The sequence below is a fragment of the Salvia hispanica genome, chromosome 3, assembly GCF_029641045.1.
Source record: "Salvia hispanica isolate PSC_SH4W2 chromosome 3, Shi_PSC_v1, whole genome shotgun sequence".
NCBI classification, from domain to species: Eukaryota; Viridiplantae; Streptophyta; class Magnoliopsida; order Lamiales; family Lamiaceae; genus Salvia; species Salvia hispanica.
Genome location: NC_142694.1, coordinates 56,215,254 through 56,283,163, shown reverse-complemented (window position 1 = coordinate 56,283,163; position 67,910 = coordinate 56,215,254). Strand labels below are relative to the sequence as shown.

The following is a 67,910-nucleotide window of genomic DNA, read 5'->3' as shown; positions in this document are numbered from 1 at the left end:
TCCATGTATTATATATGCATCTAAATATTTTAATTAAATGCATAAATAAACCTATTTTTGATCAAATAAACTAGATTTTGGTTGTACAAAATTTGGTCACATAGATTTATTGTTTCGAAAAAGCAATGATTGTAGAAGTCTAAACATATCCGTGACATTTCTTTCTGAGTAATGATAAACAACCAAATTTTGTACAACCAAAATAAGATTATATTAGTAATTTTGATGTGTTAATTAAATATTAAAATAATAAATTTAGTTAGTTAACAAATTAAAAATACTTTATTAGTTTTTGGCCTCATTTTCAATTTTTTATTTTTATATTTGAATTATTTCTCTATTATTTTTAAATTTTAAAATAAAATATGCATTAATTATATTTTATGATTAAATTTTTTTTTAAAAATTATACATAAATACCATAATATTATGAACGTTCCCTATACTATATATATCTATATTTTTTAATTAAATGCATAAATAAATTACATTTTTTCTCAAATAAACTAATTTTTGGTTGTACAAAATTTGGCTGCATAGCTTTATTGTTTCTTTAAAACGATAATTTCGATTAGAAAAAATTATGGAGTAGTGAACGTGATAATCATAAATTCGTAATTTCATTTTCATTATATTTAGTCGTGGACCTGAGACATTTTACATTAACTAGTAGTACTATATTAACGTTATACACTGCGCATGACTTTGACATCAATCAATTCATTGTTTCCACAAATTGTTTTGGATGTGGTTTTAATACTAATAAATACTACTACTAACATTATATTATACCAATCCTATGTGCCACACCAAACCAGTTTGTTGTTGCTGTTTGACAATTGAAGAAATCCAACTTAAATTATACATATGACAATTAATTACAATATTATTAGTTATATATGTTGGTGTTGATATATAGTTTATGAATTATGATGGTTAAACGAGAAGAGTAATAAATAGTAGTAGTAGTAGTAAGTAATACTCCCTTCGTCCCTGAAAATTTGTATCTATTTTTTTTTTTCGTCCGTTCCTAAAAGTTTGTCACCTTTCATTTTTACTATTTTTAGTAGTGGACCCTACATTCCACTAACTCATTTCCCACTTACATTTTATTTTAAAACTAATATATAAAAGTGGGACCCACATACCACTAACTTTTTCAACCCGTTTTCTATTACATTTCTTAAAACTTGTGTTGGGTCAAATGGTGTCAAATTTTAAGAGATGAACGAAGTATTTAATTAAGATCACTGAGCAAACTATTGTTTCATGTTTATTATTTAATCATATGTATAATATTGAAGGTGCTATATAATACTGCAAATATTTGTCTTAGCATTGTGAACCAAATAAAATATTCACAAATCAATATATATAAGGGATATTGGCGTTAATATAAAAAAAGTTCAAAATTTTGATTTTTCTAACAAACTTTAAACTTGACATATAATATCATGAACTTAAATTGTTGTATAATTTTTTTCACCACCCAAAAAATCCAACTACTTTTATTTGTTATTGCATCATACTTCTGTTACATTTTATTTGTTATTACTGCACCATAATGCTACACAAATATTTGGAGTATAAGATATACTAGTTACCAGTGAAAAATGATAGCTGTGTGATTACAAATCCATAAAAGCTCGATATAATTATCCATCTCATTTTAAAATAGTTGGATTTTGTCGTCTGGGGAAAAAAATTTCAACAACTATTTAAGTTCGTGATATTTTATGTCAAGTTGAAAGTTAGTGAGAAAAAATAAATTTTCAAAAAGTTTTATGATATAAGGTGACAATATTCATACGTACAATCACGGAGTGCTTTTTTGTCAAAATAGACTTGAACTAACAAAAATATAATCTCCACTTGTATTTTGAAAATCTTGATACTACACACGACATCTAGTGAAACTACGTATAATCTTACAATAATTTGTTAGACATTATATACTTTAGCAATACTTGATCATAATTCATAGTCCATTTATAATACGTAAAATTATAAAATGTGAGATGTAACGAACATTTTGTCTAGTTCTTAAGGCCACAGAATGGTGGCCATAAGTTGCACCATCGTGGCCCATTGTCGGGTTCCACGCTGGGCACCAATCACAGGGTTAAAAAAAATTGAAAACAAAAGTCTCAGAAACACAAATGCAAACTCCTCTAATGATTTTAGCTTCTTTACATGTAAGTTTAAAGTGTTTTGTTTCGGATTTCTTTCTAAATTTATCTTAATGTAAAAAGCTTTTGTTATGATTTTTCAAAACTTTATATTGCAACTGTTGTTAGTTTGTAACCATAAGGTGTTGTTGTCTGTTGATGTGTATATTTTGACGACGTGAACAATTAATATTAATACAATTTTTTATTTAACTTATAATCTAAACTTGAATATTGTAACTTTAACTAGTTTTCACTATCAACATAATCAATTATAACGTATTTCATTTAATAACTAAAATGAAGCATGTAAACAAACAGGCTTGGAGAAGTGATGCAAAGATGATGAATCCTAGTATTTTGATTTCATTGACTACCTTGTGAATCTAAATTAATGTACTCTATGTTCATTAATGACTAAATATTTAATAAGACCTCTATGTCGGAGTACCTAAATTGTGGATTTCATACTACGTGCCATCACTCTTAACCTTAAATATGTCGATTTTACTAATGAAGGTGTCAATTATTCATGATCACGTATCAACACTTGTCTATTGAATCTCGTCCCAACACGTATACCAACCAATAAAGTCGTAATCCACTTGAAACATTGAGCACAAGAATACTTGAAATAATTAGAGTTTGAACCTAATATATGTATTTCTTCCGTCCATAAAAAATAGCCTTATTTTATCATATTGGAATTTCCATAAAAAATACTTTCTTCGTTCATGAAAAATAGTGTCATTTCGCTATTTTTGGATATCGAACAAAAAATAGTTTAATTTCTAAAAGTAAAAAATTTCTCTCTTATATTTTACCCATTTTTTCTCCTCTCTCCTATATACTTTACTAGTTTACCTACTTTTTCTCCATATCTCTCTTACTTCTCTTACTTTACCAATCTATACATATATAAAAGGTGAGTTTTGGCATTTTTTTTGAAATATTTATATATTTTGTCCTTATTCTAAAATATTTATAAGATATGGACCAATTTGAATATTTTAAGTAACTCTCATAAATATTTATTTAGATATTTTCATGAGCATTTGACTAATTCTTAAAGCACTACAATGACTCATTGGTGGTTACAAATATTTAAATAGAATAATGAGCCTTTAACAAATTTTGTAACCTATATTGTCTTGATTTTGTAATTTATGATGTTTTAATTCCATGATCTCTCATGTAGGAGTACTAATTTTGTACCTATAAAAGGTATAGAGTTGTGGATGAAATACACACTAACAACACATTTTTCATTCTCTCTCAAGTTCTCAACAGTTTATTGCACATTGTAGGAACACTGTTTTGCTCGATTTTGGAGTCTCATCAAGTTTATAGGTGCCTAGCAGGTTTGAGATGTTATATACGTTAAGAGGAAGTCGTTTCATCTTTGGGGAAAATACGTCAATTCGAGAGCACTAACCGTGATGTAATTTGTATTGTGGAAAGAGGGTTTTTCTTGACTAATTTTCATTGTAATTTCCATTTCATTTATTTTTGGTTTTTTTCTTTGATTACAATAGTTAGCGTACCGCGTGATATGGTTCCAGAATTTTATTCCAATATTTCTTACAGTTCTTAGATAGGGAAGAATTGTAACATCCTTAACTCAAACATACATAGTATTTATCTTCATCTTTACATAATTTTTTATTTTAGTAGAGAAATATGAAGGATTGTTTTAAATATATTTTTCAAAAATGCCAACACTTAATATAGTCTCTTTATCATTGTCCAAATAATTGTGTTTGTTTTAATTCCATTTTAAATTTTTTTAATTATAATGTCTTTAGGTGTAAAATGAAGTGAGGAGTATATATTTATTGAATTTTTATTATATATTATATAGTAGTATATTTTTCTATTTAAATCTTATATAATTATATTGTTTCTTATTTTAATTAATCGATTAACAATTTCAAATCGTATGACAAAAAAATATTCCTTCATGCATCGCACGTGGGTTAACACTAGTTTCTTATTAAAACTTGTGTCGTCCACAAATAGGACTATTTTTTATGGATGGAGGGAGTAGTACTCTCATCCAAGCATGTCATTTCATTATTTCAAATTTTTTTAGGCAAAATGACCCTCGAGGCGATAAAGGGCAATTATGTCTATTTACTCTCTTCTTCATTAAAATATTAAGAAGAAAATATCTTGATTACCACAAACTTTGCTAAAATATCATTTTTGGTCTGAGCTTTAATTCCTTCTTGGGTTCGATCCCATTGAGTCTTTCTGTCTCGTCATCTCTCGCTCTTCAACACAATAATCTCACTTCCCCTCTCCCTAATTCATGGAGTTGTACTACTAACCTTAAATCCTTAACTCTTGATCACAGTTCTCTCTTAGGACAAATTCTCAATTCTGTAAGAAGATTGGTTTTTCTTGAAGATTAGGATTTGAATTACAACAAATTTGAAGGAATAATTGATGAAATTGGCAGTTTGTTGTCTTTAAAGAGGATAAATATTAAGAAATACAATCTTGATGTCTCAATTTAAGACTCAATTCAAAAACTTCTAAATCTCTCTGTTTAAACCCGAACAACAACATATTATGAGGTGGAACCCCACAGATCATCAGATACATCACCTCGTTAAACTCCATTGATATCTTCGAGAACAATCTCACCGGAGAAATTCCACTTTCTCAAGGAATTAAAGCTCAGACCAAAATGATATTTTTGTAAAGTTCGCAGACAAAAAAAATGTTCACCAAATATTATAATGAAGAAGAGAGAGTAAATATACTGAATTACTCAAGTGTATTTTCTGCCATAAAAAGTTTGAAACACTGAAAAGTTGCTCAAATGATATTAAATCGAAGTTCATGGACTTCAGAATATATTTTCAAATGTTACGTACCAAAATTGATACCTTAGCAAAATTTGCGGATAAAAAAAATATTCCCTCTATAAACACATGTATGAGGTAATAAATACATCATGTATGAGGTGTAGCAATGGAATCCACCCTGGATGGATGTGAAAACTCATGCCTAATATATGACCTACAAATCCAAATTCTATGTAGAAAAATGAAAAATAAATATAAAAATAGAAAGAAGTAAAAACAAAATAAAATCGTAGACCCTTGCCCCACAAATCTTAATAATTCATTTATTTGTTTACAGCTAATTTTTTGCAATTTGTGGAGTGCATGGAAACCACCCATAAAATTCATGTTACCAAACCCTTTTCTGAAACAAATACAACATGTTTTGAGTTCATTGGGTTGTTTCATTGTTTGTCTGTATTTTTTGGTTAGTTAATTAATTCGCTATCAAACTTTTCTCTTTTCTTTTTGTTTTTTCCCTTTAATTCTATGAAAAATAATTATAAATTGATTAAAGAAAATGAGGTATATAGTACCACATCCACTTTTTTTTTTCTTTCTAAAATTTTGATCTTATCGAGAGAAACGGCGTGGATGATGTAACGAGTTTGTTAGTTTTAATTATTTTTTATAGAAAAACTAATTTGAGATACGATTTATTCGATATTTTGCTTTTTGTGATAAGGGAAACATGCATCGCCTATTTATTATTTATCCTGAATAATCTACAAGCAAACTTCTTATAATGCAAACACTCAGAATAAAACAAAAATTAACATTATTTAATCTTAAAAACTGTTGTTAGGATTTAAATTTATAGAAGCTATAAGTGTAAATAAAACATAAAGATAAATATAATGTCTCTAAATACATGAATTTTCACTCAATTTTTGTCTTGTATAAACGGTTAGGTTGTATATTTGAAGAGATCATTTGTTTGTTTGCAAAAATCAAATTAAGTTAATGTCTCTCAATTTCTCGAAGAATAATGTAAGTAGTTTATTCTTGATTATTGATATCTTCATGCTACTAGTTAATTAGACACACCGTTAAAAGGGAAAATACTTACATAAAAAAATCCATAATTAATACGGAGTCCTCCTTTCATCCTTTAAGAAGCAATTTTCATTTTAGTCCATCCCTTAAAAATATATACTTAGTATTTTCTATTTTAAGAATTGTTATCTCGCTGTTGAAGTGAGACCCATTCTCAACTTTCATTTTTTCTTTGTATATCTCTCTTATTTGACCGATTATACATTAAAAGTTGTGTTGTTTTAAAAATTTATGTTTAAAAGACAGAAGGAGTGCTTTTTTTAAGTTGAGCTATACATTTTATCATTGTAACTAAGGTGTGTGTGTAGATTATACTATGTGTACTTAGATTACATATTTGGCTAAATGTGTTGTCTTATAATTAGGATCCATATAAAATTCTCGCCTTCTATTGCGAGGAGTAATTTTGAAAGAACTCAATAACATCCTTGTTAAACCTAACATAATTTTATAATCTTATTCAACAAGAAATAATTATGAAATTAGTTATATACATTGAAATGATTAGCGTGTACCCACCTAATTACATCAAACATGAACAATCACTTTCATTCCATGTCATTTCTGGGCTTTACAGATAACTTGTAGCTGTTTTATTGCTATGGAAGTGTCCCGTGGTACTCTCATATTCCTTATATACATAATATTCCCCATTTATGATAAATAAATAGTTCATCCATTGAAACCTTAATAACTCACGGATCAACAAAATGGGTAGATAGTGATAGTCTCATGGACTATTAACATGAAAAGTAGTAGTAACAGCTATAAACGAATCACAATATTGCACTATAATGAATGCGTTTTATTTAAATATATGTGAAAACATAGATAGAAATGACACTAGAGTTGGAATGAAGAAATCAATAAACAACGACATTTGCCAGCTAAGCAGCATACTGTATTTGAACTATTTGTAGTATTTGGGAAATCCATGCAAAACGTGCTTTTGTTACCTCTGATTTTAGAAGTACGTAATGAGTGGACCTTCCATTCTAATTTAATTGTTAGTCTCAAAATTTTCACTTTTCCACATAAGTTACAGTTTACTTCTGGAACTATTCGTAAATATAATTAAAACTAATGAAACTATTTGTAGATGAGTGAATAATTGTATTCATAATAAGTATATAAATTTTTATGATTTTTGAATCCCGAATAAATGTGATATGAATGGAAAATATAATGGACCATATAACAAAAAAATATGGTACTCCTTCTGTCCTACAAAAATATACTCCCTCCGTTCCGCGGTAGTAGAGGCGTTTCTTTTCGGCACGGGATTTAAGAAAAATTGTGTTAAGTGGGTTAAATAAATGAAGAATAAAGTAAAAATTGAAAAGGTAGAGAGATGAAGAAAGAATAAATTAATAGAGAGTAAAGTAAGAGATAAGAAATGTGTTGACTTTTGCTATAAAAGGAAATGACTCAACTACTATGGAATGTACCGAAATGACAAAATGACTCAACTACCGCGGAACAGAGGGTGTATATTTTTAGTTGGGCAAGATTTATAATGAACAATTGGTAAAATATAACAGAAGCAGAAAGAAAAATAATTAAAGTACTGTTAGCGAAAAATAGTCTCACATTAATAGAGAGAATCTAATTTTCAAAATTAGAAAGTGCATTTTCTTATTGGGTAGACTAAAAACAAATACATATTCTTGTAGGACGAATGGATTATAAATTTAACTGAACTAGAATCCAACTTGTTCCCTTCACTTTAATTCACAATTCATGAAATTTATTTAAGCATTAGCACTTACACAACAATTCATGTATTTTGTCTTGGTTTTAAAGATTTCTTGTAACAAAATAAAATAAAATAGATCCATTGATAGACATCTAACACAGCAATATTCATCCCATTTTGCAGTCAAATTTGTTGGGTTTCGTCCGAATTATATACCTATCAAACATCATGCCCAATTTTTAGTAATTTAAGATAAACACAAAAAACACCTAAGCAAAGATGCAAGATGAGAGAATATCCATTCTTTCGGCTGATACATTAAATACATATATAGCTTCTTCTTCACAAGAAAACACTTGAAGGTGACCAGCTAAAGTGTCCCTTATAAATACATCACCATGTTATTTCAACGATTCCGAAACCATGTAGAAGCTAGAATTGAGAGACGAACCTAAATCAGCAAAACCTCAATGCGGCCTCCAACTCTTTCTCATCATCGCAGTTATATCCAAGTAAATATGCCCGAGCTGGTGCACGGATTACACAGTAAAAAATCACAAATAGTACGTGGGAGCTAGAAGAATCTGTTCATTTACGAGACAAGGTGTAGCATACACGTACCAAAACGACCAGATCCCATGAAAGGCTCCTCCGCTTCATCGTTAGCAGCGGCTTGCTGTTGTTCCTGAATTTTCGACAAAAAATATTCAGAAACCATCAGCCCCATAATAGTCTGGTTTCATTAAGAGGACCACAGTCGTTACAATTATCACCAAAAGATATTTAAGAATCAGAAATATTAGCAGGAGAAAAATATATCAGAAAGAATGGAGACGAGGCGAGCAAAGAATGACTTCTACACAATGAGAGCAAAGAAAGGATATGCAACATGCCAAGTGCTATGAAATACTAATTTATTTCGTACAGTCTCTCGACTAATTATCTTATGGCTATCTATTGTGCCTGAGCTATACCCTAATGCAAATTAGCTGTAGATACTGTATGAGATTTGTAGGATGGTGCATCATAAATCTAAGGTAGGGAGAGTCTCCCAATTATGACAACTAACAAGAAGCATGATTCCTTCCCCACCCTTTCCAATACTTTCTGTGGAGCTTCATGAATGCAATAAGAAATATACTGATAAACGTATACAAACAGAAAGAAACCCAGAGAAAAAATTTGTCCACCAAATACATGGAAAAATGTCTTACCACATCAGGTTCCATTTCATCCGGTGAGATTAATCGATCAAAACATCGGCCAGAGATGGTGCAGACCAAGAGTTCATTTGTAGGATCCATAATAACATCTTTACATGTATCATCACAGACTACACAAACAGAAGGGAAAGTCAACAGTCTACATCATCCTTGTCAAATATTGAAATGAGAAGAAACGATTTTGTTCATCAAAGTTTCATCGTGTCTCTGACTCTGACCAAAAGAGAAGGACGGCCTTACCATGAACATTCCCAGTCTTCTCACACACAAATACATCTCCGATTTGATAGTAAGTGCAGTTTTCTCCGGAGCAAGCATGATTGGGTACTGCTGTTTCAGTTAGGCCTCTGCTACTCTTCCAAATGGACACTTGATCAGCAAGAGTCTTATCAAGAATTATACGGTCATCATTCACCTAAACATCAGCTATTTATTACACATAAACCAAAAAAATAGAAGATACTTCAAATGTACACCTTCTTTCCATAATTATACAGTACACTTGTAATAGGATATAAAAAATAAACACTATATAGCAAAAGATGCATAGGATGTGGATCACATAAGACTTTTTTATACTCCATATAAAATAGGAACTATGTTCGGCTCTTACATTACGAAGAGCTGCGTTAAATCGGTGATGTATTTGTGTAGATTTCCTACGAATTGTGAATTCATCATTATCATTTGTTACTTTGTTAGCATGTTATATCTAATCAAAATACCTTGTTATCATGGGTTCAAGCCCCATGGTGGGCACAAATACAATTAATACTATGAATTTGTCAATTTTCACAATGATTTCACCATGGTATAATAGCTCGTATTTTATGCTTTTAATGGGCAGAGGGGTTTGTAGTATAACTGTACCCTGTATATATATATATATATATATAGATGTTGTAAGTGTGAATTAAGGATTAACATGTTAATTTAGTTTGTTTGCAATAACAGGTAGTTCCTCCATTGATTTCTAAATTCTAACTAAAATAGAAGCCTTCTGGTAACATTTCAGGCTGCAGGGTTGGAAGATCATGGGAGTCCAGGATACAGTCCTACATTGGTTTCCCTCATTAAAAGCCTCTTGCTATTGACATGCCATATAATATAAAATGGTGAATATTTTAAGTTGTTTAAGGAATACATGGCCATTCATCACTTATGAGTTATGACTACTGAAACTTTAACATAACTGGTTCTTATATAATCAGGAGAACTTCAACATACAATGTGACCAATCAAGCACATCAGCAAGTATAACAAAACTCTACATCAGAACACTTAATTTTTTTCACCTGAGAACGATTAGGTGCTTGGCTTCTCTTGGCCACCTGCATTTGGATGTAATATTCTTTGAATTCAGTAGGGCAGCTTCGCACAAACTCTGCCATGTCTTCTTCATCACGCTGCAAAATAGGGAAAAAGAAACAGCAGAGTAGCCTCAGTTTAAATCTCAAAATGCAATTGTTGAAAGCAATAACGAAAATAATCACAAATTATTGGGTCAGTATTAAGCCAGATCTTTGGAGGAAAAAGAAATAAAGTAAGACCACACAATGAGAAGAGTGTGCTTTAGCCATTGATTATGGAAAACTAAAGACATCAATACATACAAATAAAAAATTACATTAGCAGAAATGACACGACATGAAGTTGAAGTCCAAAACTACCTTGATGTAAAGGTTCTTCCACGCACATTCTCGTGGCTTTTTCGGAGGCAGCAGACCCCACCGCATACAATATCTACAGGAGAGGAATGGGTGCATATTTTTTGTAAACGATCAGATGATGTCAAACTGCTTCAGAAAAAAAAAAGGGAATAATACTAACAAGCGACGCCACAGTGACTCGTCTGAAGCAGCAAAACTCATGAACCTACAAACCAACGTGCAAGACACAAGATCCTGCATTTCAATTATCAGAAATTATAGCTCGATCAGTTAAGATACTCAACAGAATAAGGTTGGACAAATGCTAAAATATTCTTGAAACCTCAGAAGAAAGAAATTTGAGGATGTGATACAGCAACTCAGGAGGGATGTGGCTGAAAATCCCAGTCTCAATCCTCTTAGGGGGAGGTTTGCTTTCCATGACATGCCTCCCACGACTGCTATTGCCAGATATGACAGTCTCACTTCCTTTTGGAGGTGAAGATGCAGTTTTTACTTCAGCTTCCAGCTCAACAGATGACAGTGATGATGAGGACGATGACCGTAGCACCCTTGAAAGTTCTTCATCACTAATTTCACCCTCATCGATTCTTATTTTCTTGGCTTCCTGCTGCTCCTTCTCTTCTTGTTCACTTAGTTGCCCCTCCTCAGCACGCGGTCTCTTCATGTCTCTTTCTTCCTCTTCCTGCCGCACACACATTCCAAAAGATCCAATTACAATTGTGTTGGAAATATTTCGTTTATCCAATAAAGAATACTTAAGAGTTATGAGTAGGTTGTACATCAATATAAAGGGATCTCACATATCTAAATTTACAAAGATAGCAAATTATATATACATTGACGAACGGATGCACACATATAACATATATGCCAATCTAGACTCGCTCTCTTAACACGTCGTATGAACCAACAAAGTTGCAAGATGACATTTTTTTCTAAATAGAAGCCCACAATGGTATTGCATGCAACAATAATGAAAAGAGAACAGAAATATCCCCTGAGAGGGTATAGTATTTCCTGACAATCTAACAATTATACATACATCAATATTCAATATATTGCTACCTTAAGAGGACATTTGCTTTTCATAATGGAAAAAATACACAATTGAGACAAGCAACGTAATAGCCTATACTAGTCTAATCAAAGACATGAAATACAACTTATATAAAAATAATTCTGACTCCGAATAGAGTCACACTTTTATTTAGATAAATAGAAACAAATTAACATAATTAGGTCATCAGTGCATATAAAAAGTAAAATAATAATAAAATCTGGCTCTAAAAATCTCCAAATTAAGCTTATCAGCACATCAATTTCTACAATAGTTAAACAATTATAACACTTCTTTCTCATTGAAACAAGCTAAAATGAACAAACGACAACTTATAAGCATATCAATAACACAGTTGAACACAGAAAACATACGCAGTTCAACATATACCATAAAATTCGTAGCATATCGATTCAGAAAATAGATTTAAACATATATCAGGAAAAATTTGCAATACCATTTCGGAGAGCCCAGATAGGACTTCGGATTCGAGGAAATGAACGAGACTCGCATCTTCGTCATCGGAAGCCATAAAAATTAGAGAAGCTCGATATCGAGTGTCGATAAATAGAAAAAGTCGGAGAAAATTCAAAACGAGGATATGTATATCTGTAGGAGGTGAACGGCAGCGGCTGCCGGCGAATCGGCTCCGTCTGAGCTACGATGAGATGCCCTTTGTTAGAGAGAGAGATGCGAAATTCGGGGATGGGTTGGGTGAATGTTTATTCGGGTCGGGTTATGCGATTATGTTTCAGGATGATAACGGGTCGGGTGAAAACGGGAGATGTCGGGTTCGGTATAGAGCGACTCTCTCTACAGTCTACGCGACTTTCCCTAGAGCCTTTTAAAATATCTATTCTAGCATGCATTAGATATCTCAGTGCAACCCACAACTTGTGGGCTGGCCCGAATAACCTGTTGAATTTAGAGGGTTATAGTTAAAAGTTTCTAGCTCGTTAAATTATAATCTGATTAACTTGCACCCGATTAGCCCACAACCCGAATATGGCTAACCCGAAAATCCAATGGGCTGGCCGCAATCCGAATAGGGCTAACCTGAAAACCCAATGGGTTGGTTCGAAACCCGATAAAATTCTATTGTTCTATTTTTTTGGCTCTTAATTGACACTTCATTGATTATTTTTATAATATAAATAACTAAAAAATACTCCCTCCGTTCCCCATTTAACATCACACACTTTCCTTTTCAATTTGTCTCAAATAAGATGATACGATTCTATTTTTAGAAACTTTCTCTCTTCAATTGATACACTCAATCATTTTTCTCTTCTAAATTAAATATTCAACTCATTTTCTCTTAACACTTACACCTAACTTTTCTCTCTCCAATTAAACGCACTAACCAACAATTCCTAAAATCTCATGCCGACTAAGAATATCATTTTACCCAGGACGTAGGAAGTAACTCTCATTCAATATTATATACAAGTATACATTATTCTATGTTAAGTTTTTTAAATATAATATAAATAAATTAGAAACTTCAAATTTACTAAAAAAAAATTATAATTGCTAAACATACTTTAAAATTTCTTGAAATATGTTTATGTTTAGACTTCCTCTGTCCCATTAGAAATGAAACATTTGCTTTTCGTCATAATTTTATGTAATGTTGTTTTGTGAGTTAATGAGACGAAAATAAGGTAACAGAGGCGAAAAAGTAGAGATTGTGTTCTTTCCACTTTAGGAAACGTTTTATTTTGAATAGGAAAACCTAAAAAAGAAAACGTTTCAATTTTAATGGGACAGAGGGAGTATTATTTATACATATCGTGAAATTAGTATTTGATCATGTTTGAATATAAGCATGTATCTCAATTTTATCAAAATTAAATGTTTTACTACATCCTATAAATATAACTAATGTTATGTATTGGGTTGATCGTATGTTAATTTTATCGGTAGTAATCCGATTAGCGCTAACTCGAAACCCGAACATTTAGTGCTAGGGATGAACTTTTATAACCCAATAAAAATCACAACCGACTAACCCACACCTAATTGACCCACAACCCGAGTATGATTGGCTCGAAACATGCTGAGGGATGATATCCGTTGCAATTACCGACTATGTAAGTATTATTTTTGTCTTATGTACACGTTGCATGTCATATCCGGCTACATAAGCATTAGGGCTTGTTCACCTTATCAGATATGCCCAGATTCCACTCCAAATCTGTGCATCTCATAATGTTTGCCTTCTGCTATTTAAAATCTGATTGGGCCGAGATAAAAGGACAGGCCCGCACTATTCACCCGTTTTGGACCAGATTTCAAATCTTCCAAAAAACCTAAGATTTTATTTCTGCATTGAGTTTTGCACCCGGGATTTGAAGGTTAATTCCCTAACTTGCCCTCGTTGTTGACGTGTCAAGTGGCGGACTACACTCCATCTTCTTCGTCTGTGAAGAGAAAATTGGATTCACTTTCTCATTCAATTTTCAGAGCGGCGGGTCGTCGGAAGGGATAACGCATCCAAAAATTGCTTGGAAAGAGGCCGTAAAATCCTTTTCATCTTTTCCTTCCCCATGTAAGGCTCTTCATTTTCCTTTGATTTAATTTGAGCTTTTTCCTCATCCAAAATGAAGATCTATATATTCTTCTACCGTCGAAGAATATGTTAGGGATTCTTCGACATCACATATCAATTTTTGTGTATTTTGTGAATTTGTTGAGTGAATCTAGAAACGTGACCTGAAAATCCAATTTTTTCAAATTTCCACAGATCTGGAACTCGATCGGCATCATAAAACACAGAACTGCGTTGTAGGTAATTTTGTCTTGGGGATTTCTCATTTTGGTAGATGTTTCTATGTCAATGGGTCACCAAATAAAGCTTTAACTACTACGAAAATGTCGAAGTGTATTGAATGCATTTCCATTGATATGCCCTTTATTTGAATGTATGTCCACAGCTGTGCAGCTCGGGAAGCGACGTCGACTTCACATCCGCAGGCTAGGTATTGGCTGGAATCTTATTCTTCTTTTATACATGTTCAAATATGAAACTGTACTATATTTGTGGTTTGTTTCTGATTGTCCATCTATAAATGTTGTCCCAGACGATGATTGTTCAAGTAGTCTATGATTTGATTATATGTTATCAATCTTGCCTCATTTTGTATGTAATTCATTGATGATGTCGTTTTGCTTAAATCTTGTTAACCGAATCTAAACCTCAGTGGGAAGCCGTAAACTGAGGTTCTTTTTTTATGTTATATAAAGTATATTAATTTCGTTGCAGCAAAATTATCTTGTGTGAACTTAATTGACCGGAAGATGAGGCACCCAAATGCCAATAATGCTTGGCTATGTCAGTTGATTGAGGATATTATGTCCATATTTCGGAGGAGACTATTCTGCTTATGCATAGGTATCTGAGGGCTCGCACAGTCCGTTCGAGGCGTCAAATCCTCGATACGGCTAAACGGTACAATGTGATTTGTAGGGTACCTAGACAACTACATAGAATTGACCGTCTATTTCATTTGAGTGATGCAAACTGTGTTGAGAATATACGAATGGATCGTAACACATTCGCACGTCTGTGTTATCTTCTCACTGAGCGTGGTGGGCTGCACGCCGGCAAGGTCGTTGGGGTGGAGGAACAAGTTGCCATGTTTCTTGGAGTTCTTGCACACCACAAAAAGAATAGGGTCGTTAAGTTTGAGTTTTGGAGGTCGGGGGCCACTGTTTCATACTATGTAAACAAGGTCTTATGTGCTGTTTTGTCATTGTATTCAATTTTCCTTGCAAAACCTACACCAGTCAGCGACGATTGTGCTGATAATCGATGGAAGTGGTTCAAGGTATCCTTTGTGTCCATATTCTACATCATGTTCTGATATTCGTTTATTTGACATAGATTTCACATGGTTGCAGGCTGTCTAGGTGCTTTGGACGGCACACATATACCCGTGTTAGTGAGTAGCATAGACAAACCCCGTTACCGGTCTCGGAAGGGGCAAATAGCTACAAACACACTAGCTGTCTGTGACCGTAACATGCAATTCGTGTATGTCCTTCCAGGATGGGAGGGGTCAGCTGGAGACTCTCGTGTGTTGAGGGATGAGGTGTCAAGGCAAAATGGACTAAAAGTCCCAAAAGGTCTTTCATTGTCCCTAGTGATTATTATGAATATAGTTCATTTGTTATGAAAATTATAATCTCATTCGTTGTATTTAATGTCGAATATATTTCAGGATGCTATTACTTGTGCGATAACGGTTATGCCAACAGCAATGGGTTCCTAACACCTTTTAGGGGTGTTAGGTATCACCTCAAGGAATGGGGTCCGGGTACTGAGGCGCCGCAGAATTCAATTGAACTTTTTAATATGCGTCATATCAAGGCGCGTAATGTTATAGAGCGTGCTTTTGCCGTGTTAAAGATGTGTTGGGGGATCCTTCGTAGTCCGTCCTTTTATCCAATTAAAACTCAGATCCGGCTAATAATGGCTTGCTTCTTGTTGCATAACTTCATCCGCCGTGAGATGCCCATAGATCCGATAGAAGCCGAGCTAGATGGTGCCCAGTACAACCCAATACATGAAGATAAGGTCATTGGTACACAGATTGTTGAGTCCATTGAGCCAACCACCAACTGGACCCAATTACGAGAGAACATTGCAACAGAAATGTGGATGAATAGATGATTTGGAATATGTTATTGACTTTATGTTCTATCATTATCACTTCAAACATTATCCATCTCTATTATATTTTGTGTGTATGTGTTGTCCATTTTACTTGTTATGTTTGCACTTCTCTATTTTAAAATCACTTATATATATTTCATTTTTTTTATTAATTTAATACATAGACCGTGCATTTCAAAAAGTAGAATATGGATCCAAAAAAAAAATTGGTAACTTTTATTTATATTTTTTGAAGTAATAGCATATCACAATTATAAAATCTATGAAAATGCAAAGTTATTTTTTTTTATTGCAAGAAGCTAATTGACAAATACTAAAGAATGAAACAAATCACTTTTACACATTCTTTATCTTAACCTCGAATGTTTTAATTAAGAATGACAAAAAAAATAAACTTTTGCATAATTTAATAATACTGACGATAAATTTTTTATAGAAAATTGAATATTGTCTATTCTATCAAACCGACAACTGTAAATTGAATTTATGCAGAAATTATAACTTAACTCAAAATCCAAAATAAATATCTCTAATCTCCCCACCTTAAATCTTCAATTAAACAAGCAAAAATCAATTATTAAAGGATAAGAGTAACAAAACATATATTAATAAACTTAGTGAATTGGTCAATATTTATTTTTTGAAATTATTAGTTGGCAATTTAGAATTTGTGTATACTCACTCCCTAAATAAAAATTTCATTTTGGGCAGAAAAATTTCTTCTTGGCTCATTGTGAGCATACACCTCTTCGTAATTAAATAATGCCTCAAGACTTAATCGACAATCTCATACTACACTTCATGGAGCATTATCATTAAAACAAAAGCATGCTCAGAGGGTCGGACATCACAAACCGAAGACAAAATAGGTAGTCAAAACAAGAGCATCTAATGAAAGCGCACGAATTCAATCCTAATGAAAGCGCACGAATTAGATTGAAAGAGGTACGTGCTTAGCGGCTAAATATGACCCGAAAGTGCAGATTTTCAGCATCAACGAGCTGAAACATGCATCGTACACCGACTTCAACATCGTTGTACCGAAGAAAACGCTTCCAACCTCCATGAACAATGACTTTATCATTGCAGTTGGTTATGAACACCCCCCCATGTTTGATAATAGACAGTGAAAAATGCTGCCATGTTCTCTCCTTGTTTGACATTGTTGGCAGACCAGAACTCAATTGGTATGGCCTTCAACAAATACCGAAATATACTCATAAATCAAATAAATTTTTAAATGTACTTACTAGAATGATTACTCGCAATCGATAATTACTAACCATATAAGGGCCCATGTGAACGTCCGTTATTATGAAACTGAAGGCAGGCAACGCAGCGTGAGTAGTTATTTCAACACCGGTGGGAGAGTTTTTTATGGAGTTTTCATCGGTGTCCGAAAGGAACCAATCATCGGACGAATCTATATCAGCTTCTTGAGTGGTTTCGTGAAATGGCAAGTCTATAATTATAACAAGTCAAATTGTAAATTATTTGTTCACTAAATATAAATGGATAACAGTGTATCTAATATCACCACGCCTACTACATACGTTCAATGTCGCTGGTCGGGATGCACCCACTCATGAAATCGTAACGCGTAATATGAAACACACGGTGGCAGGATAGATAAAAGTGAGGTAATCCCCATTGTGTATATGATTTCTATACACAAACTCGGCCCACCCTTGCTTGAAGTACCAACCACATGTGCGCCTTTTAATTTTGACATTCCACTTCCGACCATTAGGCATCTCAACGGTACAATCCTATGGAAGAAATTCACCGTGTGTAGCAATGAACTCCGGCGGTAAGCGCTTTCACAAACCGAAATATAGATAAGCTAAAAACATGGAAACAAGTCGTACCACTTTCGTAGGTGCATAACCAATTAAAATACTCACAAGTGCGTTGGAACTCTGGATGGAGTAGAATACCTTTATGAATCCCGGAAGCCGAGGGTGTGTTGGGGTTAGTAACCTACAAACAAATAATGTCAGAAATTTTTACATAAAGTGCAACTGGATTCACTACATTTATCTCATTTCAGGGGAAAATGAAATGAAGAAATTTTATTGAGTTGTTGCAGATTTGCAATATGAGGGCAGATTCCTATTCACTAGCTGATCTGACGTTCATAAAAATCAAATTTCAATATTGTATGTGACCACACACTCTCTGCATCACATACTCGTTGTTTGTGCTTGTTTCATTGGAAGCCATGATTCAAGGGTTGTTTTCGGCGGAGATGATCTAGAGCAAACTAGTTCTAAGATTTGTTCCCAAGCTGTATTTGAGATGTTCCTCCAATAAATGAGCCGTAGAACTACCTCTTCAAAGAAGTAATGACAGCACAGTATACATTTTCAGGACTATAGCCAATAGAATTGACTATTTATGCGGCACTTCTTCATTAATGAAGAGGTGGTTGAGTCACTGAGTATAAATTTATGAATAAAAAGGAACTGACTTTGCAATTTAGACGACGCCCCTTAATCATTTAATTGTTAGGTAAATGTCATTCAAAAAATTTATTAGCTATGAAACTCCATTTATAAATTGATAACCAAGTAGAAACAGACAATTCACACTTCAACAAATTATCATATCAAAAAATTTGTTGTTTGGTTCTCACTATGAACATCCCGCGCCAAAGTCAGTTTCTGTACAAAGGTCTTTGGACTACCGAAGGCGACGATGTGTTGGTAGACACACTGATACGCCTGAAGAACGAGACTATGTGGACTCTCGATGAGTTCCCAAGCTAAGCTACTTCCTGCTCACTGCCATGAAGGAGATAGAAAGGAAGGTGGGGACAAGGTATACTAAGTGGGACTTGAAAACTCGAGTTAAGATTTTGTTGCTGCGTTACCGGACCTTTAAGGAGGTCACCGCTCATCAAGGTACGCACTATAACAGGCCAGAGAAGATCGTCACCGCCGATGATGATGTTTGGAAGGAGATCTTTGAGGTATGATCATCAATATTTTTTTTTCCCACAAGGTTTGCTATCTGTGCATGGTTTATAGATATAAAATAAATATAATACATCGTGAATTTTTCAGAAAAACACCTATGCAAGAGCGTACTACTACGAACATGAGCCAATATGGAGTAAGCTTGCAATCTTGTTCGGCATGGACGACGTCAAATTGGAGCAGTCTCCGACGGTGATCATCATCTCGGACACCACCGTGGCCGAACCATTTGGAGATGGGGATGAGGAAGTCAATTCACCCGCTATCTTCCCTACATCTAAAGTCAAACGCAAGCTTTTCGTTGATGAGGGTGGTGTTTCTGACCGTGAATCGACAAACCAGCCACTCAATCCTCTTATCAAAGCCGGAGCAAATGTAGTAGTAGTAGTAAACCGTTTGGCTAAGAGCAAGAACTATGCCAAAAACTTAGCACCCCGCCAAGCGGCTTGAACTCCTATGCGTGCAAGTCCACTCTCAAGTTCTTGTGCGTCGTCCTCTCCGGTTGCATGGTGGCGCCATCCTGAAGTTTGAAGTTCGACCTCGATGAGGAGGCACGTGCTAGTCCAACTTATATAAAATATGAATATGGGGGCTAAAAAGTAGTAGCTTTGCATTACACTTTTTTTTGTCTTGTTTCCAATATGCCTTCTTCACTATGCATATGTAACAGTTTGGGTTCCTAAAACATCGTATGGTGTTTGAATTTTTCACTGAACCATGGAATGAAGTTTTATAATTTGGTATGGATTAATTGTATGTATGTTGTTCGCACATCACCTGTAACGCCCTAATTCCAATAAAATCATAGCATAGCTCTAAACTAACCGTAATTACTTATTCATTATCAAATTTATCAAATAAGTTTAGCAATTAGTTAACCAATAAAGAAAACATGTTTCGTCACATTCTTTAGTTTTATTCCTTGTGGACAAATGGCACGGTTTTGTTTCATATACAAATTCCCAATGTCTCTAGATTTCTCCACTGCATTCCATTTCAATAGAAGACCAATCGCAATTTTTATTTTTAATTTCTTTTGCCTACAACAATAATATATTTAATTATCATTTTATTCAAATACCTTTGATTTATATTTAAGCATTGGTTTTCGGAAAGATTTAAATATTTCACATATTTTAGAATGATAATTCATTGGTGATGTATTAATTGGACACTCTTCAATTATATAATATTATTTCTAGTTGGAAAAAAATTCTTTCATTTATATATCTTTTTTATTTTATGATAAAACCAAATATTTCATCTAGGCTTATTTTAGGGATGTTACGTCACCAATTATTTGTTGTTGTATCCATTATAAATTTTCACGGATTTACAGAAACGTGATTCAAGAACTTAAAATACAACGGAACTTGCACAGAACATAGACTAGATGTTAACACACAAGTATGATCATAATAAACCCCTCGGATAGGTTTATAAGCACCACTACAAAAGGGGCCGACCTGGTAGGTCGGATGGTCTTAATAGGTGCAGCAAAGGGGCACATACAAAACACACAGCAAGTGAGAGTCTGATATTACAAAATAAGTGCTAAGAGTCTTCTAGCTAATATATTATAACAGATAGAATAGTTGTCACCAAAATACTTCCAAATCTTCTACCACCAGCTTGCTATGTGGTTGACCTCGAGATCTAATTCTGATTGAGAAACCTGAGGACGTAGCCTAGTTTGGACTCGGCAGGCATGCCCATGAAGATATCAAGACATTGCGTCTTCTCACACAGTATGTCGCAAAGATCGTACCTCTGCGCCAGGGTCAACCCCGCAACACTTCCAAGTTTATCAAATACTTCTTGCCTCGCCTTTCCGATATCAAACTCATAGCCGATCCTAGCCGATATCATCTCCAGACGGGTGTTAGTCTCAACATGTAACTTACCAAGGAACTCCATTATAGCTGAATCGTCAGAATAGATTATCTTACGCTTCTTTCCACCTTTGATGTTGTTCCGCAAAGTGCTTTCACTCTGACCAATGCTTTCCTAGTAGTTCTCGAGTGTCGGGGTTGGCTGTGGCTGCGTGTTGTCCTCCTGAGGTATATCCTCCATGTTCACATAGTAGTCATTTGAGTAGTTCTCGCTGGCAGTAACATTTTGCTGCTGGAGTGATCGGGCAGCATCAGGGATTTCTTCAGCACCGGTCCCAATTGCACGGTCTTTTCCAAATATGAGCACCCACTGATCCCAATAAGTCCAGGCCTTATCGCGCATTGTCTTGGCACTGCTGTCAAGCTAAGATGCAAATCATAAAGCTCAGTAACCAGATTGTTATAGCCTACTAGTAAACAAATATTAAAGTTGATTCACACTGATTTACCTTGACGATCTGCTCCCACTGCTCGTCATCGCAATCAATCTTGAAGTCAGCAGTGAAGCCCACACCACTCCTCAGATAGGATTTGGGAAAGACTCTTGTGATTCTTTTTCCACGCACCAATCTTTGAGTTAATATGGGGGTCACCCATAAGATCAGTATTGGGGAATGCCTGGCGCAGACGTTGCTCGATACGCCCAAGATAACCAGCTCGGAAACCGTTGTCGGATTTCCACCCTGTAGCGGCCAGCTCAATCAAAGCAGAAACCAATACATCTTCTTCACGTGTAGTCCACATACGCCGACTGCGTTCCCCTTTTCGGTACTTCGTTCTCCCAGAATAGATACCCCCTTTGCGCACAGAAAAGGTGAAGCGACGAAAGGCATTATGTTTACATGGTTAAAATCTAATTAGGTGCTTTGAAAATTCTTCAATAATTGATTTGTAAACTACTCACCCTGACTAGTAAACCCACTGTTGGATCCAGACCCGAAGCGCATCGACTGAGACATGATAACTACAACAAAGAACCTAACAACATCATTCGCACAAAATTGTTCTATAAACCACTTTATCCCTTTATCTATTATTCCATTAGTCAAACAGACAAAATCAAAATGCACACATTTAGAACGATAAATAATTCAATTGAATCTCAAGAAATTAGGGCATAAACAACTCCGGCCAATGATTCGCATCTACACGTTTGTCGGCAAATATTTCCACACAAAGAAATTTTAAGAACACGTTGCAGAAAAATACAAACACCAAGCAATGGAGTGGGACACGACTCACCTGTTGAAGTCAGTTTCTTCAAGCCAACTTCAACAATTGCACCCTCTGTTTGTGAACTTTCTGAAAAATCGCTATGCGCTCCCACCATAGGCTTCCCGCTTTTTTTTGCCGCTTTGAGATGTTGATGGAGAATAAAAACTAGGGTTCCGTAAATGCTGATTTTAGTATAAAAAATTAATTTTTATTCTGTGTAGTGGTCACTGTTGGGTACAGGAATGAGTATTGGACAAAGAAGGCGAACAACATATAATTTTTCATTTCTGTGGGCCCATGCTGAATACAAACACCCAGATTGAATTTCTTGGGTTATCCCAAGTTGAAAGGTGAACAAGCCCTTACAATGATGATATTCAATGATCAAATTAGTACGTACTCCCTCTGTTTCCACTGAAAAATAACTTATTTTCCTTTTTAATTTATCTCAATTAAAATAATTTAAAAGTAAAAACACATTTATTTTTATTTTATTCTCTCTTTTACTTAATCTTTCCACCAAACACATAAAATAAAAATCTTTCCACCAAACACATAAATAAAATTGCATAAAGTCTGCAAATTAACCAATAGTTAAAAACATAGGAATTGCATTACCAACAAAAAACACATAGGAATTGAACTGAAGACCCATTATAGTGTCAAAATGCATCAGTACGGCAGTACATAAAAGTCGAAAATTACAACCTTACAATCCTAAGACTAAGGTAATGCATCTCAAAAACCAAGCAGCCATAAAACATCAACATCATCAAGGTAATGCTTGAGTTAGGTTTATGGTAATGCATCACAAGATTAGTAGCCACAAAATATCAAACATTTACTTAGTAAGGCTCAAAATTAAGTTACCTAGAAATTCCATGTTAAGTTACCTAGAAATTCCATGCATCAAGAAATTACTCTCAACTCTGATAATGCATAGTTCAAAACATATCACCTACATCACTGAAAGAGGCCGATCAACCGGAGTGATGTTGTTCGTGGCGATGGTGGCTCTGACGGGAACGATGGTGCCGCCGACTGGATCGACGGCCGAAATCAGACGACTCGGAGGAACTTTCCCGACGACACTTGCGTCTATTTCTCCTCTTCCGATCACCGTCACTACTTGAGCTTTCAGCCGAACGCGACTGCCAATACTTCTGCTTCCGTTTCTTGCTCCTCTTCTTCTTCCTCCTCCTCTCGTCGCCAGAAGGCGATTTGCTTCCGTCATTATCACCATCACTTGTTTCTTCGTTGGACGAAGGAGACTTCTTCATTTTCAACCTCTTCGGCGCCATCGTCTTGCTTGAATAAGGGTTGGCTTGCAACTTGGATGCACTGGCTTCAACTAAGAAAATTACAAATTCATCAAATAGTTCCATTATATATAAGGATTGAGTTGCAAAGTTTTCACCTGAATTCTTCTTCATCTCAGACTTAACTGGCTGCATCAAGGAGATAAGAATGCAAATTATTTTGAATAAAAAAGCATTTGCATTCACATTCACATTCACATTCACATTCACATAAATCATACTACACCTTCACAGTATTCACTTGATTTGGTCAATAACTTTCATCTCAATATACAGCTTTTACATGTGAATAAATTACTAACATTGACAGAAATCATCAAATCATATTCCCTTCATCATAAATCAATTGCTATGCATTACCTTGTTAGCATCACTATGAGGCCGAATGGGGACATCGCGTTTTTCTCGACTTCCCTCACTAGGCATCACAGAATCCTCTTGATTAGAAGTTGATATTCCGTCGCCAGCTACACCAGTGTCTAACCTGGAAAGAATGTGTCATTCCTCAGTCACAGCATTTAACCCAAATTCTAACAAACCTCAGAGATCATCACACACTACTATGAACAAAAGCAGTAGTTGAAGAATTACATTGAAGATGAGCCCCCACCAAAGTACTTCTTCTTCTTTTTATTCTTGACAGCAATCTCAGCAACAGCTTTAGCACTTTTTGGGTTGCAACCTTGAGGTTTTTCCATCTGATCATCGTCACATAAAATGAGAATCTAGTAAGGCCACTCAACAATTTGCTTCTTGTATGAATTATTAAAAAGTGTCTCACTATATTACAAGTAACTTTGGATAATAAAAGTGAAAAAAATTAACCAACCTCATAACAAACATAAGTATTCTAGTTAGTTTTAGTGTTAATGAAGTAAAAACTAGCAAAGACTTGCAACAAATGGTGAAACAATCGAAAACTAAAATATTGAATAATCAATTTGAACCTGATCAAACCGGTCGTCTATCCACTGCTTCATCTGGGGAACGAGAAGCTGGACCAGATGATCAACCACCTTACCAGAAACTTGATCCACAAAGCGAGCCTCGTCCAGTGCTTCAGGACATCTCTGTGGGCGTCGTGTTGTGCGGTTCAGCCTGCGGTTGGGACGATCTGATGGCTTTGGAGTGCTGCGCGAGCTACCATCGGTGTCAGGGACCTCGACAGGCTCCAGAGGAGCCGCGCGTTGTGGTTCTGGCGGCGACGAACTAGCTGAAGCGCCATCTGATGAAGTTAAATAATAGTTATACAAGACTGGAACCCTGGCCCGCCTTACAGCTCCCACGACACGAGGCGGAGGCGCCACTACTTGCCGCTGCCGGGTCCGTGGGGAAGCGTAACGAACGCCGAGTGGCTGCTGAGTTTGCAAGCTCAGCCAATATGGCTGCAAGCGCTCGTCGTCTGTTGGCTCCAATGTCACATGACAAACAAGCTGGACAAAATAAATTTGTGTCATAAAATCTAGACATACACAATTTAATCAACATAAATATTTCTAATAAAAAATGCAGAATGATTAAAATACTGTTTTACAAAACTTACTAAATGAATTTTACATAAGTTAATCTCCTAGCTACTTTCTAAAAAGAAATTTGGCGGGGAAAAAATTTGAATATTTTTGCAATAATATCCGTCAAAGCATGATATATGATACCTTCCTGTCCAAAATATGTTTGTGCAACCTTCCGTTCCTCAGAAACGACCACTTAAGACATCGGGGCACACGGGCCTCCTTGGTGATCAAAGCACACCTATTTGGTAGACGTGGTATAGCCTCATACGCCCAAATCTGTAAAATAAGGCGTGCCAACTTGAGTCAAAAGAATCAATAAAGTTGAAAAGGCAATAAACACAAAGAGTGTATACCTGCAGGGCCCATACCGGCCCAGAAATTATATACCGTAGTCCATGTTTCATGTTTCCCCTCTTTGTAGGCAGGACGCTAACAAAGTGCACGAGCGCCTGGTACGTGTATGCACCCCAAGGAAAACTATTCCACTGATCGAGATCTTCAACCAAAACCCACACCCATGGCTCGATCCTCCTACACTGGTCATACCCCAACGCCATCAGATGCAGGGCCAGGACATGAGCCACCTTCAAATAATCCTCCGCTGACATACTAAGACGCTGCAAATTAAACAGGCCCCAAAGATGTTTCGTGGTGATAGGACGACCCTTCCATAATCGCATAAAAAGCCCTTCCCGTGGCATCTCGTGACTTCCTAGTGGATCAAAAGTGGATGATCCAAAATGTAGTCCGGTCACGAGTGCATACTCTGCAACTGCAAACCGAATGTTGGTTTCACCAACGTGGAACCACAACTCATCTCCTTTGGCTTTGGGAAATGTGATTTCATGACTAATCAACTCATGCAGAGCTTTGCTGCAACTAACTCCCCCGATGAAACGCATAAGATGACCAAAGCAGCCATCCAAAAATCGTTGCAGTAGTTTCTCGCCACCGACACAGGTCAAAACCGACCTGATGTCATCAAACACTTTCTTCCGGTAAGAAAGGGAGATCGAATGGCTAAATCCTTGCAACGGCTTTCTCTTCCACGTCCAACTAACCTGCTCACACCCAAAATATCTGAGACATTAGTATTTCACCCGCGTGGTGCAAGACATTATCTATTTCTGCGTACGATAAATTCATTACTAGTCCAATCAAATACCAATTAGTGGTAATATGAATTCTAAACAATTCAAGAATACAAATAGTACTATATGAGAAAAAACCATCAAATTTTTCAATACTAAATCTTTCATACATGAAAAATAACTACATATGCACCTATGATTACATATATTGTGTAGGGCATATTTTTTTTCTTTTTAAATAGGTATATAGAGAAAATTTTCCACAAACTTAAATTTGTAAAAATAATAACCAATTTAACTTTTTGGAGATAAAAATAACCAATATAATTAAGTTGCATTTCCGAAAACAAACATTGTAAGAAATATTAGGTCTATGTAAAGAACTAGTTTACTCAATGTTTTGAAATGCAGTTAATTATTCTTGAAAAAAAAGCTGGCTATAGTACTTACATAATGTAAGTTTTTAATTGTAGAGAATCCAAGATCATAACATCTTATGTAATAAAAAATCATAAATTATAATATGAATATTTATAATTAGACATTTTTTGTAGTTGAAAATTATATTGATTGTAGAAAATGAATCTAGCATACCTTTTATATATTTAAAAATAAAAAATACTTGAAAAAAATTAGAAAAGAAGGCAATAAACATCTAAAAATTTCAAACTAAGTGATAGGATTATAACTTATTCTATTTGAGATTATTTGATCATAATACAATGTTGCAAAATGACCAAGAATGAAAAAGTATTTGTCCTCCACCCAATATAAGTATAACTAAAAAATATATAGTACTCCCTCCATCCCACCATAAGCGGCGCACTTTCCTATTTGGGTGTCCCACCTAAAATGAGTCTATTTCTTCACTATTACTTTATTCTCTCTTCACTCTCTTGCTTTATTTTCTCTCTTTACTTATCTCTTTGAATATTAATTTCTTAAATCTCGTTCAACAAAGAAGCGTCTCATTTTTAATAGTATAGTACAAATATCAACATCAACATAAATAGCAATAAAAGATTTCCAAAAAAAAATCAACAGATACAATAAAGTATTTTCCCATGTTCAAAATGGTGAGATATAGGAAATCACCTCTTCTTGCCCTTTCTGTGCAATATTTCCATGACCTCGTGCACCCTGCAAAGCACAAGAAACAAAAATTTGCAAAAGAGTTGAACAACTTTAGCAAAAGCATAGCAAGACTAAAAAGGTGAGAGAAATGAGCATTCTAATCGTGATCGATAACATGCAGTCCCCAAATTAGACAAATTGAGCATTACACTCAACACTTCCAATTTTCAACAGTTATAAAACATGCAATGGAAAAGGAAAGAAAAAATAAATAAAAAGGGGGAAATGCAATGGATCAAAGAAAGAAGACAAAGTGATCGATCACCTCCTCTTTTTCCGCCGCTTTCTTGCCCTCTTCTCCCATGAGCTATGAGACTACGACTTCTCTTTTCTCTCCTTCGCTAACAATTTTGAATTTGTTGTTTTTGATAATCAGTGAAATGAGATGGTGTATTTATGAGGAAAGATGATCAGATATTGGTTTTGTGTTGGTGTCAAGTGTAGAGAATCAGAGGTAAATATTTTGCATCCCCAAGGAGCTTGTAATAAGTGGAGTATTGACTCTAGTTTATTTTATTTTATTTTTTTATTAAAATATTCATTCATATATTTTTAATTATATTTAAAATTTATACGAATAGCATTACAAAAATTATTTCATACTCCCCAAACCCTTAAAAATATTATTTCTTTTCATATTAGTCTTATATACTTTCTATTTTAGAAAAAAAATTATCTCTAAGATGAGACTCATTCTCCACTAATAATAATTCAATCACTTTTTATTTCTATATATGTCTCTTAGTTTAATAATTGTGCATTAACTTATACACTTTCATCGTATTTTTAGGAGAATGGGGAAGTATTTTAATTAATTTGTAATAAAATTTTCAAAATATTAGTACTATATGCATACTAATGAAGTACAACACAAAATTACACAAATTAAAACAAACAAGTTACAATAATAATAGATCATAAATATATCAAGTCACAAATTAAAAATTAAACAAAAAACAGAAATTACATAAGTCAAATAATATACTCCAACTTCCAAATTAATCATCGAGTTTACACACTTCTCCCTCTATATTGTTCCGTTCATTAGGTCAATATTTCCATTCTCAATGCATACAATCCATTCCGTCACCCAAGCCTGGAAATCTATGATTTGCAACGGATTACTATATTATTCAAACTATTTCATTATTGTTGCATATTAGCTCAAAAAGTTTAAGTTTGCATAAACAATAAAAAAAACCTTGTATGTGCATTTCATTTGATGAATACATTTTGTCAATTATATTTAGATAATATTAACTTTTTATTTACACGAGGTACAAGATGTTTCAACATTATTTTATGTTGATATAATAAGTTTCATTGGCACAAAAAGTTGCATCGCTGGTTCATGTTCTGTACGTCACACGTATGCAAAAAATTAACGTTGTCTAAATATATATGACTGAATGTATTAAAATGCAATGTAAATAATTTTTTTTCTATTATTTATACAAACTTCAGACTTTTTTTGGCAATAGTATTTTGGCATCTCAAATTGGAAGTTTATTCCCATTAAAAAATCATAAAATTAGAAACTGGATATGAAGTACCACAGGAATTTACTAAGAACATATTAAAACAGGTGCACATCAATTGCAGTTTATTTTATATAAGTCCAAAATTGCAATACCTGTTGAAATGGATTCCAATGAAATATATGCTGGTAAATAAAGCTAAAGCCTGTGTTCAGACTACACAATCTCAACATTTTTCAATTGCTTTACTTCTGCAGCATCTGTTAACACATCCATTTCACCGCTATATTCAGTGTAGGAAATTTGACCAATCTGATTCAAAAACGGTATGATGTCAGTGTTGATGCCGATGACTATGCCGACTGTGCCGATGGTGATGGCGTCTACGTCCCCGATCATCAGAGTCAGATGCCTCGGAGGAGCTTGAATGCCGATGCTTGTGTCTGGTTCCCCGATGGTGATGGCGTCTACGTCCCCGATCATCAGAGTCAGATGCCTCGGAGGAGCTTGAATGCCGATGCTTGTGTCTGGTTCCCCTTCTCCGACGCCTATTGCTATCTGAGCTTTCGGATGGACTTGACTCGGATTGCTCTAGCTTCTTCTTCTTCCTCTCATGTCTTTTCTTTACTCTTCCCCTCCTCTCGTCGACAAATGATGATGTCCTCCCTTCACCATCCCGTATTTCTTCCTCCTCCTTCCTCTTATGACTTCTCTTTACTTTTTCCCTCCTCTCATCTCCAGATGATGATTCACTCCCTTCATTGTGTCTTGTTTCTTCATCTGGTGAAGGAGACCGTCTAGTGTTCGTATACTTGCTCTTGTCTGACTTCTTTTTCTTCTTCTTCTTTGCTTTTGTTGTAGAGAAGTTGGTTAGCAACTCTGGTATGTTGACTTCACTTAGAAATCCTGCAAATAAAGATAAAAAGAAGATTACACTTTCAGAATCTCAAGACTGACGACACATTTGACTTTTATGCTGCAAGGCGTATAGCTTTCACCTCCGTACTCATCAAAAATGTCCTCGGCAACTATCTGCTGATTGGGATCGTCGGGATTGAAACCTCCACGAGGAGGGCTCATTCCGGGCTGCTGCTTCAGCTCCCATTTTAAAGGCTGCAAGAGAGAGAAGAAAGCAATGATAAAATATACATCTCGTTTGAATAAACACATCATTTGCATTAACATGATTCGAGATTTTCCAGTGTCCAATTATTATTCAGCATCATTTGTCTCTAATTGGGATGCCTTGGTCTGCATTCTCTTCAGTCTAAGGATGGTGCAGCCAGGCGTACACGCCCATATGCATGAACAATTTTCTCGACCCAGCACATCTATCCGCTCCCATTACTATCTAACCCCACCCACCCTACCCTAAGGAAAAAGAAGTTCTCATTCTTTATTCTGTATAATTCTGTACCTTTTCCCTAGCTGCTGTTGGTACTAGTGATTCATCAACAATGAAAAACATGGGCTGTAAAATTTTATGTAATGGACGAGTCGGGTTTTTTTAAGCTTCACAGAATCCTCCAGCATATTCTATGTCCAAATCAGCAGCTGTATCCCACAAAGTAGTTCAGCATTCCATGAACTTCCAAAAAAATCTCAAATTCCCAAGACAAAATTCTCTTTGTCGCATCTCCTTCACAATATTCACATGTTCTATCTAATATTTGAAATGGCAATTCGACATTTATTTACCATCTGGCATGGATATGAAACATCAAATGTCACTATTGCAGCACTATATATCAAGCTACAGCAGAGAATGGTTCTAATCAGCAGCTAACTGAGTTCAATTCTTATACAGTACACAGCTACAAGATACATGGTATGTACGATAATTACCTCACCAGCATCAGTTTGAGCTAGAATGGCTGTTAAAGGGTCATCCCGTTTTAATCTACTTTCCTCGTTAGGCATTATTGCATCCTTTAATGGACATTCACGATCACCACTTTGATGCCCATAGTTCCCACATCTAAGACATTTCACATTGCGAATTTCAACTCCAAATGGTTTTGCCCGGCCAGCAACCCCAGTATCTAACCTGAAAAGAGAGAAATGGCACTCAAATCATCCTATATATCCTAAGAAGTCAGAACCTCAAGACATTCCCAGCCATAGCCCAAAACATATAAAGAAAAGAAAAAGTCACCTCTGAAAAATACCTCCAGAAATAAGCAAAACTTAAAACAGCTTAATAATTAAACATGTCTGCCACACAATCTTTAAAGAAGAAAAATATTCACACGTACTTTGGAGCATTTTTTAGAACCTCAAATTGTTCTTCAGTAGGTAATTTACGACCAAAAACATCTTTTGGCACTGGTTTCTTTTTCTCCCCTGCAGGAGGTTCATTTTCCATCTTCCTACAAAAGTAACAGACACCATATTAGTTGATAAAAGAAACAGAACACAGCCCACCTTCCCTATGAGAAAAATTATAGTAGTATGAAAACAAAAAAATAGACCTCATAGATCAGCATACAGTTTTAAATTGATCAAGTAAAGACTATTTATTACATGGAAGACGATGCCTCTTCAAGAGATTGCTCTAGCTTCCTTTTCTCATCAGCAATCTCAGCAGCTTTAGCACTTTCGGCATTGTAACCAGGAGGTTTTACATATAAAAAGCTTACAGCTTGCATCATTTCCAACTGATTGTAACAAGGTTACAAGAAAAATGAAAATCCAAGTAATTAACTCAAGATATATGAAAAAAAAAGACTAAATGCATTCTTGCATAAAAGCACAAGAACGAATGCGACGTGTAAAGTGGCAACTGGCAAGTCAGATCATATAATGATAATATAATCCATATTGTTCTTTAAACCAGATGTATGTGTGTGTTCATTTGCCAAAACTTCCATAACTCATTTTCCCTTTCGTTGTGGTTATAGGAAATAAATTCCCTCCTACACTTTTAAACATTACCTTTTCCTTCTCCTTATGTGAAAGAAGCGCAGTCTGCCGAAGAAAATCCTGCTGTTGTGCATACTGGAAACAGGAAAGAAACAAAAATCAGTAAAAATCTTAGAAACAAAAAGCATAATATATCAGCGTTATAAGGCTTAAGTATCAAAATCTAAAAAGGAAAACAAAAAAATAAATAAGAAACGCAGAGCACTGAATGAAGAACGCATACAATAGCTGCAAAATCCAAAAACAAGTAAGCGGAACAAACCGATATTCCATTGGAGCTGAATAACTAAATGGAAATACAATCAAATAGAGCATAACAACACTCACCACTTCCAATTCCATTATTTCCCAATTCTAGAGAAAAAAAAGACCTAATTTTCAACAAGACATTCGATACAGAGAACGAATCAGGGAAAGTAGAGCGCACCTCGCGCGCGACCTCCTCGGCGCGGCGCTGATTCTGAGAGTGAGTTTGCTCGGCGATCCATTTGCGGCGCTGGTTAGGGTAGGAGAGCGGATGCCACGGCTTCTGGTTGAGAAAGGAATGGGACCACGCCGTTCCGGCCTTGGTCTTGTAGTCGACTTCGCCTTCTTTGTCCTTCTTGCTTGATCGGAACCCTCCGCCACCACCGTCCTCCATAATTGGGGATTTGGTTAGTGCCGAGCTCACGCTTGCCGGACTTCTGCGCGTTTCAATGTTATATTTCTACCTCTCTTTCACCGCCGCTGTCAAAATTGTTTTCTAACTAAAATTCATTTTTTATTAATATTAATTTAAAAAATATTTCTATTTCACAATCTTGAAATAAAATCAATTCGTTCCGCTCGATACTAAAATTTTAAAAAATTAGGACTTGAGAACGAAAAATCAAGGTTTAAAATCTATATATTTTTTAAAAATAAAGTTTATTCTAGATGTATCCCAAATTAGAGCTTTAAAAAGAATTATAGAATTCCACCCAAGTTAATTTTATGTTGCATATGCAATCGATACTTCTAGTATATTTCAGTTTTTATTTTACGTTGGGAAGAAGGTACCTAATTAACGAACTTGAACTCGGCTCGACTCATGTGGTACTTAAAAATATCTTATTCAATTTTGATTTCAAAGTTAACAATATGCTATATTTTGTAATTGTATGATGTCCAAACTTGAACTTTTTAAAAATCTAATGAAAAATTTGGAAAATATTTAGATTCACTCTTAATTCAAGAGCACGTTAAAAAAAATGCAAAATATGCTCTCCATAATGGAGCGGAGGATGCGATGGACGATGCATTCTCCGCTCCGTAGTCCGCCACTGCAGCACCACGGACTAAGCACACATTATCCTCCGCGGAGGATAGATCGTTCGTGGACTATGGCATGGAGGAATAGGGGTGGGAATACGGATATCGGGTATTGGGTTTACCCGTACCTGACCGGATACCCACCGGGTATTGGGTATCCAATATCCACTTTTATGGGATTGAGTATGAGATTGGATATTGAAATTTAAGATAATTTGGGTATTGGGTATTGGGTAACCCGAATGGGTTTCGGGAATTACCCGAATACCCAATTTATTATTTTAAGTATTTTTATAAATTAGATTTAGTCATTTCGGGCTTCAAGAGCCGGGCTAATTTATTTACCAGTTATAACTTTCTCTAACCTTATAGTATAAATAAGTCAATCTCTCTTACTCTAGGTCAATGTTTCTACATTTTAATTAAATGTGTAACTTTTACCGTTTTACTTACATAACCAATCCTCATAAATATAATCGTGTACTTTAAAATAAAAGTGACCCATTTTTTTTTTAGTTTTATACTACAAAATAAATGCAACATTAAAGATATTAGTCTATTTAAATATTTTCAATAGTTATATAAATATAATTATGATTTGAATTTTTTTATTACTAGTTTTTAACACATGTAAAGAATCGGGTATTTGGGTACCCGATTCATCGGGTTTGGATAGCCGAGGCGGGTATTGGATTATCCAAAAATATATCGGGTCGGGTATCGGGTGGACATTTTAAATGATTGTCAGATTTGGATACCCGGTTTTTTCGGGTCGGGTATCCACATATACCCGTATTCCCACCCCTACGGAAGATGCATCCTCCGGCCTATCCTCCGCCCCATTATGGGGGGTACGGAGGATAGGCCGGACGATGCACACATTTTTTATTATTATTTTTATTATTTTTTTTTGTATTTTCTTCTATATGTATCACCATTTTTTTTACTTCATTTCACACCTTTCACTCCACTATCTTTCCCATCTCAATTTCTCTCTAAATTCAACAATGAATTCTGAAGATTTTCATATTTTGCAAGCATAAAATATAAATAATAAAAAATAAATACTAACAATAGAATATGCCTTTAATTTGTGGTGTTTTTTATATTTTTATTCTTGCTAATTGATATATTTGCAAACATAAAATATAGGATTAATGAATTTTTGTAGTGTTTAAATATTCAAATAATAAATAAAATGCTTAGGGCGAGGCATAGAACGGGCTATAGTCCGCCTCATTGTAGGTGGAAAGAGCGAAAGATAAAATGCTAATGTGACGATGCATAGGGCGAAGCTTAGGACATCACATAGTCCGCCCCATTGTGGATAATAGACTCGGCTTCGGTATGAAGGTTTGCTTACTAACATATTTATGAATAGATAAATTCGAATATGTTATTGAGTCCAACAAATTGAACACCATCAGTTGTTGAATAAAATTGTAGAGCTCCAAATATACTAGCCCAACGAGGTATTCAAAGTCGATATCCTAGAGTAAAAGTAATTAAATCGTAGAATTATACTGCTAAAATTAGTTGTTTTTTAAGAGGAAAAGGATTTGTTAGTCTGCTGTTAAAAAGCCGGGAAAGAAACAATGATATCGTGGTCTCTTCTCTCTCTCTCCAGGAAGCTAATACAGAACAGATTTATTGATTCAAATGCCTAAAACATGCTTCTGATCAGCAAAAATGCAATTGTGGAGGTTTGTCTTCTCGTTTACTGCTTAACTTTCATCTCGATTGTGCTTCCGTGTTCACATTCCATATCTTCTCTGTGAATGAATGCTATAATTTGTGCCAGAAACAAAAATACTCAAATACTCGTCATAATTCGGCAGAAATTGAACGGCTACATTAATATTTCAAGTTATATATATTCGCATCGCCTACACCAAAATTATTTTCACGGTTAAACTAGAAAAAATTGAAACCGTCGAAGCTCCTTTTCAGGCAGATCCGAGAACGCTTCAATGCACCCTGTGCACAGCGATATATGCAAGTAATCGGTAAATTATTAGCATCAGAACCATCACGGATATGTCCATCCATAAATGGCTTAAACCTACTGCTTTAATCGCAGGATGATCTGAAACTCGGCAGTAGACCCCCTTTGAGCATTCGTAGTAGTCGTTCTCGTTGTAGTGTACGCCTAGGAGAAGCTTGTAGGAGTAGTAGCTGAAGCTTAGATACTTTAGCCATTCTATGAATGGGGGGATTTGCTTCACATAGTAGCCTCCGGCGATTAGGAACACTAGGGTTGTTACTGAGGCTAGAGTCGCGGCTTGTTTGACGTCCATTAGTATGGCCCCGAAGGCCAGGCCAAGGCTCTGTGCCACGAGGACACTCAAGAGGACTACCAGTAGGGAGAGGATGAAGGTGGATGGGTCTGGTTTGAGGCCTCCCATCCAGTAGAAGATGAGTGTGAAGGCTGTTGGGAGGGCGAGTTCCATTGGCAGATCTCCCACTGTTCTGGCTAGAAAGTAGGCGGAGAAGCGGTACATACCAGATGACCTTTCCTTGATCAGCATCCTTCTTTCTTGAGGGAAGGTGAAAACAGCGTTGTAGAGGGGGTAGAAGCCCCAAAAAACTGAGAAAAAGAATAGCATAGCGACCTGCACATTGCAAGATACTCTCTTATTAGCGCGACAATTGTAAATGTTCTAGTTACATGAATGCTTAAGACCTTTACTTGAGTTATTAGTTATGGTTTCTGGAGCTTAGTGAATGCCGATCTAAGTTTTGGTGTCCAAAACTGCCACAATTTTTTAGGATGTTTGCTTGTATGATGTATGTATATGAGGATTTATCTATCATGATATTTTTTGTGGGAATGCTTACACGGTCATCAATGTGAGCCGCTGGAGTCTGCCACCATAAAAGCCCTCCAAGTATTGCCATACTCACGACTTGGAATATTCTTAACTTGTTGAAGGCTTCAAATCTCCGCTCCCTTAGTCCCCTTATAAGGAGGATCTTAAATTGATTCCACCAAGATGTACACCATTTCTCAGAATTCCCTCGATTCCCTGCGTCATACATAAAAGTGTACTGAGTGACATTACTTCAAGCATATTGTATTAATATTACTAATGACAGTATGTAACAAGCTCCTAAAATGTTAAGGAGATGACTGGAGATAGTTACTTGTAAATGCCTCTTTGTTATTGTAGCTGCTAATTTCTGAACTACATAGCTCGCTTTTTAGCCTTGTAGAGATGTTCTTGTCATAAGAAGTTGCAAGAAATTCCCTCACAGATTTTGGATCTTGTTGTGGGTTTTCACTGTCCTCAGCATCATGTTGGGCATCAGGTCCAATTCCTAAAAGAAGATATCATGTTTAGAGAGAATTTCCTGTTAAACTCCACTATTAAAAGATATTAGAAAAACGTGTGTGGAATATTGTGAGGGCGGGGCATCTTATCCCACTATGGTTTTAATATTGAGAAACACACTAAGTGCACTAAGTGACATTCTATCTTTTGGTGAGAAAGGACAATGAAGTGAACTGTTTGAACTTTTAGCACCTTTTACTGCTAACTATATAAAGTACATTGTCGAAATCTTAATTACCGTTAGCAAGATCAAGCAAGAGATCAGCAGGATTGACTGTGATGGATGTTGAGAACCCAATGGAAGAGAAATACTCCAAGGCAACTGATGTGAGGCCATAGTAAATCGGAGTGCCATCAGAGAGCAAAACTACTTTGTCGAACATGTAGTAGAGACGGCTAGAGGGCTGATGAATAGTGGTTATGACAGTTCGACCTCCACTCGCTAACCCTTTGAGTGTCTTTATGATGCGGTGAGCTGCTGTCGAATCAAGCCCTGAAGTTGGCTCATCTAACAACAGCAAACTCGGGTTAATCAACATTTCTTGACCTATACTCACCCTCTTCTTCTCTCCACCTGATATTCCTCTGAAAAGTGGCCCTCCTATCATGCTGTTCCGGCACTTGGTTAACCCAAGCTCTGCTATAACATGCTCCACGTGCTCTACTTTCTCTTCTCTGGTCAGGCTTTTGGGTAGCCTCAGCAGTGCAGTAAACAGAAGAGTTTCAAAGACATTGAGATGTTGATATAGAACATCGTCCTGTGCAACAAATCCTGTCCGACGTTTGATTGATCCTGACAGTGGCTGACTGTTGTAAGTGATCTTCCCTGACAAGCTTCCAGAAAGGCGGCCTCCGAGGGCTGTGAGGAGGGTGGTTTTGCCACTTCCTGAGGGGCCGAGCATTGCCAGTAGCTCTCCTGGACTAACCATGCCTGTTACTCCGTTGAGTATTGTTTTCTCTTTAGTGGTTGATGTTCCTCCACAGCTTCCTTTCCTTTCACAGTTGACCTTGTAAACAACTTCTTCAAACTGAAAGGCAAGCAGAATATTCAGAATGATTATATGCAGTGCATCGCACTAGAAACTATATGGTTCCTTAATGTGGAGAAGCTCTATTGATCATGATACTTGTTTTGTATGCTCAATTAGTCCTTTGTAAGTGACAACTGACAAATGCATTAATCGTCAAGAGAACCTATATTTTCCTAGGCCCTTTCAATATGTGGGTTTTCAGCTGTAGCGCTTGTGTGTGTGTGTGTGTGTGTGTGTGTGCGTACGTGAGAGTGAGAGAGAGAACCTTTATAGTTATGGGGTATAAAGTCCGTTGTAAGAACTGTGAGTTCTTCTGCATGGGGTAAGGAAGATAAGCTGTGGTAGAGGCTTCCATCCTAGTTGGAGGATCTGTGGCTGATTCTGGGCACTCATTTTCTGGTTTTGGAGCCACAGAAGAGAGGGGCATGGCCGAATACAGTTGATGCTGGTGGTCTCTAGGTTGAAGGAAGAAGTTAAAGAGTTGCTTTTAATTTCGATTTCCAAAATGAACTTGTTGCTACATATATATAGGCGGGCACTTGGAAACAAGGATCACAACATGCTAAAGTGCCCCACAGTGTAAACCAGGACCCTCTAGTTGACCCCACCTTCTTTTTGTAATAATAACTTATACTAGTCTTATTCGGTTATTTATACTCATCTCTCTCTTTCTGGTCATCTGATGCTTGCTTCTTATAGCCTTACTTTTGGATTATATTTGGTATGACCTATTCTGCTCGGAAGATAACTCCTAAATAATGCAACCTACCTACAAACTGAACCAGCAAATGATCACTGGACTACTGTGCATTTATTACAAGCTTGTTGTGCTATTTTGATTAAATCATTGCTCAGCTGACATACTAATAATATAAAATGTGAAAAAACACAGGAACAATGGGGGCATTTTAAGCAATTCTTACATTTGTATTTGAGCCTTGTACTATAGCATTTTTCCAAAGAGACACACAGTGCTCCCACCTTTCACTTTATTTAGTTTTGATTTTATTTGTTTATAGATCTATCTGCAAATGAATTCTTGCACTGTAATGACAAATCTTATCCTGCAGCACCACTTACTGATTTAGTTTCTCCTTGCTGATAAATACTGTATTCAATTTGTATATGCTACTGGAATAGTGCAATTTGCATAAGATGTGCCTAATTATTGATCTATTCATCTCTTCAACATCATTTGGCTATCAAAAATTGTAGCTGCTGGTAACTTAAATTGCTGTTATGGCAGGAATTTATTTATGAAAACTAAGAGAACAAATTGCACAGTAGGTGGCGAAAGATATTACCCATTCTCCTTTATCCATAACTTGAACGGTAATTATGTCGTCTGCGTCTCATTTTTTATTGTCCTTTTCTTATAATTGCTAGTATGTTTATACATTTGTTAACTTTTATGCAAATATATGGAATGTAGGTTTATTTTGTCATCTGTATATTAAAATTTAATCTTTTAAAATGTTGTGAAAAAGAAGCATGAATTTCTAGACATGAAGAATCTGCTTGTATATTTTGTGATATGTGACTTGTGGTCCGTGATCTAAGTACCTATTGATGTGACTCTTATCTCCTATACTAGCAAAATCAATTGCATGTTCACAATTAACAGTCAAAACAAACTTTAAATCTAAGTAATCTGCATTAGGTCTTTTATCATTTGAAAGTTGATTCAGATATCCATATCTTCAGTGGGAGTATTGATTCCCTTTGTCAGACATTGAATGCCAGTCCTTCGCTAAAAAGAAGAAACCCATAATATTATGACAGAACATTTGTACGAGATTAAGAAATTGAAAAAGTTGAAAGTAAATGTTCTTTTCCTTATAAAGCTAACTGATTCTCATGTCTCTTTCGTTATTCTTTTTCCTGGACCCTGGTAACTCCTCAACTATAGTTTTCAGTAATTTATACTCAAAACATACTTAAACTTCCATTTTTGAACATTTCTCCGGCAATATTCGTCATAAAAGGTGAAGTAAAACAAGATAAATGAAGGTTAATCCCCATACTCAAGTGGATGTTAAAAGAGAAATAATTAAAGGAAGCGACATATCAATCTGATTTGAAAATTCTTGCGTGTAGAAATTATATTTTTACAGAGCACCAAGATAGTAGGACCAGGGCCATGTTATGGTGGAGCCAATTTTTTATTCTTTTTCTTGTGTGCATTGTTTTGGTAAGATGGCTAGAGTCTAGACTCTTTTAAAAACATTACTTACACTGGGATGCGCATTATGCATATATGATGATATGCATAATCACAACTTTTCTTGTAACTAAGTTGGTTTCTGTCTTTTTGCTAATCCTTGTAGTACCAACTTGTTATTATATGCATTTCTGAGCCACTTTTCTTCTATTTCACACATTCTGTCCGGCTCCTGAGAATTCAGCGTAACAATAGTAGAAAACGAATATATGAATTATGAGATATTTGACATACATTAGTATCTATGCTCAGACAGATCATAAATTTGAAATCCACAATATGTTAGGTATTCACTGCATTTGTTCTTTTCGTAACTGAATCACTATCCAAAACGAACCTTGAACACCCTCACGTCTAAGTTGATGTGAGAGGCAGATTGAAAATCAAAATGATAAACAGCCAACTGGGTGGAACAATGAACAGAATCATTCATGTTTTCACGAATGGGAATTGAGAATTTAAAACATGCACGTATATATCTATATATATTTGTATTTGTATTGCGTATAGGACCATATTCAGGAATTATCTGAGTTGCAATATGCCATTGTGAATCTGAGGAACTCTTGCCAACTCTTGCCAACTACTGTGCATATGAACTAGCTACTTACTTTAGTATCCATTGGTTTATCCTCGAATTTTTGGACTTTTTAACTGCTCAAATATTATATATCGAGCATATGGGACAAAACCACATAAAGCTTAATATTTTTCTTACAACTGCAATTATAATGAGGTGAAAGTGTTGTGATCATGGTAGAGTTTCACAGTGGTAAAGTATAGCATTTTGTTTCAATTAGGGTACACTCCCTTCAAATTAGCTTTTGGGTTTGAATTAGATTTGATTGAAATTTTAGGACATGGTGGTTTCACTATTAGAAAAATCTTTGTTGATTTTGTAGTTACAACATCGTAGACTATATACCTCTCTTGATAAATACTGTGTTGATCAAGGTTGGCTTAGAAGTATTAAACATTGATTAGCACATGTGACATCAGCTGCCTTACGATCACGTCCATACTGCAGATTTATCACTTATGAAGGATTCACTTTGAAGAAAATGGAAACAACTTTCGTAGCCACTTTTAATCCATTACATTTTATTATCCTAAAATATTTCATTTTCTATCCAAAGCCAGCCACTATCATGTCCTTGCCCCACTGAAATTCCTGTTGATTTCCTTCCATTATGGATCCTCATTAGGTAGGTTGATTATGATATTTCAAGAAAATGATGGGCACAATCAGTAATTTCCATAGAGAATTTATGTTTCAGGTGAATTAGTGAGAGTTTATAACCATGGTTTATAGTATAAATTTCAAATTTGAATACACATTGTCTTCTGTTGGCCATATGTTTTATACATTGAAACTCATCATCCTAGAACTTACTAATGAACTCACAATATTCATTCTTGAAGAAATGCCTCTCTATGATTAAAAATTGGGTGTTGAGAAATATTCTCAAGTTAGTGTAATGGAGTTAGGAAGGCGGCACGTGGCAAGCACTCCTAGTTTCTAGTGGGGGATCAATGGTGGGATTATTGTATCATAAATCATTGGATTGGAAAATGATGTTCACATATCTTTGGTTGGAAGGGATAGTGGGCTGACCGACCCTACTCACTCGATTTTAATTGCCTGTTGCATTATTAAATCCAGTTATAAGAGATTTCATCTTTTTCTGTTATTATTTTTTTAAAGTTTAGTTGGCCTTTCATGTCTCTCACTTTCTTGCTTAGGCCTAATTATTGTCACTTAACTACCTTAATGCGACTTTCGGAAAAGATAAGATTAGGTAAGATTTTAGACATTAAAGTAGTAATAAGAGAAAATCATGCTGATGTTATAGAGTTAGTTGCTCTTTTGCAAGTTAGCACAAAATTGGATGTAACGTTCTCGTTCCATATTTTTTGCTTTCTTTTCTCTTGGCCGAGACTTCAGATTAGAATCGTAATTCTAGTGAATATAGTGATTATCCATTCACATATTTTTGAATAGGTTCGCTTGCTAGTTTATTGGGGCTTTGGATGTTTCATAAATTATACTAGTAGACGTTTTTAGTAATCAATTGATCTAAGTTTCGGAAAAATACAGTAGTAGTAGTAGTAGTTTTACAGTGATTATGTCAATATTTTTTCAAATATAACACATCCATTTTCTTTGGTCACCAAAAAATTGGCGTGACATGCCTGTTAAATTCTCTCAATTCTGTCCCACATCGACTTGGTGATGATCCAATCTAATCTATATAAGTGTGGATAACCCTCCCCCTTATGAGGCATTTTAAGGGGTGAGTGGCCCATTTCTAATATGGTATCAGAGCGGGCCCAAGTCGATGATGGATTTCTCTTTATTTCTTATCTACCTCACGAGTGGAAGACCGATGTCCTTTCTGACCCATATCGATGATGGTTCTCTCTTATCTCTTGCATTGCCTACCCACGTGATGGAAGACCGATGTCCTTTCCGGCCCACACGTGAGGGGGCGTGATGGATTTCTCTTTATTTCTTATCTACCTCACGAGTGGAAGACCGATGTCCTTTCTGACCCATATCGATGATGGTTCTCTCTTATCTCTTGCATTGCCTACCCACGTGATGGAAGACCGATGTCCTTTCCGGTCCACACGTGAGGGGGCGTGATGGATTTCTCTTTATTTCTTATCTACCTCACGAGTGGAAGACCGATGTCCTTTCTGACCCATATCGATGATGGTTCTCTCTTATCTCTTGCATTGCCTACCCACGTGATGGAAGACCGATGTCCTTTCCGGCCCACACGTGAGGGGGCTCAATTCTGTTGCACATCGACTTGGTGATGATCCAATCTAATCTATATAAGTGTGGATAACCCTCCCCTTATGAGGCCTTTTAAGGGGTGAGTGACTCATTTCTAATAATGCCTAAGGTTTTTTCTACAGAAATAAACTTTTGAAAAATGTTTTTAAAAAAAAATAAAAAATTCATTGTCACATAGTGGTGATTAATCATCCAAATACCTTTGTGAAATGTTTGGATGTAGTATAAAAACGTCAAAAAATATCACATTTCATTTGTTTTTCTTGAAAAGAAAAAACCACGTTTTTAATACTAACCTTCGATATCTATGATGAGTTCTTGGGCAGCGTGATCCACTCAACAAGAATCTAAGCTTTTGGGCTTTGAAGTTGAACTTCAATTCGGTCAGAAAAAGAAGTGAAAATCATGTCTTCATCTTTTAAAAGGTGTCAAGTTGATCGCTTTCATATTTTAGTACTTCCACATCTTCATGCATCACCTTAAATCCTTACATGATAAAGATATATAAAAAGCTTAATGAATATTTTCATCAAATTAATCTCTATATTTTCAATTGATAATTACTTACCCTCCAATCGTTAAACACGAAATTCCCAATCTTTATAAAGTATAAAACCCCTCTTCTTCTTCTTCCTCAGCCTTAAACACAAAATTCCCAATCCTCGTTGTTCGTTCAACACCTCAAGTTGTACGTATTTTACTACCTATATATGTGTGTATGCTAATGCTATTTGTAGTGTTGCTGTAAAGTACAGTATTGAAGCTTGACATGTGTTGTTGAAATTAATAATAGGCAGCAATAGCATAATCTCCATTAACATTAACTTTTGATATCTACATTAGTTGATTATAAATTGTAGTAGTACTAGTTTTGTTTTATGCACATATTTTGCAAGAGGCGTGCTAATGTGCAGTAACTCTTGTCGTTTGTTTTTCTTGTATCCAATCTTGTCACCTTTAATCTCACACCTGCCCCTACATACATGATCGGATATATTCGTCACCAAATCATATGTATTATTTTGAATTTCGTATATATAATCGAGTGGTGAGGTTAGTAAGGAACAAACATGCAATATCTATTCACATGGCTGATGGCTATACTATAAATAGCCAACAATTGGCATCAATTGGACTTTTTTTTATGCCCCAATTCTTGCTCAAATCCACTACTTTTGTGTATAAGAATTTCGCCCCACATGCTATTTTATTCAGCTAGAGAACTGTAATTTAGTCAAACAAAGTAAATCATGTTGATTTTGTTTTGTATTATTCTCTAAAAATGTGAGGCATATATAACATCGACTTACTTTGTGGCTCTTGAATTACACTCTCTTTAAACTTTAATTGTGGTAAAATTATCGGAACACAAAATTGGAAGGACTGTAGTAGGAAGATGCTTTTTTTTCTTCATGTTGATTGGCTGGGAGTCTAATATACACCTAGATGTCTAGTACTCCTAGTACCAAATAATATAGATTGTGACTATGAAACATATAATCAATATTTGTCCCACACAATCCCCACATAGAGAGTCAAGTTTATATCAATTCTTGTTAGGGTGGAAATCCTCCTATATATAAAGTGGAGGACAACTTTACTTTCGTCTGACGAAGACTAGGAGATATAATGAAAATTAAGTTTAAGGATAATAGCATACTATAAATTATTGAACTTTGATAAAATTTGATTTTTTAAAGCCATACTGAAAATTTTTGTTATATAGTATTATAGTAATTATTTGAAAATTAAGTTTAATTACTCTATGATTAATATTATAATATAAGTCACAATATTAATATATGTGTTATGATATAAATCTTGTTGTTTCTGAAGATAGTACAGTACTTAATTTTTTTGGGCGGTGTCACTATTTTGGGCATAATGTAGTTAAAAAACATACTCGTCACTAAACTCTTATGTTGCTTTTCTAAAAAACATATGCATACCTTAAAGTGGAATGCTTCTTCATTTAGTAAGTATATTCATTGTCATCATCACGATTGAAGCATAACATATGTAAATAGTATCAATTTAATGATTTATGGCTCAATTCTATAATGACTTAATGAACATGTCACAAATCACAATTCCATTTTTTACATTTCAATACCATATCTTTGATTTTTTTTGAACAAATGCACTCCAAATTGAATTACATGGACAAATTTAATTATATTTACTAAATTGTTATGCATCCAAATAAGAAATCCATAAACGCCACCTAACATTTTGAAGTCACAGCGACAAATTTTTGTGATTTGGTAATTCATTTCAATGATCAGACGATTGGACACCATTCTGAAATTAAAGTTTTTTTTAAAAAAGATTAATGGATCAACATTTCTAGCAAAGTGATTGAATTTTGTACTACGAAATATGGTAGCCCATGTTACCTTTTGTTTCATCATTATTTTTCCATACCAAAATTCTTTTCCAATCAAACTTCGTTGAAGCACATGATTAATTAATGGCTATCATAATACTTTATCTAGAGTTTCACTATATTATGATAATCTTGTTTAAATCTCCTAATAGAGAAATGATATGGTGAGGGATAATTGTATGAGGGATTGTGAGCGCTCATTCCACGTCACTTTTTCCTTTTTTTTATTCTTCTCTTCTCTATCTCCTTCTCCAGAGTTTCTTTTCAATTGACATTTGGATGTTACTTGTTAATTTTCGGGGTAATTACATGTTTCATACAAAATATTTTGCCTTTATTTTAATTTAGTACAAAAAGTATTAAGTTTACATATTTCATACAAAAAGTTACATTAGTGTTTTAGGTTAATACATTCCGTCAAATCCGTACTAACACCGTTACTTCTAATTAACTTAATACTTTTTGTACAAATTTGAAACATTGATGAAACTTTTTGACTTTTTGTACAAATTTGATACATTGATGAAACTTTTTGACTTTTTGTACAAATTTGAAACATTGATGAAACTTTTTGTATGTATGATATAATTGGAAGTAACGGTGTTAGTACGGATTGATGGAATGTATTAACTTAAAACACTTACGTAACTTTTTGTATGAAATATATAAACTTAATACTTTTTGTACTAAATTGGTATGAAATATATAAACTTAATACTTTTTGTACTAAATTGAAACAAAGACAAAACATACATTTTGTATGAAACATGTAATTAACCCTTCATTTTCTTCAATCTCCTTCATCCCTCTGAAAATTTACTATCAATTCCTCTTATCAAGACAATAAATTTCTGCCCAGCGTGAGCCCCTCTCGTATGATCAAATCTTTCATTTTCTGTCTCTGTTTTTCTGCAGTTTCTCTCTCAACTTTGCGGTAGAAATTTTCTTGACAAAATCTGATTTTCTTATCAACTCACAAGGCACAATACTCCATTCTTTATCGAATCAATATTTCCCTTTTCTAAGTACAGCATCGAATGATGTTTATCTCAAATTCAATTCACATGGAATACCTGCACCAATTTTTCTCATTGCTAGTCCCCCTCCGTAGATATTTCTTTTATCTGACAACAACTCAGTTTTTTTTATGCACGACAATTTTTCTCAATCTGAGTATTATGCATCCTCTAAGGCTCCAACCTTACTACATGATTAATTGATTATTCATTCTTCCTCCATAATTTTTCTAAAATTGAATTTTCCCTATTGTCACTAATTCTTGTCATTTATCAATATATTATGATTTTTTGATTATTTGTGGAGATATACAAAATGAGAATCTCTTATATGGAGTATCTGATTCTAATTTCTCAGCAACCCTAACGAAAAAAAGAAAATTTAGGGAGAATTGAAAAAGAGGGCCTCAAGCACAACACAGAAAACACAAGAAGAATACGACGCGGGCGGTGCCAAGTAAAGAGTAAATCAAAGTTATTTGACATATTCATTATTTTGATAAGAGGAATTGATAGTATATTTTCAGAGGGATGAAGGAGAACCAATGATTAATAGGAGTAACACCGGTATAGACAATAATAAGAAGGAAAAAGTAACGTGGATTATCCCTTGTCATATCATTTCTCTCTCCTAATATATGCAAACTATCAAAATAATTACAGAAAGTATGGAGAATGACACGTCAGCAGCACTGGCAGTATAGGTCCAAATTCCAATCACTTTAGTTTGTAGACTTATACATTCATTTTAATTCTTCACATAGTAAATGCATTTTTTTGTGTATAATACGGGAATGGATCCCCTGCGGGAACACAGCAGGGGATGCTGTGCTACAAAACGTTGACGTTTTGTTCCAGCTTTTACAAACTCTATCCAATGCACCAATAAAATACCATTAGTAATGCATTTTCTAGCGATTATACGTAATCAATAATATTGGATTCATTAGTAATGAACTACTCATTTCGTGGGTTATTTATTTTAGTAATGAACATTTCATAAATTTATATTAAGTTCCATACCATGCTCATTTATATTTTACGTATTTAACTTAATATTATGATAAATTAATGTAATATCAAGAAATTATTAGTATTTAAAATTATATTTACATCTTATCGATTTCAATTGAGAGTTATCAGTTCTACTTATACTTTATTTCAACTAAAAGTATCAAATTTGGAAAATCATTTTTTAAATTTTAAATTTATTAATCTCAATTAGTATAGTAGTATATTAATACTATTACGTTACAAATTCATTTAAAAAAATAATCGAAAATCCCTTAGTTTTATTCTTTAAGGTATTTTTCAGTGTAATACTAAAGGATGATTTTAATTTAAATCATAATTTTGTGTTATAGTAGTAAAATCAATTTTAACCATCATAAGCCAATTGAGTAAATCGAAAATAAATAAGAATTAAAATTAATAACTACCTATTGCAATTAATAAGCTATAATTGTGATTTTAAATAATAACGTATTAATATCACAATAATTTATAATAATATAATATTAGTTAAAATGTTTTTAAATGAAAATTTTAATTGCTAAAAATTACTCCCTATTCAACAAAGTATTACTACTATATAAATATAAATTATATAATCACTATTCAACAAATAATTAATTCTATTTCATTAACGGTGGTGTGGAGTAGTGCAAATGTATTAACTTAAATCATTGATCAAATCAATTATGGATACTACCACCACAAGGTGTTATGAAAAAAAGAAGCATCTGTGAGTTTAATTGATAAATAAATAAAGGGCTGCAGTAACTGGATCAAAACGTTGCTGTTTTAATTAGTGCAGCAGGCGTCATTATTTGGATAAAGTTTGTAAAAGCTAGAACAAAACGTCGACGTTTTGTAGCATAGCATCCCCTGCTGTGTTCCCACCATAGCAGGAGATCCACTCCCGTATAATACTATCATAGAATGTAATACTCCCTCCGTCCCATTGAAGATGACCCATTTTTCTTTTTGGTTTGTCCCAATCAAGATGATCCATTACTTAAAATGGAAATCTTTTTATCTCTACTTTATTCCCTCTCTCTTACTTTACTCTCTCCACTTAACACACAAAATAAAGTTGCATAAAATTCCGTGTCGCCCAAGGAAGGGGTCATCTTCCTTGGGACGGAGGGAATACTAAATTTTGTGCGTGTTTAAGAATATTTAATAATAATATCTCTGTTAATATGGGCTTGGATCCCATGCTGTGGAAGAATTACAGCAGGGGATGCTGTTCCTCACATTCCAATTTTTTAAAATATTTATTTTTTTTCATTAAGGGTTATATTTTATGTTAAAAAATGTTGCTGTGAGGAACAACATCCCCTGCTATGATTCCTCCACGGCAGGGGATCAAGCCCCTGTTAATATATATAAAGAATATTACTCCAAATGCCATATGGTTATACCTTAATCGCTCCCCACTCAAAAATAAATAAATTGTTTTAATCGAATCAGAGATATGAAGTTATAATTGTTGCAATCATATCAAAATGAAATTAATGCAGATGACTACAATAATAATGGGCATAACAATCATTAATTTTCAGTTAAAAAAAGGGAAAAGCAAAAGACAACTAAAATAAAAGAATAAAAAATGCAGGTTTTAGGTTGTTGCGAGTGGAAGAAAATGTGAGAAATGGAATCATTATTTATGTGAAAAATCTTTAAAGGCATATTCACAAAATTTTAATATGCTTAGAGAGCACGCGCACACAAAATCTCATTCCCATTCGCTACCTCTAAATATATGCTCTCACTTTTCCACACTTTTTCTTGATCTGGTTCCCCATTTTATATTATTCAAATTCAATTACTACTATTTTATTTAAGACTGCGTGTGTTAGTATATTTGTGAAAGTTTGTTAATCTTTTTTCAACCATCACTTCTTTTTTTATAAAATAGTTCTACGATTCAGATTGAAAGTTTAATCATTTTAATTGAAAAAATTAATCATTTTAATACCTTTACCAGATGGTGCTAAAATATTAAAATCTAATAAACTATCCCCTCACATGATGTCAGGCCGGAGTGTGGGGGTCGCTAAGGCGACGACATCGCCTTTTTGCTGCAATTAAAATCCAATAAACTGCCTCTTTGGACTGTGATCGGATTCGGACGATCGATCAGTGAATTATTTTCTTAACTTAAAAAAATATTAGACCCATGAAAATGAAGTGGAATTTAGACCAAATAGAAAATAAACTAGATTTGTATTTAATGGGCCAAAAATTGATAAAATATAGTCAATATACACCATACGACGGGCTACAATTTACATAAGCCCGAGTACAGAAACATACTACTAGTATTTTAATACGAATATTCTAGATCAACATATTAAAAGTTTGTTTTCTTGATAAATATCTTATATGGAGTATTTGTAAAGCCCGTTACAAATTTGAAGTATTACAAAAATAGCCCACTGATAATATCCCTAAATATTTTTCTTCATTATCTTAATCATAATGTCTGAAATTTAAAAAACAATTTATACCAATTGATCAATACCAATTGGACATTTATATATACCGAGTTTGCACGAGTATTTAGATTTTATTGTTGTAATTATATAGTACTCCCTCCATCTTTGTCCCATTTTCCGTTTCTGTCCGTCCCACAAAATTTGTCATATTTCACTTTTTACCATTTTTTACAGTAGATCTCATATTCCACTAATTCATTCTTACTCACATTTTATTATAAAACTAATATATAAAAATAGAACCCACATTCCACTAACTTTTTCAACTTAATTTTTATTATAATTCTTAAAATCCGTGTCAGGTGAAAGTGGGATAATATTTGGAAGATGGAGGAAGTACAAATTGTTATTGTATATGTACAAATTTTCTATCATAAAATTATGCTGATTGTTTTAAAAAAAATCAACAATTAAAATTTTCTTAGAATTTTTATAAAGTACATTTGGTTTGACATATGGGATGTGGAAAAATAATTTAAACCGAAGAAGTCATGAGAAATTTAATACTCCATATTGAGACATTTTAAAAATGAGAAATTTTTGACATAGTGACTTGTATGCCTTTGTTTCATTTCTGAAAAAAAGTAGACAATGACATATTTGCAGCTAGGGGTGAGCAAAAAAACCGGAAACCGAATATCTGAACCGAATCAAACAGAAATTTTGAAATTCGGTTCGGTTTTCGATTCGATTTGGTTTTGAAAATACAAAAATTTTGATTTTTCGGTTCGGTTCGGTTCGGTTCGGTTCTAGCGGAAAAAAAACTGAAAAACCGAAATACTATATTTTAAATAATATTATATATATAGGGATGTATTCATATCCTTTTTCTATCTTTTGTTCTTTTTCCCTTCTCAATCTCCACCATCAATTTTCAAGATCTTATGGCCCAAAATATTGCCACATGGAATTAATTAAAATATTTAAAAAAAAGTCCAGGGCCTTTTAGGAATACACAATAGAGTTAGTTTTGGAAACTTCCTTGATTATTCACAGCGGTTTCTCATAGAATTAGACGAGATCTTTCTTCTCTCTCCAAACTGAAATCTTTTCTTCTCCGTTGAATATTCTCTCCAATACATCTCAATCTCAACCTAGTCGTGAATCACTTTTCTCAAGTTTCACAAGAATTCTTAGCCATCACTTGAAATCTTTCAGTCGTGAATCACTTCTCTCAAGTTTTACAAGAATTCTTAGCCATCACTTGAAATCTTTCAGTCGTGAATCACTTCTCTCAAGTTTTACAAGAATTCTTAGACGACACTTCTTCCAGTCGTGAATCACTTCTCTCAAGTTTGACCTTTTTTGAATTTTGTTCTTGTTCGCCAACAATGGAAGAAGGTAATTTAATTTGTTATTGTTTTGAGTATTAAACGTGGTTGTAATCTTAAAAAAAAATTGATTTGAGCAATATTGTTTAGTATGACTCTTTTTCAATCATTGGCAGTAGTTTTATTTATCCCTGTAGGGTTTAGATATCATGTAATCTATTTTGTAGTTTCAACTTCCTAAAATAATGTACAAATATCTGTGTGTAATGTAATTTTTCGAATCAATAATGGTCGATGTATGTACTGTAATGTATAAGTTTCAGAGCAGTTTTTGTTGTAATTTTATACAGTAACATTGGCATTGTTTGATTTTTTGGCCCAACTAAAATCCTTTCCCCTAGGGTTTATTTATCGTTGGGGCTAGGATGTAGTATGGGATCAGAATAACACGTATGAAGATTGGCGTCGTGAATGTGTCGTTAATTTGTTTAGTGCTTAGGCGACAAGTCTCATGTATTAGGGTTTAGTGTTTATTTTGTTTTCTCGCCTCTGTTATGTTGTAATTCTGGATTTATATAATGTACGAATTGCAGTGTATAATGCATTCTTTCTTATATGTAATGTATGGTTGATATCATATAATGAAAATAAATTATGATATGCTTTTATTTATGTATAGTGTTCGTTATACTGTTTCAAATCAAGGGATATCGCTTTTCTACGGTTTTATTCGACGGTTTGAAACGGACATTGACGTGCTTCGTGCATTCGTAGGTGGTTTGGAAGAACTTTGTAATTCTCTTCAAGCTGGAACTCCTCCAACGCCGGCCTTTGAAAAGAGGCGCATGATTGAAGAGTTTTATGGAATGCCAAGGCCTGAAGTAGTAGAGGTCCACCCTTCGGATGTTGTAAAGACCGAGGGTCATGCTAGAAGCTCCGCGAGCCGACTGATTTCAAAGAGAGAAAAGGCTGTAAAGGAGGCTATTAGGCCTCTTAGACGTTGTAAGGCGTGCGATGAATTGGGCCATCACGATTCTAGAAACTGTCCAATGCTTAAAGAGATGGCGAAGGAGAAAGAGCTTAGTAAAGGCAAGAGGAGAGCTTGATGTGTTTTGTACCTAAAAAATTAGTTTTCGTCTTGTATTCAGTTTTATTATTTGTTTCGTTGTCTTAGTTTTATTATTTCTAGCGCTGTGAACATTTTATGCATAATAAATTTGCATTTTTCGGGAGTTAACGTGCATTATCGAATAATAGCCTTGCATTAATAATGATTTTCTGAGCATTACTCCTTTTATTTATACCATTATTCCATTACTTTGTTAACGTGCATTATCGAATAATAGCCTTGCATTAATAATGATTTTCTGTACATTACTCCCTTTATTTATACCATTATTCCATTACTTTGTTAACGTGCATTATCGAATAATAGCCTTGCATTAATAATGATCTTCTGTGCATTACTCCCTTTATTTATACCATTATTCCATTACTTTGTTAATGTGCATTATCGAATAATAACCTTGCATTAATAATGCTATTATGTGCATTACTCGGTTCATTACATCCATTATATATGTTGTGTTTACGACATCAGATACTAGTACCAAAATATGCTTCTGTTAGCAAGTAGTTCCGCATACTATGTATGGATCAAAACAGGCATGGCAACAAGTCATTTTTTTCCCTACCAAAATTAGTTATCCAAAAAAAACATAGTGCTAAAAGTAATATAAATAGCATTTCCAATGATTATCCATACGATCAATCCAGTTCATTCACGGCTTCCTTCTGCCGTGGAGTTAGGCAATTTATACAGGCAATGAACTCGGTGGGGGTTTGTCGACAGTAGAGGTGATCGACTTTCTTTCCCCTCGGCTTCCTCTTCTCTGTGTCTTCATGAGATGAACTAATCTCGACCCTTTGCTGTTCAACCAATCTCTCCCTAAACATTTGGGCAATTGCAATTGCAAGAAGATCATCCACTGCTTCGTCAATATATAACCTTGGCAGCTTCGCTGCTGTCCAAAAATCAGTAATGTATCGCATTAATGCACAACACTAACTGTATAATGTACAAAGGTAATCAAATAATTCACCAATGAATTAATGTATCGCATTTGTGAATTAATGTATCGCATTAATGCACAACACTAACTGTATAATGTACAAAGATAATCAAATAATGCATTTGAATTAAAACTAAATTCATAATGTATATCAGTCCCTACAATAATGTACATATAGCATCAAATAATGCACAAATTAAAATCATAATGTACATTTAACATCTGAATTAAACAGACGGATGTAGCTTCAATCTAAAACTTAATGCACAGAACTTCCTACAATAATGTATACATTCCATCAAATAATGCACGACATAATATAACATTCACTCAACAAAAATCCATAATGTATACCTAGTTATGCACAAATGAATATTAAACCAATAACAAATTTTGTTAACAGCTCCCTACAATACTGAACAAATAGGACCATACAATACACCGACGATAACAACATTCACTCATTTACATCATTTTATCAAACTGGTTTATGTAGCTTCAAACAAAAACATAATACACAACAATTCATACAATAATGTACACATTGCATGAAATAATGCACAAATAAATACAAGATACACTCAATTACAGGCTGTCCACATTGCTCACCTGCAGTCTGGGTTGGTTGGCATCTGAAGGGCCTTCCTCGTTTCGTCATCCTAGATCTGTGACACAAACCAAAAATCAAATCTACAATCTTCTCTCCAAAATCGTCCAATACACAATTGTAAACCAGTTATTAACTACAAACTTTAATAATGGACAGAAACCTAACACAAAATAACACAATTTTACGATTTACAAAAAAATCGACCAAAACAAGTGCGAAAAACCTGAATCTATTTGGGAGAAAACATTGAATCGACGATTAGGTGGTGTGTCGGCGGTGAAAATAGGCGATTAAGAGTGGGTATTACGAAAAATTGAATCATTAAAGCCCTACCTTGTTGTCGACTTGAACTGGAAGGTCGCGCGCGAAGTGAGTGAGGTTTCGACTGTGAAACGGCGGCAGAAGCTTGATTTAACGGTGAAAATCGGCGGTAGTTTTGATTTCCGGTGGCTCGGAGTAGCAGCTAGGGTTTGGAAATGGGGGGGGAGGGGGGCGGATTAGGGGAGACGAAATTCAATCGTGGGTTTGAGGATTTAGGCGGTTGGAGTGAGAGAGAGAGAGTGAGTAGATGGAAAATGTCGCTTAATTCTCGCTTTTCCCGTTTTTATTCATTGTTGTTTTACAATTATACCCATATAATGCACAGAATGAACCTAATAATGCAACACGAGATCAGTTTTCCCCTTTTAATCTAGTCCATCCACGGGAAAAGCGAGAATTAAGCGACATTTTCCATCTACTCACTCTCTCTCTCACTCCAACCGCCTCACTCCTCAAACCCACGATTGAATTTCGTCTCCCCTAATCCCCCCCATTTCCAAACCCTAGCCGCTACTCCAAGCCACCGGAAATCAAAACTATCGTCGATTTTCACTGTTAAATCAAGCTTCTGCCGCCGTTTCACAGTCGAAACCTCACTCGGCGCGACCTTTCAATTCAAGTCGACAACAAGGTAGGGTTTTGATGATTCAATTTGTCGTAATACCCATTGCTAATCGCCTATTTTCACCGTCGACACACCACCTAATTGTCGATTCAATTTTTTCTCCCAAACAATATCACGTTTTTCACACTTGTTTTGGTCGAGATTTTCATAAATCATAAAATCGTGTTCATTTTTTGATAGGGTTTCGTCCATTACTAAAGTTTGTAGTGAATGACTGGTTTCCAATTGTGTATTGGGCAATTTGGTAGATAAAATCGTATCTGATTTCATTTTTGGTTTGTCTTGCATTTGCCTTTATATTCGTTCGTGCATTATTTGATGCAATGTGTGTATTATTGTAGGTAGTGGTGTGCATTACGTTTTTGTTTGAATCTACATTAGTCGGTTTGATAAAATGCCTGAAAATTGAGTGAAATTTATGTTCATATTTGTATTATTTGTTGCCATTTGTACATTATTGTAGGGAGTGGTGTACATTATGTTTTTTTGTTTTACTTTAAATGCACCGGTTTTATAAAAGGTCAATGGTTGATAGAATATAATATTCATTGGTGCATTATTTGCTTACTTTTGTACATTATACAGTTTGTATTGTGCATTAATACGATATATTATTGATTTTTGGGCAGCGGCGAAGCAGCCTAGGTTAGATATTGACGAAGCGGTGGATGTTGTTCTTCCAATTGCGATTGCGCAAAAGTTCAGAGAGAGGTTGGTTGAGCAGCAAAGGTCCGATTGCCTCCCGTCTGATTTCCAAGATGGAAAAGGCTATAAAGAAGGCTACTAGGCCTCTTAGACGGTGTAAGGCTTGCGATGAGATGGGACATCACGACTCTAGACATTGTCCAATGTTTAAAGAGATGGCGAAGGAGAAAGAGCTTCGTAAGGGCAAGAGGAAATCTTGATGTATCTTATACCTAAAAACATTATTAGTTTTGGTTTTCGGTTTAGTCGTAGTTATCATTTCGTTGTCTGAGTGTTATTAATCCTACCACTGTCAATAATTTATGCATAATAATTTTACACTTTTAGTCTGTTAATGTAAATTATTTGTAACGAAGTTGTACATTATTGTCTACACGCACTTAACATTCTGTACGTAATTATTGGAGTAGAGTTCATTATTAGACATATTTTGTACATTACACATAACTTGGTGTACATTACACATAACTTGGTGTACATTATATTTTCGGTGGAAGTTCATTAATAAGCATATTCTGTACATTATTCATCTAATTTCATCCATTATACAATTCATTGCTGCCTTCCCTATTGCATACAACATAATAATCCATTAATGAGTCAATAATAACCATTACACAGTACTATATGTACATTATGTTTATCGGTTAAAACTACTGCCTAGCCGAGACGATATCTAAACCCTAGAGGAATGGACAAAAACTCGTTCACTTTGGCAACAGTTGTGTTACTTACTACGTACTACACCCTAGCCCCAAGGATTGCTAAACCCTTGGGAAATAAATGAAACGTGCGCCGAACAATCAATCAACGAACATATACATTACAGATCAAATATCGTCCATTACAGAGTTGATAAAAACCATTACACAGTAATATTTGTACTTTATGTTTACAAGCTGTAACCTACGAAAAGAAAACACGAAAATCTGTAAGCATTTACTGATTTCATGAAAAAAAACGACAATTGATGCAAAATAAAACTAAATACAAGAACAAACTAATCACAAACAAATATATAAAACCATAGATGTCAATTACACAATTAATACAATAACTTTCTACCAAAATTTATCAAGAATGGTAATTAAAAATAACAGACGTCTTCAATTGAAAAAAGACGATAACAATTTCTTGAGAAGGTCTTCAATGGATAAAAAACGATGAGGGAGAGAAGAAAGATTGTTCGATTCCTTCAATTTCACATCTCCATATCCGATCTCAACCGCTGCGCGAAGAGATCAGAAATGAAATTGTGGAGGAATTGGAATCGGCGTCATGATTTCTTCTCTCCACCACTCTCCTCGCTTTCTCAATCCTCCTCTCTTCAGGCGTCATGAATGATTACTCCAATAATTTGGTTTTGTGACGAAAATCATAAACACCAGATGCCTACAATGGAGAAAAACCGAGAATAATTGAGGGAGAGAAGAAAGATTGGGGCATGAGAAGAAAATTTCAAGCGTGAAATCGTAGGGGAGGGAAGAAATAATTCTGTAATGTGTTTGTGAATGTGTTGACAGCAGGAATCGAACCCATGCCTTGGCTGATTTTTGGAGAGACAAAGTGAAGAAAGCGTGTAAGCTGAAAGACGTTTTTAGCTTAAGTAATAAGTCATTTTGTGAGCCGTTAGATTTGATCTTGTTAGATGGATTGTATCTGAGCCGTCCATTCTAGTTGACGGATAGTTAGATTTCTTGTTTTGTTTTTCAGCTAAGGGCTTATATCCCCAATTTGTAGGGTTTCGATATTCATTCAATGTGAAACACAATTCCCTCACATCTACACTCTTACTCTTCTTGAATTACTCTTCTTGTATTTAATTTGTTACACGGTTGATCACCGAAGCTTCTGCCAACAAGTGGCGCCGTCTGTAGGAAACGAGCTAAGATTCTCACCGGTTGAGCTAAAGGTCGATCGGAAATGGCATCGCGATTTGAAGCCGAAAAGTTCAATGGGAAGAGCGAATATGGGCTATGGAAGATGAAGATGCGAGCACTACTGATTCAACAGGGATTGGCCAGCGCGTTACAGACAAAAGATCCGCAAGAAAAGGGGAAAGAACCGCTCGATGAGAAGGCGCAAGCACGGAAGGAGGAGGTGTCGTTGAAGGCGCATAGCGCGGTGATCCTCTGCCTTGGCGATAAGGCATTGTGGGAGGTGCAATCCGAAACAACCGCCGCTGGTATCCTCAAGAAATTGGATGAGCTGTATCTAGGTAAATCTTTGGCAAATCGTCTTTACATGAAGAGAAGGTTATATTCTTACTGTTTTGTAGAAGATAAGTCTATAACGGAGCAGTATGATGATTTCACCAAATCGGTTGATGATTTGGAGGCCGTTGATGTTAAGTTGAGTGATGAGGATAAGGCAATACTAGTTTTAAATGCCTTGCCAAAATCTTATGATCAACTTAGGGATGTCATATTGTATGGGAGAGATAAGCCTATTACTTTGGCAGAGGTCCATTCTGCCTTGATGGCAAAAGAATTGCAGAAAGGAATGGGTAGACAGGAGGAGTTACAGGCACCAGAGAGCCTAACCAATCAAGAAGTTCAAAGGAAAGAAAGGAGCCAAGAAAGAGTTTCCTAAGTCAAATTCAAAAGATCAAAAGGAGACTAGATCTTGCCACTGATGCAAGAAACCAGGGCACTTGAAGAGAGACTGTTTTGCCTGGAAAAAGAAGCAGGCTGAGGAGGCTGCAGGAAATAAGCAGACCTCAGATTGTGTGGAGGAGTTGGAGAATGACCATGCTCTGAACATAATGGAAGAAAGTGAACAAAGCTCTTGGATTCTTGACTCTGGATGTAGCTTTCACATCTGCTCAAACTTAAATTGGTTCCACTCGATTGATGAAGCAACTGGTTCTGTTGTGCTTGGCAACAATCATATATGTTAGATTGAGGGAATAGGGAGCATAAGGCTGAGGCTTCCTGACAGATCTATCAAGATTCTCACTGAGGCCAGGTACATTCCCGAGGTTAAGAGAAACTTGATCTCACTTGGTGCTTTGGAGAAGAAGGGGTATTCTTTTTGCTCCTCTGGTGGTATCATGACAGTGGGTGTGGGAGGTGAGAAGATATTGCAGGCAGATAGGAGGGGTAGCTTGTATTACTTGGAGGCAATTGTAATTAAAGGTGCTGAGCTGAACACTATGAAGTCTGATTCTATCAAATTATGGCACATGAGATTGGGACATCCTGCTTTTGGAAGCATTGATCAGCTAGTCAAGAAGAAGATCATTGCTGGTGCTGTGGAGAAAGGCAATCAGACTTGTGAGGAGTGCATATTGGCCAAATCCAAGAAGCTGCCCTATCCAAAAGGTAAACATACATCCTCTGCCCCTTTAGATTATGCCCATAGTGACCTATGGGGGCCTGCACCTGTGAATTCAGTGGGAGGGGGTAGATATTACATGAGTATAATAGATGATTATTCTAGAAAAATCTGGTTATATGTGCTGAAAGAGAAGAGTGAAGCTTTTCTGAAATTCAAAGAGTGGTGCAAGCTGATGCAGACTGAAGGAAAAGGGGTCTTAAAATGCCTCAGAACAGACAATGGACTAGAGTTCCTGTCCAAAGAATTTGAAGTTTTTTGTCAAGAGAGAGGGATCAAAAGGCACAGAACTGTGCCCCTGAACCCCCAGCAGAATGGGGTTGCTGAGAGGGCTAACAGAACAATCCTTGAGAGGGTTAGATCTATGCTTTTGTCTTCTGGGATGGAAAAGAAATTTTGGGCAGAGGCTGCTGCTACAGCAGTGAAATTGATAAATATGTGTCCATCCTCAAGCATAGAAGGGGATACACCTGATTTCAGATGGTATGGTGAGCATGGGAACTATTCTCATCTTAGAACCTTTGGTTGCAAAGCTTATGCACACTTAAGGCAATCTAAACTTGATGCCAGAGCACTGAGGTGTGTTATGTTGGGGTACCAGCCAGGTGTGAAGGGCTATAGGCTCTGGTGTATGGAGCCTGGGAATCACAAAATTATTGTCAGTAGAGATGTTGCATTCACTGAATCAGAAATGCACTTCAAGACTATTAGTCAGACTCAGATAGATAAAGAAAGATTGCCAGCTTCTGAAGATCCTAGTGTTGAGGTGGAGAATCAATCAGAAACTGGTGGAGAGGTAGACTCTGAGGTTACTGAAGTTAGTAGTGATGGGAGTGTGGGTGGTACTCAGACAGGTGTCCAGCCAGATTTGAGCAATTATCAGTTGGCTAGGGACAGAGTTAGGAGAAAAAATATTAGACCTCCAGCCAGATATGTGGACTCAGAGATGCTGTATTTTGCATTGTGTGTAGCTGTGCAAGTAGCATCCTCTGAACCAGATTCTTATAAGGCTGCCATGAATTGTCCAGAAAAGGATAGGTGGCTTCAAGCAATGATTGAGGAGATTGATTCACTAATCAAGAATGAAACTTGGATTCTTGTAGATAAGGTGGATGGCAGGAAGGTTATCAGCTGCAAGTGGCTTTACAAGAAGAAGTTAGAATCTGCAGACAATGAGAGAGTCAGGTTCAAGGCTAGATTGGTGGCTAGGGGGTTCACACAGGAGGAAGGGGTAGACTATAATGAAGTTTTTTCTCCTGTGGTGAAACATGCCTCAATTAGGATTCTACTTGCAGTTGTGGCAAAAAGGGACTGGGAACTTGAGCAGTTAGATGTAAAAACAGCCTTCTTGCATGGGGACTTAGAGGAGACCATTTATATGCAGCAACCACCTGGTTTTATCGGCCTGGTGATGAGAACAAGGTGTGTCTACTAAAAAGGAGCATCTATGGGCTCAAACAAGCCAGCCGGCAATGGCACAAGAAATTTGATGAACACATCCTTAGCCATGGTTTCACAAGATCAAGGTATGATGAGTGTGTGTATATCAAGAAAGTAGGTGGAGCTGTGATTGCATACCTTTTGCTATATGTAGATGATATGCTAGTGGCAGGGGAATGCAAGAAAGAAGTTGAGAAAGTCAAGAGAGACCTAAGCAAAGCCTTTGAAATGAAAGATCTTGGCTGTGCTGCTAGAATACTTGGCATGGATATTGTCAGAGACAGGAGAAAGAGGGAAATTTGGCTCCGTCAGTCAGACTATATCAAAAGGATAATTGAAAGGTTCAACATGAAAGATACTAAGGCAGTTGGGACCCCTATGGGTCAGTATTTCAAATTATCAAGCCAACAGAAGCCAAGTAGCCAAGAAGAGAGGGAAGAAATGCAATCAATACCTTATGCTAACATTGTGGGGAGCATCATGTATGCTATGATAAGCACTAGACCTGATGTGGCCCAGGCCATTAGTGTAACCAGCCGCTTTATGGCAGATCATGGAAGGCAGCACTGGCAAGCCTTGAAATGGACTATGAGATACCTAAAAGGTGCTGGTGGTTTTGGGATTCTGTATAAAGATGTTGGAGAACCTGGAGGTGATGTTTTGGTTGGGTTTTGTGACAGTGACTTTGCGGGCAACCTTGATAATAGGAAGTCACAAACCGGGTACATCTTTACACTCTATGGTGGAGCTATAAGCTCGAAGTCTGGGTTGCAAAGTATGGTTGCTTTATCCACTACAGAGGCCGAATACATGGCCATGACAGCAGCTGTGAAGGAGAGTATTTGGCTGAGAGGGATTGCCGCAGAGTTTGGTGTGGAGCAGAAATCTATTTCCATTGGATGTGACAACAATGGTGCTATTAGTTTGGCGAAACACCAAGTCTTCCATGAGCGTAGCAAGCACATTGACGTGCACTATCATTTCGTGAGAGAAGAGATTGAAAGGGGAAATATTGTTGTGTTCAAGGTGGATACTGCAGATAACCCATCAGACATGCTTACCAAACCTTTACCCAAAGAGAAGTTTGAGTTGTGTATGAAGTTGGTTGGCATGTGTGAAAGGAGACAGTGAGTTCAGATTTCAGCAGTCAGGTGGAGATTTGTGAATGTGTTGACAGCAGGAATCGAACCCATGCCTTGGCTGATTTTTGGAGAGACAAAGTGAAGAAAGCGTGTAAGCTGAAAGACGTTTTTAGCTTAAGTAATAAGTCATTTTGTGAGCCGTTAGATTTGATCTTGTTAGATGGATTGTATCTGAGCCGTCCATTCTAGTTGACGGATAGTTAGATTTCTTGTTTTGTTTTTCAGCTAAGGGCTTATATCCCCAATTTGTAGGGTTTCGATATTCATTCAATGTGAAACACAATTCCTTCACATCTACACTCTTACTCTTCTTGAATTACTCTTCTTGTATTCGATTTGTTACACGGTTGATCACCGAAGCTTCTGCCAACAGTGTTGAATAAAACCGCTGGAATATTTTGTGAAGGAGAGAATCATGGACTTTCCATAACCGACATAAATGAGTATCCCCTAAACGCCTTTTTCTAATTTTTTAATGAATAAAAATGATTAAATCAGGCCCTAATTTCGGCCCTTAGATCATAATAATTGATGGTGGAGATTAAGAAGGAAAAAGAACAAAAGATGGGAAAAGTATATGAATACAAAAGATGGGAAAAGTATATATATATGTAATTAAAGAGTTGTGATCAATGTCGAACCCTTCTTAAAGACCGAACTAGAGACCAAATTTGGACCACTCATTTTCTTTATCATATGATTATGATTAATTTAGAATTAATTTAATATTTTATTAAATAAAAACGTTTTTAATTAATTTATTTTTTTTATTTAAAAAAAAATTAATTTTTTTAATTTTTTTTTTAATTTTTTTTTTAAATTTTTTTAAATTTTTTTTATTCGATAAAAGCTTGCTGGAGTAAAAAATAAACTATATTCACTACATAATAAACTAAATGAATGTATGTTATGAAGTAATTTTTCGCATTCATTATATACTGAATTTACTTCAACTGAAAGATAATTATGTCATAACACATTATGAAGTAATAAAATAATAAAATGAAGTAATAAACTAATGAAATAAAGTAGTAAACTAATTAAATGAAGTAATAACATAATTGGATGAAGTAATAAACTAACGGAATGAAATAATAACATGACTGAATGAAGTACTAAACTAATAGAATGAAGTAATAAACTAATAGAATGAAGTAATAGCATGATTGAATGAAGTGATAAACTAAGGGAATGAAGTAATAACCCTAAACCCAACTAAAAGATAATTATGTCATAACACATTATGAAATAATAAACTAATGGAATGAAGTAATAACATGACTGAATGAAGTAATAAACTAACGGAATGAAGTAATAAACTAACAGAATGAAGTAATAGCATGAATAAATGAAGTAATAAACTAACGGAATGAAGTAATAAACTCATAACAATAACATGACTGAATGAAGTAATAAACTAACGGAATGAAGTAATAAACTAACGAAATGAAGTAATAACCCTAAACCCAACTGAAAGATAATTATGTCATAATACATTATGAAGTAATAAACTAATGGAATGAAGTAATAGCATGACTGAATGAAGTAATAAACTAACAGAATGAAGTAATAAACTAATAGAATGAAGTAATAGCATGAATAAATGAAGTAATAAACTAACGGAATGAAGTAATAGCACGACTGAATGAAGTAATAAGTTCATAACATACATTCATTTAGTTCATTATGTAGTGAATATAGTTCATTATTTACTCTAGCAAGTTTTTATCGAATAAAAAAAAATTTAAAAAATTTTAAAAAAATTAAATTTTTTTTTTTTAAAAATTTAAAAATTTAAAAAAATTTAAAAAAATCTAAAAATTTTTTAAAAAAAACGTTTTTATTTAATAAAATATTAAATTAATTGTAAATTAATCATAACCATAAGATTAAGAAAAATGAGTGGCCCTAATTTGGTCTCTAGTTCGGTCTTTAAGGGTGGATTTGTGGTTAATAGGACTCTGTAATTAAATGTTTATGTTCATAATAAATAGCGTGTTGTCGATAATTGCATCATAAATATAATACAAAATAGATGCTAAATCATGAGTACACACTAGATATTACCTACTACTAATAAAGTACTTAAAACATAATCAATTAAAAATACATATTGTTTGTTTCACAAAGCAGTGATTTTAAAATTGACTTACCTGATCAGGAATCACTCAAAACATTCTTTGATGTCACCTGTCATCACTGCGTAAGATATAATGCAAGATTATTTTTTTATTTATCAATCAAAGAAATATTGTTGTATTGAGTTAAAACATAAATTATGGACTAATTATGATTTACCTCAACCACATTACCTTTGAACTTGAGGGTAGGGTTGCTCCTTATCAACTGAAAATTCAATTGCATTCTACCACGGAACGAGTTCTCATTGTAGAAAATTTTCCATCATTTGGAGACTATCACCCTGTCTTCAGCCTTCTTCAAAGGTGTTTGCCATGTTTTCTTTTGGAATTCAAAGATTGCGACTTCAACATCTTTGTCTATCACATATTCCCTCCAGAATTGGATTGGTATGTGCTATAATGTTGATTACATTAATTTGTCAATTTCAGTTGTTTAGTTTATAAGTAAATAAACTCAATGATTATTAAATATATGTATTAAATAGAAATATTAATTCTTACCAATAGTCTGTAATTTGATGCTGTCAAGATCGATATGAAAGAAGGTGAAGCAATAGGTTGTGAAGATGATGTTGTGTCGATTTCAACGATAGCTCCTTCTATAAAGGATTGATTAAAACATGGAGCATTAAAATTTATTGACAAACCTGAATTTACTGTATTTACTTACCCCAGTCTGGTTGGTATTCATTACCACATTGCGTAATACCATCATATATGTCCAAGTAGAACATATTGGGTGAAATCAGCAACAAACTCAAGAAATCTTCGTATTTCAAGTGGTTATCCTTGTGGATTTTTTTTCATCCATCGTCCAAGCACATTCTTCCGCTTGGAAGTATTCTGAGTTTTGTTGTCCAGAATCTATGGAAACCGTTTTCAAGTTCACATGTTGGGCCTAGCTCACTTTGATATTTTGCTTGAAATTTTTCTAGGAGATCTGTTGTATTATTTAACATAAATATAATTATTTTTTTTAATCTAGATGATACAAAGAATGTTATTTAAAAAAAAGTATTAAATAAATTTCAATACATACCAGCTTTGATTGTTCTTCGGATGTAATTACTGTAAAGAACTGTGCAATGCTATCTCTCGAGTATCTCTCCTTTGGTTGCATAAACATTTTTTAACAAATTGAACGTTTGAGATTAACAAAGAGAATAATTGAAGATGGAAATGGTTTTAGATAAGAGAGAAAATTTACGGGAGTAATTGTGGAAAATGGAAATGGTTGTTGCCTTTATTGAATATTAGATGAGAGAGATTATTATATTTGGTACATACGTGTTCTCCATTGACAACTTCGTTATTATATAATATATTATAATTAGATCAATATGTAATTAACTAATATTATTTATATATGAAATTTAATTAGCTATCATATAAAGTTTAAAATTCATTTAATCATTTATTTTTATGATAAAAAGTAATTTATGTTATAACTGCTCCCGGAGCAATGAATAGTGTTGTCATAGATGGTAGTTATTTTGAAATTTTTGTAGCTTTTAAATAATAATTTATGCATGTATTATAATTTTATAGGGGCTTGTTAGGGTGCCACCACCCCTTAAAATAACACCATACCACCATTCCTAGACAATTATTTGTACACATGGACGAATAATAATCTGTCACGTGGCAAAAAAAAAAATCTGGAAAAAGACGTTCAGCAATTTGCTGGTCTTTATCCAACAATATTTCTTGTCCAGCAATATCCGACACACTATACAACAATCTATAGATTGCTGTGTAGTGTTTGTAATATTGCTGTGTAGCGTTTATAATATTGTTATATAAGCGGTGTCACGGTATCATTTTAAGAGGGATTGTTATTTTAACACAAACCTACTTCTATATAGTAGTTTTTGTTAACCTTTTGTTATTTAATTGTAGGTACTCGGATTTAAGCTTTGATTGAATCCAATGAAGTTTGTTTGGTTATAGATTTGGACAATAGGATTGTTATAAATGGTAATTTTTATATTATTATTTTTTCACTCAATTTAATAATTATACATCAATCTTTATTTTTTATGTTTATTTATTCTATTGTAGGTGCTAAAGATTTAAACTTTTGTTATATATTTTGGAGGAAATTTATTTTCTTCTACCCCAAAAGATGTTTTCACATGTTTATTGGTTCTAAAGATTATGTATTTGCATTTTTCTTGATTCTAAAGATAATGTAATTGCATTTTTATTGGTTCTAAAAATAATGTATTTGTATTGTTTCTAAAGATAATGTATTTGTAAATTCTATAGTGTTTTCCAAAAATTGTTCTTTGGTGTTTATTCGATTATATTTATTTTTAGTTTTAGTCAAGTTTTTATTTATTTGAAATGATTTTTTTGTTTACTTTGATAGACTATACTATAATTCAATGGAAGATAATTTATAAATTAAATTATGACATTATACTAACAACTGTTTTGATTTTGTTTACTTCTATAAATGTACTGATTTATTTGTTTTTTAATACTACCATTGAAGTCAATTTATTATATTCATCAAACGGTATTAATAAAGGATTATATTTAACTGTTATTGTTTGTTTTACATTATTGCGTATTAGATTTTTTTGTTGTGTTACATGTTAATTTTTTAATTGTTATCATATTATTGGATATTTTTTAATTTTTTAATTATTACTACCTCTGTCCCCCAAAATTTGCTACACTTTGACCCGACACGGATTTTAAGAAATGTAATGGAAAGTGAGTTGAAAAAGTTGGTGGGATGTGGGTCCTACTTTTAAAGTATTAGTTTTATAATAAAATGTGAGTAAGAATGAGTTAGTGGAATATGGGGTCCACTACCAAAAATGGTAAAAGTGAAGTGTATCAAATTTTCAGGGACGGACCGAAATGGTAATATGTATCAAATTTTCAGGGACAGTGGTAGTAATAAATAATATAAAATTTCTAAATTAGAATATCTTTTTATTTTCTTATAGATATGATTAATTTAATTCTTATGAATTCTATATCATATAAATGTTATTTGATTAACAAATTTGTTCTAATTAGTACTGTCACGCCCGCATTTTCTAAGGATAGAAAACACGGTGAATCGCGACTAGGGGAGGATTAAAGAAGCGGAAAAAAAGGGGAAAACAACGAAACTTGACCAAAGTTCGAAAATAATGGGAATAGCTCGAATAAAATTAGAATATCTCAATAGTCAACAACTCAAAAGAATATTATCTCGGCAATAAGAACTCAAAAGAAAGACAACTACTCAGCGGAAGCATTCGGGAGAAGGAATATGCCACGTGTGAAGACATGACACATTCTGAACATGAAATTTCTTCAACGACCTTGCTCAACACCCACGCGCTCGTCACAGCTCAACCTGCACATTTTTAAAACATATGCAGGACTGAGTACTTGATGTACCCAGTGAACAAGTGCCAAAATAATTTTCATAAAATATTGTGTCAGCATTTAAAAGTGAACTCGGGGTTTTACAAAAGACCAAGTCACCAAAACATTTTCTCACTCAAAAGTATGGTTGCAGCCCATTTTCTCTCTTCCTCATACCATATCTGAACCTCATATGTGAAACGAGAACGTGGCCACATTCTCGATCACCGGACCGACCAACTCGAAAGCTAGCGCACGATCCCCTCTATGTACACTAACTTGAATAGAGACTCACTCCCTAGACAAACCCGAATTCGATTAAACTCATAACTTCTAGTAGGGACTCGCTCCCCACTAGAGCGATCAGATAGTGGCACATACTCAAAAACAAAATATGGCATGACACAATATATTTGGAATTTAAGCTCATAACTCATACTTGAAAGATATTGCGTAAATTTAAACTTTAGCCCACATAATAATGTAGGATAGAAAGTCAATCTCGTTTACACTTCTTAACTTGAAAATTCTCACTCCGCCTTAACTCGCTTGCGAAAAAAAACCCTGGAGATTTTCGAGTTCGACACAGCTTTGGAACCTCTAAATCCTCCGTTCGATTACTTCTCTGCCCCTTCTCGGTTTTTCTTCTGATCTTGAAGAATTCGACTTTGGGTAACTCTAACTCTCTTCTCTAACTCACGGTTCTCTCTATTTTCTTTTCAGGATTTATGAAGGGTGGAAAACGTGTGACAGTGGTGAAGGTGAATATATAATGGTTGAAAACTGTTCTGATTGTATCCTGATTCTCAGGGAAGGGATTTGACAAAAGATTTGAGCAGATTTGAGCTGGAAGCATATCGTGTATGGTCTCATGTTGGGCTTCTCCAAGAGTATACTAACAAAAAGTTGGGCTCGGATGTATTAATAAAATAAATATAGATAGGCTCTAAATTTTTTTGACATAATATTCTATTTCCTTAACTGTGATTTCCTATGCAATACGAATCTCCAATAATTATCGAGCATTCACAAAATTTCACTTCCAAAGCTATTTAAAATTCTCTATTATCTAAAATTAAATAAGACATGAAGAAACACGAGCTCTAAAAAAATTAATTTCATAATCTCTCAAAATAAAACAAAACGATTTTTGACTATTAGTTCGACGGTCATTAAAAAAAATTAACTTAAAGGAATAGAAAAAATCGGGGCGTTACAAGTACAGTCCATGTTTTAAATCGGACTACTACAGATGATTTTTATTTTATTCACATACCCAACTGTCAATTTAATACTTTAGTTATCATTCCGTTTAATAACCATAACTCAAGTTTAAATATATATTTTGCA

At 34.7% G+C, this 67,910-nt stretch overlaps 5 protein-coding genes and 2 long non-coding RNA genes across 7 annotated transcripts; 3 read left to right on the top strand and 4 right to left on the bottom strand.

Moving 5' to 3' along the window:
* Positions 1-8,059: 8,059 nt before the first annotated feature.
* LOC125217085 (F-box family protein) lies at positions 8,060-12,455 on the bottom strand. Its single transcript, XM_048118909.2, has 9 exons — positions 12,183-12,455; positions 10,988-11,350; positions 10,826-10,899; positions 10,666-10,738; positions 10,291-10,401; positions 9,236-9,410; positions 8,987-9,105; positions 8,394-8,457; positions 8,060-8,299 (listed from the first exon to the last, which is right to left on the bottom strand). The coding sequence occupies exons 1-9, from the start codon at positions 12,255-12,257 to the stop codon at positions 8,229-8,231; spliced, it is 1,125 nt and encodes a 374-aa protein (XP_047974866.1). The 5' UTR covers positions 12,258-12,455; the 3' UTR covers positions 8,060-8,228.
* A 1,738-nt stretch (positions 12,456-14,193) lies between these two features.
* LOC125209936 (uncharacterized) lies at positions 14,194-15,550 on the top strand. The gene is made up of 4 exons (XR_016137433.1): positions 14,194-14,276; positions 14,472-14,516; positions 14,662-14,706; positions 14,991-15,550. It is a non-coding gene; the product is annotated as an uncharacterized LOC125209936 (long non-coding RNA).
* Positions 15,551-23,342: 7,792 nt separating this feature from the next.
* On the bottom strand, positions 23,343-27,850 carry LOC125211011 (uncharacterized). The gene is made up of 9 exons (XM_048110681.2): positions 27,812-27,850; positions 27,508-27,552; positions 25,675-26,382; positions 25,463-25,597; positions 24,755-25,240; positions 24,399-24,505; positions 24,168-24,291; positions 23,906-23,936; positions 23,343-23,839 (listed from the first exon to the last, which is right to left on the bottom strand). The coding sequence occupies exons 1-9, from the start codon at positions 27,848-27,850 to the stop codon at positions 23,469-23,471; spliced, it is 2,046 nt and encodes a 681-aa protein (XP_047966638.2). The 3' UTR covers positions 23,343-23,468.
* Positions 27,851-29,132: 1,282 nt separating this feature from the next.
* Positions 29,133-32,634, bottom strand: LOC125215220 (zinc knuckle (CCHC-type) family protein). Its single transcript, XM_048116579.2, has 7 exons — positions 32,374-32,634; positions 31,959-32,021; positions 31,548-31,681; positions 31,280-31,393; positions 30,870-31,071; positions 30,023-30,137; positions 29,133-29,930 (listed from the first exon to the last, which is right to left on the bottom strand). Exons 1-7 carry the CDS (start codon positions 32,584-32,586, stop codon positions 29,359-29,361), a joined length of 1,413 nt encoding a protein of 470 aa, XP_047972536.2. The 5' UTR covers positions 32,587-32,634; the 3' UTR covers positions 29,133-29,358.
* A 2,049-nt stretch (positions 32,635-34,683) lies between these two features.
* LOC125210800 (uncharacterized) lies at positions 34,684-39,180 on the top strand. Its single transcript, XR_007174405.2, has 2 exons — positions 34,684-34,939; positions 38,846-39,180. It is a non-coding gene; the product is annotated as an uncharacterized LOC125210800 (long non-coding RNA).
* Positions 35,047-38,089, bottom strand: LOC125210799 (ABC transporter G family member 14-like). Its single transcript, XM_048110394.2, has 5 exons — positions 37,865-38,089; positions 36,807-37,596; positions 36,381-36,554; positions 36,075-36,262; positions 35,047-35,848 (listed from the first exon to the last, which is right to left on the bottom strand). The coding sequence occupies exons 1-5, from the start codon at positions 38,024-38,026 to the stop codon at positions 35,204-35,206; spliced, it is 1,959 nt and encodes a 652-aa protein (XP_047966351.1). The 5' UTR covers positions 38,027-38,089; the 3' UTR covers positions 35,047-35,203.
* An 11,432-nt stretch (positions 39,181-50,612) lies between the features above and the next one.
* Positions 50,613-52,031, top strand: LOC125211913 (uncharacterized). Its single transcript, XM_048111875.2, has 2 exons — positions 50,613-50,869; positions 51,574-52,031. The coding sequence occupies exons 1-2, from the start codon at positions 50,860-50,862 to the stop codon at positions 51,903-51,905; spliced, it is 342 nt and encodes a 113-aa protein (XP_047967832.2). The 5' UTR covers positions 50,613-50,859; the 3' UTR covers positions 51,906-52,031.
* The last annotated feature ends 15,879 nt before the right edge of the window (positions 52,032-67,910 follow it).

Coding starts and splice junctions, on each gene's coding strand:
- LOC125217085 (XM_048118909.2), bottom strand. CDS start 12,257: ATGGCTTCCGATGACGAAGATGCGAGTCTCGTTCATTTCCTCGAATCC. Junction 9,411..10,290: donor AAGCACCTAATCGTTCTCAG/GTGAAAAAAATT, acceptor GCTGATGTTTAG/GTGAATGATGACCGTATAAT. Junction 8,300..8,393: donor CATGGGATCTGGTCGTTTTG/GTACGTGTATGC, acceptor TCCGTGCACCAG/CTCGGGCATATTTACTTGGA.
- LOC125211011 (XM_048110681.2), bottom strand. CDS start 27,850: ATGGGAGAAGAGGGCAAGAAAGCGGCGGAAAAAGAGGAG. Junction 25,598..25,674: donor GGCCGGTATGGGCCCTGCAG/GTATACACTCTT, acceptor CTTATTTTACAG/ATTTGGGCGTATGAGGCTAT. Junction 23,840..23,905: donor TGAGATGAAGAAGAATTCAG/GTGAAAACTTTG, acceptor TAATTTTCTTAG/TTGAAGCCAGTGCATCCAAG.
- LOC125215220 (XM_048116579.2), bottom strand. CDS start 32,586: ATGGAGGACGGTGGTGGCGGAGGGTTCCGATCAAGCAAGAAGGACAAA. Junction 31,072..31,279: donor GTTCTAAAAAATGCTCCAAA/GTACGTGTGAAT, acceptor CTCTCTTTTCAG/GTTAGATACTGGGGTTGCTG. Junction 30,138..30,869: donor CTCAAACTGATGCTGGTGAG/GTAATTATCGTA, acceptor TCTCTCTTGCAG/CCTTTAAAATGGGAGCTGAA.
- LOC125210799 (XM_048110394.2), bottom strand. CDS start 38,026: ATGCCCCTCTCTTCTGTGGCTCCAAAACCAGAAAATGAGTGCCCAGAA. Junction 36,555..36,806: donor CTTGCTTGATCTTGCTAACG/GTAATTAAGATT, acceptor ATCTTCTTTTAG/GAATTGGACCTGATGCCCAA. Junction 36,263..36,380: donor TAACAAAGAGGCATTTACAA/GTAACTATCTCC, acceptor TGTATGACGCAG/GGAATCGAGGGAATTCTGAG.